Source organism: Chenopodium quinoa, unplaced genomic scaffold (genome assembly GCF_001683475.1).
Source record: "Chenopodium quinoa cultivar QQ74 unplaced genomic scaffold, ASM168347v1, whole genome shotgun sequence".
Taxonomy (NCBI): Eukaryota; Viridiplantae; Streptophyta; class Magnoliopsida; order Caryophyllales; family Amaranthaceae; genus Chenopodium; species Chenopodium quinoa.
Window position 1 is genome coordinate 148,636 of NW_018744367.1, and position 51,357 is coordinate 199,992.

Genomic DNA, 51,357 nt, shown 5'->3' on the forward strand with positions numbered 1-51,357 from the left:
CTTATTTAACTTGTATCACGCCTCAAATAATATAGTTACATGCTTGCAAAATAATTGACAGGCTAAAGTCTTATCACCTAATCAACAGTAATTCCTAAAACCACTAACTAAAATAGATAGGGAAGTAGGGTTGAATCCACAGGGAAACAATGTTCTTTTATTTCTAATAAATTATTATAATCTAAATTATTAAGTAACCAATGTGATTTTTGTGAATTATACTTAAGGAAATAATTAAACTAACGCGATTAAGAAATATAAGAATAACAATAAATCAAAGTCTAGGGCATAGGTTCACCAATAAATAATATTCCAGGATGAAAGATAACAATCAATTATCAATGCATAAATTAACTAGATAATAAAGGGCTTTCGCTACGTATTACAATCACAGAATTAATTTAGCGGTATTAAATCGCATCTCTTGAATCTTGACTTAACCATTTATAATTAATTCTACCTATTGAAACTAGGCCTTAATATTGATTCTCATCTCTCGAATCTCGAATCAATATTGTGTAACTCATACAATTAAACCAGCGTTAATCTAATTGCATAGCATTATAACAATCAATAGGAAATTAACCCAAAACACTAACAATCAACAATAATAAATCATCCCTTCATATTATTCATGGATCCTCACAACCCTAGAATAAAACTACTCACGCATAATTAAATCTAAGCTACTCAAAGATGGACACTCTTGCTATTTGAATAAAATTGCCTTCTGCCTTTCAAAAAAAAAACGCATCAAGACAAATCTAAATCGGATTGGATTTATAGTTTTAATGATGTTCGGACAAATTGTATATGTGTATTATTGAGGAACGGGTTGGATCGAATGGAGTACTCCACATGCATGTTCAAGTACTCCCTCCATTTCATAATAAGACTTAATAATAGCATGAAATAAACACAAAAAACAAGTACTTTGAAGTAGTGGACTGGTGGAGTATTATATGATCATCCTTTTATTAGATCTTCTTATTTCAGTCAAAAGAAATGTATACTAACGCATAATAGATCAATAGTACACATGTACAATTTGTCTAAATATGTGATATGTAGCCAATTGGATCACACACTATATATATATATTTTTTTTTGTCTAAAACAGGTGTTCTCCTACTATGGTAGATCGAATTATTGGCTCTGGGACAAAGATGCGATTCAAATTGCCTCATTATTTTATTTTTCCGCGAAGGGTATTTAACTTATATTTATACTATCTCCGTTTCTTATTATTTGTGAGATAGAAGTATAAAATATTTCTTTTCTCAAAAACAAAAAGACACAGAGGTAGTATACTAGTACGTGTTATTATTCCTAGGGTCTTACCAAAACTCATTTTATTTTGTTGTTTTTGCAGTTTTCTAATGATCAACAAAAAAACAAAAGATTATGCTCATGGCTAAATTTATGAATATTGGTTAGACTTTAGAGAGACTCTAGATGTCAGTTTGTATATGCATTTCTTTGTTTTGTGACAAAATTCTTCATTTACCCATTTAATTAAAGTATTAATCGAATTGGATTACTGAACTTCTTGCAAACTACAATTCATTCATTCTACAAACATAGAGAAAGTTTGAAGTTTTGTAGGACTTGAGAAAAAAATAGAAAGGAAATACAAGGGAAGAAGCTAGAAGAAGATAGGTTTCTTGTCACTCTTTGAAGTGTCACCAATGCCTATTTTGCAAGTGTCAATAATCAGTGGATTATGAGCCTTTTTGTATGCAGATGCTAGGAGGCCCTTGAATAAGGTAAGTCCTGCGAATATATTTTATGTACTCGTACATATTTATTTGTTTTTCATATAGATTGTGGATCGGAATTCTTTCCAGTAATTAAATTGTCCTATCGGGAGGAAATAGAAGGAGATATAAGATAAATTACATACATTTCTAGATTCATTTTAGTGTACTTTATCGCCTAATTTCGGAGGAATATAACGTACAAGAAACGAATCAACAAAACAAATGTTGAAATGCAGGTAGTTTACGTGGTTTTCACTCCAGCACTCATGTTTGCAAGTCTTGTCAAGACTGTAACGTTGACATCGAGTTGGGTGGCTTGCCCGAGAGCCAATCCTGGAAGTTGTTTAGAAACCTAGCATTTAAAAAGGGACAAGAGGAAAGGGATCCACATTTGACAATCGTAGGCAAAGAGATAGTCAAGAAGTGTGCAAATGTTCCTCTCGCAATAAAGACTATTGCGGGTCTTCTTTATTCTCAGGATACTCTGCAAGAATGGGAGTCTTTTAGGGACGCAAAACTTAGAATGATGGAACAAGAGGAAAATAGTGTCATTTCAACTTTGAAGCTGAGTTACATTCACCTAACACCACAATTACAACAGTGCTTTGCTTATTATACATTGTTTACAAAGGATTATGAAAAATAAAATACTGCTGGATGGCACAAGGGTTCATTGAGCCGATGGATGGAAGTCTTCAAAATCCCGATGGATGGAAGACTCAAGCAAATCACCCAACAAGATATGAAGAGATCACAGAATATAATAATTTTTTTTATAGATTGAAGAGGGGCAGTGGCATAGTTGGTTTTTAAAATTTAACCACAATTCTCCGGAACCTCATCATACTCGGTTTCTAGCAGAACGCGACTAACATTGGAAGCACCATGCTGAAACAAAAATATGGCGAATAGCCTAATATGACATTAGGAATTTAGTTATGGAGATATCATTGAGTATCTACTTAAAATTAAGGCATATTCATTTCATTAAGAGAAGGTTCATTATGTTTCAGACTATCAGTAGCTATTCGCTAAAAGACTAACTCAGCAAGGAATTCACAAGACACTCCATTTATGTTGCAATCCTTCACAAATTCTTGCAATACACCATGCGACACTCATTGGATAACCTGAGACTGCAAATTTTATGCAGAAAATTGACAATTATTTCAAATTGATGACATAAGAGTGCATTAAAACAAGCAAACAACTAATAGAGCATGCCCATTTTGCTTAGTCGAAAAATGGGAGTATTTATATATTATTATACATTTAATTTAGTCACAAGTAGAGATAGGACTCACTGCACCTAACAATCTTGCATGAAGAGAGAGGGCTCTAATTTATTTTTTCTTAAATAAAAAATAGTTTAAACAACTAGAACCCTAAATTACTTAAAAAGTTTGAATCATAGCATATATACAATGGAAATCTTATAAAGACCATAAAATTAGTAAAAATAATAGTGTACTATTCATATACAAAGTATTATTAACTATACCCAAGACATTCTCACCCTGATCCATTGGGCTTTCACAAATTATTAATCACCGAGGTTGGCAAGTCTAATTCATGAAAGACAACTTGACACCAAAACCTACTCATTTGCACATAAAATTTACAGTGTACTAGAAGGAAAATGATGTAATATACAGCAACCCTTCACTACTATATGAGTTTATCGATGTCTCCACTAACTTTTATGACAGTTCCTGGATGCCTCAATAACTCCCAAAGTCCAACTTATAATAAACCTTAATGAGGATTTAAGAACTAATCCTAAGTAGAATTGTATAGCATACATAATATATAAGAGAGAAGGTTTTCAATAATAGTTTAGAACTAGATTAGTACTCGCGCGTTGCACGGTGGTGATTAGCAATTTTTTTCATATTTCTTTCATATCTTTTGTTGTTGATAACTTTTTAACATGACTTAGCTCGCTTTTTATTTTGTAAAAATAAAGTTTGTTACTCTATAAATATAAAAAAAAAATAAAAAAATACATGTATATCATTCTTTATATTTTTTTAATGATTATAATTTAATGCTACATCATAATATTTACTATGTTATTGAAAATATACTAAAATTTACTAAACTGATGGTTAGAAAAAATATACTATGTATAAAATATTGCATTATCTAATGAGCTCGTACATTTAGAGTGGAAGCACAACAATATTGATGTCAAAGTCAGGTTCGGATTTTTAGTTTCATACCTACTTGGTTCTAGTTTCTAGCAAATAAAATGATAAGAAAAAAAATAAAATAAAAATGATGACATCATATGTAAATTTGGAGGGAAATTTTTTAATGAGAGCTTGACACATAAGACATTTAGGAATTGATGACATCAACATGTTTTGTTTTGGTAATAGTTAATGGATGTTGAGCATCGATAAGGAGGTAAACAAGTGAAGATAGAACTGCAGAAGAAAGGATTAAGTGGAATTTAAATATTGGTTCAGAAAGGAAGAGTGAGCACCAGGCACCATTAGAGATTGAGGGTAAAGGAGAGAAATGGATTGGTAAAGGAAGCCAGGGAAAAAAGGGAGCAAACTCACAAACCAATATCATTAATATAGAACTTGGAACCTCATCTGCTTACAAGTAAAAGCAATAAACTAAGGAAAAAAAAATTATGCAAACTTTAGAACAGTATCCGTGTTGCAAATTTGCAATTAACTCTATTATTCATAGTATTTAAACACCGGTAGATAGCTTCCCAAGTAATCGAACAACATAAGTAACTTCAGGAAAAACTTACTTGATATGTAGTCTTCAACGTACTCATCATCAACCTTTCCATGAGCCATAGCACCAACCTGAACGAGCAAAGGATTAGAAGACACCTAAGTTTTAACTCATATAAATGAATTAATAGACAAAGTTCAGTCCCTTCTGATACATACCACAAACACAAAATTGGAATCATCTTTAACAACATCCACATATTTCTGAATGTCAACCAATTTTTCTGAGCTAAATGAAAAGCCTGAAATATGAACAGCCAAATGTCACTGACTATGGAGGGGGGAATATAGAGATAAAAGTGATCTGAACTCTGAAATTTATTAGACAGGATTACTAGTTTAGAGTAAATCTCACGTATCTTACGAGAATTAAGAGGTAGATACTGAGTTACAGGATTTTTAACCACACGAAAAAGTTTATCTCGTTTGCCAGCAGCAGATATGCTCAGCTTTTGTAACAGTTGCACTGCAATGATAAATGAGAGAGGGTGTTAAGGAGTAACCACACGTCATGCCTTCAGTAGCAAATCACGTAATTAGAGTGACGCATAGAAGTTGATAGAAAGAAGATGCATGACAAAATAATTATAACTCACACATAATGCCAGCAAAACGCTTATATGTTCTTGGAATACGCACGTGAGGTTTACCTCAAAAAGTACACCTTTCTCAGTTTTAACATACACAGATTGAATCCTCCCAGCCTTATTCAAGGGGCTATCCAAAATCATCAGAAGAGCCTGAAATATCATTCATAATCACAACTACTTCAGAAAAACGGCCAGTTACACAAGACAATAATAGCATACATCTTTGAAACCTTCTGAAAATGTCAACAGAAGCACAAATATAATAAATAGAATGAAGTGTATCGTAACATAAAAACTTGTAATATAAACCTGATGAACAATGTATGGCCTGTAATCTGCAGGATTCTTTTTTTGCTTCATCAAAAAATTGGCATGGTCCTCAGAATTCAAAATTTGGTAGGTCTGCAATTACATATGAATATGACATAAGAATTCAGTTAACAACGGCAGCAAAATTCCCGTTCATCTATTAATACCCCTCCCAAACACCATCAACACAATTATCTAGGCCAACCCTCTAATTAATCTTTGCAACATATCCAATCCAATCCCATCCAAGCAACACACAACACAAACAAATAAACATAATGGAAAACAATAGAGCTTAAATATTGTTGATTGACATACCTTCCCTACTTTGGCAACCTCAAGGGAAGCCCTTTCGAGCACGAAAACCGCCCCAGGCTGGCTCATCTGCTTCGTAATAGTAACCGGAATGCCGGGGATATCATCGGCCAAATCTTCTGCTACCTTATCATCTTCAGCTGTTTCCTCAATAGTGGCAGCAGCTGGTACATCCTCTTGTACCATTTCTACTTGCTCATCCTCCTCTTTATCATATTTTTCCTCTCTCTTCTTCCTTTTCTTACCAGCTTTTACTCCCAATGGCCTCGACATTTTCTACATAAATCAATTCCTTTACATTTCAAGCTTATATAATTCTAGCAACTTTAAACTACAAAAATCTGAACTTTTCAAAAATGGGTCCAATTGGGAAAAGGGTAATTAAGAAGGGGAGAAATATAGAAAAATAATTAGATTATACAGTGCTAATTGAGCAATGATAGTACTCAAATAAAAAGTTTTAAAAAAAATGCAGAGAAGAACAAATGTTTAAATACAAAAGAGTTCAATTTCAGTAATAAAAGTATGAGAGGGAGAAAGGTGTACCGTAGTCAACAGCGACTGTGCAGAATCAAGGAAACCCCAGAAGAAGGAAAATTAACAATTTTGAACAATGTTTAGGGTTTATGGAGAAATGAGGGCGGATAATAAGAAATGGTGGATAAAATAAAAATGGGGGTTTAGCTAGGGTTTATTTGGAGAATTGATTAAAGGCCCGAATTTTGGTCCATGCTTTTGGAGGACGACAAGGGTTTTAGGCGAAACCTCTTATTGATTTTTTTTTCGGTTTAAGATTATTTCTGGTAGCATAAGCGAACTAAACCATGTTATACCCTTATACGGTTGGTTTTCTTTTAGTCATGTTATACAATTTGGTTTGGTTTGTAATATGTCTAACCAATATTTATGTTTTCTACTCTCTATATTAGATCTAAAGGGTAACCGTCTCATAAAAAAGTTAAAATAAAAACACTTTTGACGATGATAAGGGCAGTGGCGGATCCAGGATTTGATTATTAGATTGTCCCATCATCGTCCATCGACCGCATAAAGTATCAAAAAATAGTCAAAGTTTGTATAATGAACAACAAAAAAATACATAAAAAAAGTTCATTTCATAAAGGAGGATCATTTTGTGGAGGAGGAGGATTTAGAGCAGGCACTTTTTTAGTAAAAAAACTTGAAATATCTCGAGTTGTTTTTCTTTTCATTCTGAAATTGAAGTTAAAAGTTGAATTAGATAAATCATACAAGAAGGGTTCTCTCAAGGTTATTAAAACTAATAATATCATTAAAAGAATGCCCATTAACCTCAATTTCAGTCCACCCTTCAACCCCAAAACAGTTTAAGTTTCTTTGCAAAATCAGATCATGTTGAAAGTTTGAAACTGAATACAAGTTTACCAATTGAGTAGAAGCTGAGAGTCCAAATGAAGGGACAATGACTCTGTTTCTTCTTAGAATGTTGTAATTATAATGATAAAATGATTAATGAAGAAAATTGTGTAAAATATAAACAGTGGACAGCCAAAGCAGAGAAGTGCACCATGAATCTTATTACAAAATCAATTTTTGCTATTAGGGGCTTTTTCCTCTTTTTGTGAGAATACTACAACAGAAAACAATCAATTATCACATAATCACATTAATGATTTATGAGCTGAAACACATTGCCACAATATAAAATCAAGAAATTTCACCAAAAAAAAAAAAAAAACACAACTAAGGGAGGTCTTGAGGAGAATATAGCCTATGGTCCTATACCAACCTGAAAAAGAGATAGCGAAAACAGGTCTAGATAAACAACAAACATCATCCAATTGCATCAAGGAACTATGCAAATTAAAAATGTACCACCACCCTCATTAAACTCAAACTGACAGTCATAACAAGCAAAGTGTGGACCAACTTAAAAAGACCACTTTCACAAGCAACTTTTACTACTTCCCAACAGAAAGTTGTCCAAATTGCTAGCATAAGCCTGTTATTAGGAACTATGTTGCACGGATACAGATACGAACACGGACACGGACACGATACGGACACGGGAAAACGACAATCCTAAAAATAGGGGACACGGGTACGGCGTATAACAAGACATATAATATATCCAAAAAACGAGAATTTGACAACCTGTTCAATAAAACACTAAAAATTTAGCCTCAAAACACACAAATCTGTTTAAACAAAGTAAATAAACAAAGTGTACGAACATAGTCGCATACATAGGAAGAAATCATCAAACCAAATACATGTCTTAATATTAAGTAGTTTTACAAATCATAAATAAAATAAACATAAGTACTAATAGTTTCATTCTTCACCATCAAGTACATCATCAAAAGTCATACTTTCCATCTCGGGTTCATCAAGTGAAAGCTCGGCCATCTCTAGAATACCTAATGTTATTCCAAGGAATATTACAAAACCTACTGTTATCCTCAGACCTCAGGCATCAAACTTCAATTAAGGAAATACCACATACATAAAAGATTCATGGATCTAATTATGATCAAAATTCAGAAAAGAGGAGTGCATTTTCTGTTACAATTTTCATAATCGACATAGGGGAGAATGAGATCCCAAAGCCCAAACACATCACAAATTTCTACAGCAAAGGGGTTCACCACCCTCGAAAAGAATATTGAACCACAAAACCATGATACAAAATTGCCAATTTAAGCAAAATCGTGAAGGAATGAAATCAAATTAAAACGAGAATGAGAGATTGTGAGGATTACCTGAGAAGGCTGATAGCACCGGCGGCCGACGAGCTAGAGTGGACGGTGGACTGACGGCTGAGAGCACTGACAGCGAGTCGGCGAAGGATTGAAGGAATAGAGTATTAAAGTGCGTGGGTTTCGTGATGACTAAGGTTGCGACGAGTGACGCACTGACGCTGTGACGGTGGATGGTGGGCGACAGTCAGGCGATGTCAGTCGGCGGCGATTTGGGTTGAGCCGTTGAGGTGTGTTTGAGAGTGACGAGAAATAGAGAAGATTGAAAGCAGTAGGGTTTGAGAGTTGAGACAATGAAACTTTGAGGGATTTGGGCTGGAATAGCAAAATGGCGTGTCCAAGTTAAAACGGGTCGTGTCAAATGGAGACACGGTCCGTGTCCATGGAGTATTTTTTTAAGAAAAATTCGGGACACGGATTTTGAAGTGTCGGACACGTGTCGCCCCGTGTCCTACCCGTGTCGGTGTCGGACACGCGTGTCGACTCGGATACCTCTGCTATGTGGCGTGTCCGTGCTTCACAGATTAGGAATAAAGCAGACTAAAATAGAACACAGGCACATCTAGTCTACAAGTAAAATGGCTAGCCAACAATAGTAGTGACATGAAAATAGTATAAAGATCAGTCAATTAAACAACCACCCTAAAATAGGTCAATTTGGGCGAGCAAATTACCGCCCAAACATCAATATACCAAAAATACAAATCTCATTAGAAAACCCGATGCATTAACCCAATTGTAAAAAGCTAATCATTATTGTAGTCTAGTAGAGCTATAGACCTGTAGTTGGCTAGTTGCTAAATCAATCACCTTCAACAATTCCACAACAACCATTGAATAGACGAATTCGAGTAAGCATATTACCACTCAAACATCAATTTATCAAAAGATGAAGCTCATAAGCAAACCTATTGCATCAATTAAAACTAACCTAAAAAAAATCGAATTTCCACAAAGCACGACTGTACGAGCCACGGACAGAGGGACTGACGCCTCACGCTTGACGGAGGAACCTTATACCAGCAACGGCGAGAACACGGACTGACGCAGCACGAAAAATCGGCCGGTGAACGGCGACAGGGCTGCTGCGGCTGGGGTCTGGGGATATCGATTTAGGCGAGTTTGAGACTTAGGGTTTTATAATTTGGGGGAAATGTTCTGAGTTTCTGACTTCAATGTTTTAATTTCTAAATCTTGAAATTGGAAGTGAGGTTGTAAAGCAAAAAAAGAAAAAATTTATGAGTAATAGGATTTGAACCCACATCTCGTGTATGGTGGGGTGTTAAAAAACCACTGGGCTGCAAGCTAAACTTCATGACATGTAGTTTTTTTTTATAATGGGATTTGAAGATAGGTTTCTTGTCACTCAGACGATTCGCCACTAGACGAAAAAGGTAATTTGGCACCGGTTCAAACCCCCCTAAAGCACCGGTTTTGAACCGTTGGGGATTTGAGGGATGCCAAATTCCTAAAAATTTGGCACCGGTTCAAAACCGGTGCCAACTAAAGGCATTAGCACCGGTTAACTGGTGCAAACTACAGGCTTTGGCACCGGTTAACCGGTGCCAACTTCAATGGCGCGAATTTTTTTTTTTAATTATCAACACTATTGGCACCGGTTTTAAGCAAGAACCGATGCCTCTAACTGGGTTTATATTTTTTTTTCGGCAATATAATATAATTATATTAATTATAACATTAGGATATTATATTAATAACAATAATAATTATTATTATTATATTAATAATAATTATTACTATTATAATAATATTAATAATAATAATAATTATTATAATAATATTAATAATAATAATTATTATTATAATAATATTAATAATAATAATTGAAATAATAGCAATACATAAAAATTGATAACAATCCCAAAATATAATACTAATTAGAAAAAAGTGTCATAATTACAAACAATATTAATCAATAATGTGGTACACAAGTTCAAACTGAAATGAAATTTACAAATGAAATGTGATGAAGGACGCCAACATATCTCGAACTTCATGAAGTTCTTCGCTCGTGAACGGACGTTCCGTTTGTCACTTGCAAAACTTGGAATAAACAAAACGTAAATTAGGAGTGAATTACTTATTAGGTTATATATGCATGTAAAAATACATTTACAATTAAGGCCTATTTGACTACTATGATGCCTATTTCCCACGTTTCTTGTCTAGTGAACTCATACTAACACATAACATGTCATTATCACTTATTTATAGGTGGCTAAGGGTTGAAATTACAAGAAAAGAGCAATATAGGGGTTTTAGAACGAATTTTCATCCAAAATGACCCAAGTAAGGCCTATTTGACTACTATGATGCCTATTACAAGATATAGTCAATGGCATACCTCTTCAAGTTGTTGTGTGTCTGTACAGTGATTCACTATGTCAAACATGAATCTCATTACATATAGGCCACAATCAACTCCGTTATCTTGTTGTGCGCACTAGCATAAGGATCAAAGTACATGAATCAAACATGCATAGCAAATTAGCAACATCTTACGCATTGTTTAATTATTACGAAAATCAGAATATCATGTGGCATTACCTTCGGTGATTTCCATGTAGGACCTCGAGGAGATCTACAATTTATCTTCTTCATAACACTGTATAGAAAAGTAAGTTCAAATTTGATTAGTATGATTAATAAATGAGTTAGGTTATGATAATCAAAAACAAGAATTGAAGCTATATTTACTTTTGCAGTATGGACTTCACGAGGAGCTTTCTTGGTTGAGGTGAGCGAACAGAATCAAAAAGGAAGATTATGTTACTGGAAACACAAATCACCAGCAGGGTCCGATGTAAACTACATACATACATTCACAAGAGACAAACAAATCAATAATTAGCAATGTACAACATATAAACTGGGGAAACAAATGAATTTGACATAATCAGACGTACTCCTCATAATATGGGGCGAATATACACTTGTCTCTCGCACGCACTGATTCCTTGATACCCCGTTCAACATAGTACAACACGTCAGCGTGGTTGCCTAAGATTCTAGCAGTGGAGATCTGCTCAGGGCATAACCACCCAATTTGACACGGGGAATCTATCTCCCATAAGTGCTCCTGGATTGCTCTGCATGCATGATAATAGAATGTTAATGGAAAACTTCACGACAATCACCACTAAACTGAATAACAAATTGAGTGTAGTTGAATTACTTGATGCATATTTGAATGAGGGAAATGTTAAGCATTGCACCACTTAGAAATTCCGTCACATCTTCTTTGAATAGCCATGCCATTGTATCCTCATCATAGTGGAACATTTCCTTAGGTAGTGGAACTTCAATGGGGCTGTCACTAGGCAACACGCAAACACGGTTGTGCAGATAAGTTAACTCTTTAGAGATCGATTGAAGCACCGTGTCTTCAACTAGTGGAGTAGCTTGCATAGCTGAACCTCGCGGAGAGCTCTTATTCGATGCTTTTCCACTCACCGAGCCATGTTCACTCCTCTTCTTTGGCATCGGTTGATCAATGCTTTTTGGCCCTCCACCCTCTTCTTTGGAGTTTGGCTTTTCCTCGATGGCTAATATGACAAATCACACAAATGGTTAGAAAAGAATTTCATCCAACTCTTGGGATGAAAATCGGGTATAGAGTAAAGCGTGAACTTTAAATCTTAATTACCTGGTTCATCAACCGTATCCAAGCACATGGTCATTGCACAAAACTACCTTTTGCTGCCCAAAGTGTAGTAAACTCATCCTCCTCTACGGGCACAGGTATTAGGATGTCCTCGAACCCGGCAACCACAGAATTGATCCCGACCGAATAATGTTGTGGCCTAAGCGGTCGCAAATGGACCGTACCTTGTTCGGCCGGTTGTGCACTACCATATGCAATCACATTCAAAGCACCACTATGTGATTTGCCCGGGTGAAGAAGTTCACAACGGGTCTCTTCCTACACGAAAAAAAAGTAAAAAAAAAAGTAAAGAAAAAAAAATAAAAACCAAAACAACATACTAGAACAAAAAACAGCAACAGCGACAAACTGCAATGTTGATGCTGTTGCGGATCTGCTGACTGCAATGCTGATCTGCTCAGCTGTCTGCTGTCCTACTGAATGCACTGCTGTTTTGCTGACTGCACTGCTGTTCTACTGACTGCACTGCTGTTCTGTTGACTGCACTGCTGCTCAGCTGTTCTGATGTGCCTGCTGCTAGGGGTGTACACCGGTCCAAAACTGGACCAGACCTGGACCGGACCTGATTTAACAGGTCTGGTTCCGGGCTAGACCTGAAAAATCAGGTCCGGTCCGGGCTTGGACCTGGATGGACCTGTTTTGTTATTTTTTCGTTTTTTTAATAAATAACCTGTTGGACCTGCATATGGACCTGTTTTGTGATTTTTAGACCTGTTGCATAATTTAATAATTACATACAAACCAAAATTATCATCACAAAACTACATAACGTCTATAAATTCCCAATTCCCAAACACCAAAAATACAAATGAGTCCACCGAAAATACAAATGAATCCACGAAAACTCATAACATTACATTGCAAGAATAAGAATTCGTGGTTCCTTCACTCCCTTGTTAGCCCTGGGCAAGTCTGCAAGAATAAGAACAAGAATAAGTAATTAACTAATGTCCACAAAACTCTCCAAGCCACGAAAACACCACCCAAAGCCATGAAAAACACCACCCTAAGCCATGTAAAACACCACCAGCCATGAAAACACCACCCCAAAACAGAAAAAATAGAAATTAAACAGAAAACACCACCCCGAAGTTCCGAATAACTCCACGGTCTCCACCCCCAAAATAAAAATAGAAAAAACAGAAGAAAAAAAATAAAAAAAAAATAATATGGTATTGCAATCTTGCCTTTTAATATTATGTTGTGGTTGAGAACATATAGACTAAAGAGATATATGGAAGTTAGAATAGTCCACCAACTTAAGTTTAAACCTACCATCTTTTATACTTCATATAAACAACAGTGACAGTGCAGAGTCGCCGAGTACACATCTTCCATACTACAGACTAGTATACATACATATAAATATATAATGGAGTATGCAAAGCTCTCTTGACCACAACACTATAGGAAACAAGCCAAATAATGGTTATTACTGATTATACTTGTTACAAGATACATAACCAGAGAAGGGAAGAACCAGAGAGGCAGAGACTAAGCATAAACCAAAATTTCTTAGCATCAGAGGCTGAATACAAATTCTTCAAGAAATTCTCAGCTAAAGCCTTTTCTGCATCACTACAGCATAATCAGACTATGTTGAATTTACATTTTTCAATAGTTTAGGTCATTAGGTGTTACAACAATAAGAAAAGAGCAATAGAGCGGATCATAATCCGATAATATATACGAAAAAGTAAACATCAAAACTTTTCATAAAGAAAAGTATCAAATTGAGGATTGGTGATAGAATGAGACATAGTTTAACATCATTAAATGTTAAATATTTGTACTTTAAATCGCAATCACAATACTTAAGGTTAAGTTTAACAAACCCAAATTAATCAAAAATCACAAAACCCAGAAATCCAGAATGAACAAAAATTCGACCAAAAAAATCGAAAAAAATAAAACCCACGTATATAAATTTGAACAAAAATTAAACCCACATAAATAAAATTGAATGAAATAAAAACCACATATATAAATTCGAAAAAAAATTAAATAAGAACATGAACACCAATACACCATAATTCGGACAAGAACAAAAGAATAAAGAATAAATTAAACATGCAAAAACTTACCGGAGATTCGCGCGGTGGCTATCTGGCTGAGTGGCTGATGTAGCAAGCCTTGGGCGCCTGGGCGGTGGGCGTCCCCTGAGAGAGTGAGGAAGGCAGGAGGTGTCGCCGAGACAGTGAGAGTGAGGGAGATTGGAGCCTTGGAGGCAAGCAGCGAGTTAGGGGAAGTTAGGGTTAGAAGTTAGAAAAGAAAATAAAAACTGAAGTCTTTTTGATTTTTTTTCCTTTAAAAATGCAATTTTTCTAGGTTTCAGGTCCGGACCTGAAACCCCCGGTTTTAGACCGGGTCCGGACCGGGACCGAACCTGAATCAACGGGTCCGGGTCAGGTCCGGTCCGGATCAGGTCGGTTCAGGTCCGGTCCAGTTTTTGTACACCTCTACCTGCTGCCCTGCTGCCCTACACAGCACTGCACAACAACATAGCAGCAACACAGCGCAGCACGGAAACAGCAATAGCAGCAACATAACAGCAATAGCAGCAACATAAATACAATAGCAGCAACCCAACAACAGCATAACAGCACCAAAACAGCAGCCAAAAAGCAACACAGAAGCAGCAGCACGGAAACAGCAACAATACAACAAAATAGCAGCAGAACGCATACTTTTAGCACGGTCGTGCCACTTCCCAGATCAAGCTACACGGCTGTGCCAAATCTAGCACGGCCGTGCCAAATCTAGCACGCCCGTGCTGAATCCCAGTGAAGCGCACTTAATTCTCTGCCATGCCTGCATGGTCGTGCCACTTCTAGCACGGCCGTGCTGATTTACGAAGGGCAGCCTGCGCAATTGCTTTCTAAATTAAAACATATATATATATAACCCTATTGTGAGGGTTAAGAAGAGACAGTTTTGGAGATAGATTAGAGACGTATTTTTCAGAGAGACTTTGTAGAGAGGTAGAGAGCACTTCCGTAGTTGAGATTCCATACATTTGATCTAGTTAATCGTAGTTTTCCAGATTGATTCGAAGCAAGATTCGTTGGGATTCTTTGTATTATTCATTGACATCGGATATCAAAGTTCCAAACTTTGTCATTGATTCGCATCAATACAATTGGTATTATTCATTCTTGTTTATTAATCAAGCTTTATTATTCCTTAATCAGAATTCATGTTTAGATCTATTATGCTTTTAGAATTCATTATTGCTTTGATTATGAATATGTGTGAGTAGTCTCCTAGCTAAGGTTTCGGGATGAAACCCGGCCTAGGTAATCTATGTAATTGAGGGTTGATTTTGATAAACTGATTGTGATTAAATTGATTATATGCGATTGCATGTTAATTCATTAGGATAGGAGTAGCTAACGTAGAGTCTTGAATTTGATTGCATGTTATTCTTGGTTTGAACAAGAGATTGTGAATTGAGTATTTCATTATTGAATGTGGTTTGATTATGTATCGAGTAATGTTAAGTGCATGAGAAATCCAAGCTTAGTATTGCCCGTTGTCTTCCTACCACATGATATTGATCAGACATATAGTCTTTGCATATCCCGTTTGTCTCTGTGATTCCTTGTTGCTTAGTTACCAATGGTTAGGCGGATTCCCGTTCTCCCTAGTGTCTTAGTTTATTGATTATTTCATCTTATTAGTAGTATTTTAGAACATCATCTTCCATTGATTTCGAACTAGCTTAGGTTTTAGGATTGATTAGCAGTTACTCCTGTTCTTCGTGGACCGAACCTTTATTTGCCATTATACTGGTTATAGGGTGTTTGTATAAGTATTGTTTGATTAAGAGTTAGATTGTAGCGACTGATTTAATGCTTGTCAGCAAGCAAAAAACTTGCCCTAGTATCATTCCAAAACGTGTCAATCAAGCCTGTAGGTACGTCGCTCATACGAAGCGTAATAGGGATTTTGCGCGCACAAATCCCAACTTGAATAGCATACTGACGACGCCATTTGCCTGTAGGTTGGCCTACCCTGTCATACTCCAAGACCATTGGACCGATAGGTTTCTTGAAACTTGTCGTCGGACCCCTAAACTTTTTCTTCGCTGGTGCCTCCATCCCCCCTCCACTTTGATTCTCATGAAATGTCTCAAAATTTGCATTATCGATAGGAGGCGCTTGTTCAGCTGAAATTTCAAACTCATATAGCACACGCTCCAATATATCTTGAGCCTAATCTTCTAGCTCACCCAAATCAGGTTCCTTGTTCACATCATACAGCTCGTCCCCATCCTTAGATGAATCATCATCATCATCCTCTACATCCTCAACTCCAATACGGTATTGATCGTCCGCCATGAGATGTTAAAACCTGTCATTATCAACATAACACGTTATTAGTTGCTGAATTGTAAGGTAAACTTATAATCATATATAAATTGCTGAATTATAATACAAATAAACATAGAAAATGGGGAAGTAAGTTACTTCATTCATTTAAAAGAAAATAAGAAAAATGGGCAAGTAAGTTAACAATTTCATTCATTTTCACCTAAAATGTGATTTAATAATACTTTCTACGCCTACAATTCAAACTAACAGAAAATAGTTACTCAATCTAATATTCCTTCATCGTGGTCTGATCGCATGTAATTGGCTTGGTCGTCTATCTCATTTGGTATAGCAGGTCTAGGAACAGTGAAAGGTGCCGAGTCATCAAACGCATCATATTCTTCCTCATCCTCGACATCTCCAACGCCAAGGATTCTTCTTTTGCCGGCTAGCACAATAGACCATTTTGAGTCGGCTGGGTCAGTTATGTAAAACACTTGCTTAGCTTGAGATGCAAGGATGAATGGTTCCGCACTATCATTCAGGTTGCCAAGATCCACAAGAGTAAAGTCATCATATTTGACGTTACGCCTGATATTATCAACCCACTTACACCGGAAAAGAGCAATTGTGAATTCACAATAATCAAGCTCCCATATTTCTTGAATTCGACCGTAGTATGACAACTCTGCATCAACGGGTGATTTATCCTTAGCACTTGCAAACTCCCTTGACGATGCCACAAGCGTTACACCACTGTTTTGGGTCGAGGATGATTTTAAATCCTGACGCTGAGTCCAAAATGTGTACCCATTTATGTCATATCCCTCAAATGAGCGAACATCATCCCTAGGACCATAAGCAAGCCACCTTACTGTATCTGTGACACTCTCATCCATTCCACCCATCACTCGATCACGGAACCAACTCACAAACTTCTTTTTATGCACCTGCATCAATGCCCTTTCACCTTTCGATGGAAATTCATCACGCAAACTAGCCATGTGCTCGTCTAAATATGGGTGAACATCTGCAACATGGTGTAACACATATATGTGTGCTTGTAAGAACTTATCTCGATCAGGTGACATTCGTTTCGACCCGATTGTGCCATGACCATCAAGTCTCTCTTCATGTCGAGAAGTAGGAATACCAATAGGTTCAGCAACGGCTATATAGTCGGCCATAAATTACCAATCTCCTCAGCCACTGTCCGTTGAATCATACTTCCTTCCGGGTGAGCCCGATTCCTGACTTTATCTTGCAATGTACCCATGTGTCTTTCAAAAGGATAGCACCACCTCATGAACACTAGACCGCACAACTTAATCTCACGCACCAAATGAAGAATCAAATGCACCATTATGTCGAAAAACGAGGGTGGGAAGTACATCTCAAATTTGCACAAAGTCACAACCACATCCACCTGTAAAGCATCAAGTGTACAAGGATCAAGCACTTTACTGCATATTGTATTGAAAAACAAACAAAGGCTTGTAATAGCTTCCTTCACGTGCTTTGGTAAAATACCACGTATTGCATCATAACATGACAATCATGGGATTCCATACTTGTCAGCTTCAATTCTCCATTTAAGGATACAAATCTTTTCATGTTAGATGCGTACCCTGATGGAACCTTAATGCCATACAGACATGCACAAAACATTCGTTTTTTTCTACCCTTGACAATGTGTAGCAAGCCGGAGGTTAATAAGCCTTGTCCTCCTTGGCTTTTCCCTCATATTTCTTCTTCGACGCATCCCTGGCCTTTCCCTTTCCCTTGCTCTTCCCCTTGCCATTTCATTTTCCTTTTCCTGTTCCTTTCCCTTACTAACCCTTTGCTGAACCCACAATTCTGGACGCAGCCCCATCATTTTCAAATCTAACCGTGCACCCTTTCCGTCCTTTGTCTTGCTTTGAATATTCATCAGCCCTCCCACAAGAGCATCACACACATTCTTCTCTATATGCATTACATCAAGACAGTGCCTAACGTCATGTTCTTTCCAGTATAGGAGCAACCAAAAGATTGATTCTTTTTTAAAGAGAGCAGTTGAGTCCGCCGCTTTTTCAGATTTCCCAAATACTGTTTGTACACCTTTAAATCGAGCATAAACCTCCTCACCAGTCAAAGGCCTAGGCGCAGTCCCCTCTTCCGCTATCTCATTGAAAGCCTTTTTCTGCCTACGGTACGGGTGATCGCGCCTGAGCAACCTTTTGGTCCGCAAGTACACCTCTTTGTGAGAATGATCAAGGCGTCTGCTTGGCGTATCATCAATAGAAATGGGGCATGCTTTTTTCCCTTTGTTCTTATACCCAGACAAGTTGCCATATGCAGGAAAATCATTAACGGTCCACATAAGAGCTGCACACAATGTGAACATCTCATTCTTATGAGCATCAAACACGGAAACCCCTTCGTCCCGCATCTTTCTCAAATCATCAACAAGTGGCGCAAGATAAACATCTATGTCGTTTCCAGGTTGCCTTAGCCCCGATATCAAAAGTGAAAGCATTACATATTTCCGTTTCATGCACAACCAAGGAGGCCAATTGTAGATCACTAAAAGTACCGGCCATGCGCTATGCTGGGTACTAAGAGTGCCAAATGGATTCATCCCGTCCGTGCACAAACCAAGCCTTAAATTTCTAAATTCATCACCAAATTCCCCAAACTTCATATCAATGTTCTTCCATTGTGGGGAGTCGGCTGGGTGCTTCAGCATTCTGTTTTTCTTTCTTCCCTCTGCATGCCACCTCAAGTTTTTAGCGTCTTTTGGTGTTGAGAACAGACGCTTAAACCTTGGATTAATGGGAAGATACCACAACACCTTAGCAGGAGGTCCCTTCGTACCAACATTGCAACTCATGCGCTTGTAGCGCGACTTCTTGCATCGTGGACACTCCTCCAATTGTTCATATTCATTTCGATAAAGAATACAATCATTAGGACATGCATGTATCTTCTTATACTCCAAACCAAATGGACACATGAGCTTCTTTGTGTAATAGTAAGACTTAGGAATTTCATTCCCGTCGGGCAACATCTCACTTAACACGGTCAACAAAGAAGAAAACTACTGTCCGTCCACCCATGCTTCGACTTAATGTTAAAAATTGTTAGCACGGCTGATAGTTTGGAGTATTTTTTGCACCCAGGATACAAAGGCTTTTTAGAAGCCTCCGATAATGACTCAAACACGTCACCTTCAAAACCACGCATCATCTCTTCCACCCCTTCATCCTCGACCTCATCCTCAAATCCATCCTCAGCACCATTATCAACAATATGTTCATCATTCTTGTATTCCTCATCCACACGAATGTCATTGCTTCTATCATCATGCACATCATTCCCAATAACATCCCCACTGTACTCTCCTTCTTCACCGTGCCAAATCCACACAAGGTATTTAAGCCTAAACCCACGACAAACTACATGATCTCTAATGATATCAACACTATTGACCACCTTCACATTATTACAATCAACACAAGGACAATAGAGGCAATCGAAACCCATTCTGCACTGATAAGATGAAGCCCTCTCGCAAAACTCTTGAACCCCATCAAAGAATTCCAATGTATCACGTCTACCATACATCCAGCCACGATCCTTCTCCATTAAGTAAATTGTCTCTAAACATGGCAACATATTACGAATAATGTATAATTGCTACATCTATTATATATGTAAATCAAATTCAAACACACACCATGCATATAACATTCATATAGATACAAAAATTCATATATGCTTCCAAATGGTCCTTATCACTCCAACCTAACCCATCCTTGAACGTTTACTCTCACTAGTGAATGTATGTCGACTTTCCAATTTTAAGGAAAATCCGGCAGCATTTCCCCCAGTTCTCCAAGTACACGATGTAGGTAATAACTTACCCACATATGTACCCAGAGAACATGGTGATAGAGGAAATGGTAAGCCAAGATGTTCCTTAAAATCGAAAAAAAGACATACATTCACCACCTAAGTGAGAGTAAACGTTCAAGAACAGTCCCAACCGGGGACTATTAAAGACTTTCTCCTAATGAGAAAGCCTTGAACGGGTATCTAGGCATATGATGATGCAAGCATTTCATATATTTATTGTTGTATTTAGTTTGTCATTATATAATACACAAGTCTAATAGCTAGCATGAAAAAACTTTTATTAGAACAATAATAAAGAGAAATAAATATTTATAGCTTAGAGAAGTTTATAATTCATACCAATACAATGGATGTATTCTTTCTAACTTCCCACTTGAGCTAAATATGTAGTCTTCAAGCTAAACTTGAACTTCAATTCACATATGAATCTATAAAAACGCAAAAAGAAAAAACAAAAGTTAGTAAGTATGTATGAGAAATGGAAACCAAATACAAATAGGGGCATATGATTAAGGAATGAGAGAGAAAATGGTTGTATGACTAGCAAATCAAATCCTTTAAAAAAATGGTACAATGGTACTACCTTCTCCTAGTATGACTAGCAAATCAAATCCTTTAAAAAAATTTCCTTCACTATTATTTCAACACAATGTCCACATTCTAAATTATGGCATAATTCCAAATAAAATAAAGCTTGTGACATTCTTAAATATCCAAGGTCTTCATGAACAAAAATACAAACAAGCCACCACAGATTTTCCAAGTTGAAATGTACCTGAAACTGGCGCCTTAGACTAACCGTGACAAGAAGCTAGGTCGTTGTGGAGGGGGAGCAATGCACGTCTATTGGCAAACCCTAGATTACAATAAAATTATAATTACTAAATTGAAAACCAAATCCTCAAAAAACTCAAGAGTACGAAGGAATTCATCAATGGAGTAAGTAAAACCTAATTTGCTAGCTACTTACCTTGAAGCTGCTTCAATGGAGGAGAGATGGGTATGGAGTACGAAGGTCCGGTATCTGCTTCAATGGAGGTGAGAAAGCTCGCACAGCCCTTCAATGGAGGTGAGTAAGCTCGCACAACCCTTCAATGGAGATGGAGGGAGAAGAGAAGAGGGATTGCGTGGGAGTTGAAGACAAAACGAATTGAAGGAATGAGGAAGAAAGACGTTGTTGAACCTACAGCTGAAGCAAACCCGCGTTTTTTTTTTCAAAAATGGCACCGGTTTAAACCGGTGGTAATGCCCTTAATTCGCACCGGTTTAAAGAGAACAGGTGCCAATGCTTTCCCAAACTTCTTTTTTTTTTTTAATAAGTTGGCACCGGTTTTGGTTTGAACCGGTGCCAACTCTTAATTTTTAAGTCCCGCCCATTTATTTTGGCACCGGTTTTCAAGAACCGGTGCTATAGGGGGGTGCCTATTTAGTTTTTTCTACTAGTGGCGATCTTCTTATTTCAGTCAAAAGAAATGTATACTAACGTATAATAGATCAATAGTACACATGTACAATTTGTCTGAATATGTGATATGTAGACAATTGGATCACACACTATATATTTATTTTTTTTGTCTAAAACATGTGTTCTCCTACTATGGTAGATCGAATTATTGGCTCTAGGACAAAGATGCGATTCAAATTGCCTCATTATTTTATTTTTCCGTGAAGGGTATTTAACTTATATTTATACTATCTCCGCTTCTTATTATTTGTGAGATAGAAGTATAAAATATTTCTTTTCGCAAAAACAAAAAGACACAGAGGTAGTATACTAGTACGTGTTATTATTCCTAGGGTCTTACCAAAACTCATTTTATTTTGTTGTTTTTGCAATTTTCTAATGATAAAAAAAAAACAAATGATTTTGCTCATGGCTAAATTTATGAATATCGGTTAGACTTTAGAGAGACTCTAGATGTCAGTTTGTATATGCATTTCTTTGTTTTGTGACAAAATTCTTCATTTACCCATTTAATTAAAGTATTGATCGAATTGGATTACTGAACTTCTTGCAAACTACAATTCATTCATTCTACAAACATAGAGAAAGTTGGAAGTTTTTGAGGACTTGAGAAAAAAATAGAAAGGAAATACAAGGGAAGAAGCTAGAAAAAAATAGGTTTCTTGTCACTCTTTGAAGTGTCACCAATGCCTATTTTGCAAGTGTCAATAATCAGTGGATTAGGAGCCTTTTTGGCAACTGGATATTGTAATACGGAGTATTTTGAATGCAGATGCCAGGAGGCCCTTGAATAAGGTAAGTCCCGCGACTATATTTTATGTACTCGTACATATTTATTTGTTTTTCATACAGATTGTGGATCGGAATTCTTTCCAGTAATTAAATTGTCCTATCGGGAGGAAATAGAAGGCGATATAGGATAAATTACATACATATCTAGATTCATTTTAGTGTACTTTATCGCCTAATTTTGGAGGAATATAACGTACAAGAAACGAATCAACAAAAAAAATGTTGAAATGCAGGTAGTTTACGTGGTTTTCACTCCAGCACTCATGTTTGCAAGTCTTGTCAAGACTATAACGTTGACATCGAGTTGGGTGGCTTGCCCGAGAGCCAATCCTGGAAGTTGTTTAGAAACCTAGCATTTAAAGAGGGGCAAGAGGAAAGGGATCCACATTTGACAATCGTAGGCAAAGAGATAGTCAAGAAGTGTGCCAATGTTCCTCTCGCAATAAGGACTATTGCGGGTCTTCTTTATTCTCAGGATACTCTGCAAGAATGGGAGTCTTTTAGGGACGCAAAACTTAGAATGATGGAACAACAGGAAAATAGTGTCATTTCAACTTTGAAGCTGAGTTACATTCCCCTAACACCACAATTACAACAGTGCTTTGCTTATTATACATTGTTTCCAAAGGATTATGAAAAATAAAATATTGCTGGATGGCACAAGGGTTCATTGAGCCGATGGATGGAAGTCTTCAAAATCCCGATGGATGGAAGACTCAAGCAAATCACCCAACAAGATATGAAGAGATCACAGAATATAATAATTTTTTTATAGATTGAAGAGGGGAAGTGGCAGAGTTGGTTTTTAAAATTTAACCACAATTCTCCGGAACCTCATCATACTCGGTTTCTAGCAGAACGCGACTTACATTGGAAGCACCATGCTGAAACAAAAATATGGCGAATAGCCTAATATGACATTAGGAATTTAGTTATGGAGATATCATTGAGTATCTGCTTAAAATTAAGGCATATTCATTTCATTAAGAGAAGGTTCATTATATTTCAGACTATCAGAAGCTATTCGCTAAAAGACTAACTCAGCAAGGAATTCACAAGACACTCCATTTCTGTTGCAATCCTTCACAAATTCTTGCAATACACCATGCGGCACTCATCGAATAACCTGAGACTGCAAATTTTATGCAGAAAATTGACAATTATTTCAAATTGATGACATAAGAGTGCATTAAAACAAGCAAACAACTAATAAAGCATTCCCATTTTGCTTAGTCGAAAAATGGGAGTATTTATATATTATTATACATTTAATTTAGTCACAAGTAGAGATAGGACTCACTGCACCTAACAATCTTGCATGAAGAGAGACTGCTCTAATTTATTTTTTCTTAAATAAAAAATAGTTTAAGCAACTAGAACCCTAAATTACTTAAAAAGTTTGAATCATAGTATATATACAACGGAAATCTTATAAAGACCATAAAATTAGTAAAAATAATAGTGTACTATTCATATACAAAGTATTATTAACTATACCCAAGACATTCTCACCCTAATAGTTTGGAACTAGATTAGTACTCGAGCATTACACGGTGGTGATAAGCAATTTTTTTCATATTTCTTTTATATCTTTTGTTGTTGATAACTTTTTAACATGACTTAGCTTGCTTTTTATTTTGTAAAAATAAAGTTTGTTACTCTATAAATATTTAAAAAAATAAATAAAAAACATGTACATCGTTCTTTATATTTTTTTTAATGATTATAATTTAATGCTACATCATAATATTTACTATGTTATTGAAAATATAATAAAATTTACTAAAATGATTGTTAGAAAAAATATACTATGTATAAAATATTGCATTATCTAATGAGCTTATACATTTAGAGTGGAAGCACAACAATATTGATGTCAAAGTCAGGTTCGGATTTTTAGTTTCATACCTACTTGGTTCTAGTTTCTAGAAAATAAAATGATAAGGCAAAAAATAAAATAAAAATGATGACATCATATGTAAATTTGGAGGGAAATTTTTTAATGAGAGCTTGACACATAAGACATTTAGGAATTGATGACATCAACATGTTTTGTTTTAGTAATAGTTAATGGATGTTGAGCATCGATAAGGAGGTAAGCAAGTGAAGGTAGAACTGCAGAAGAAAGGATTAAGTGGAATTTAAATATAGGTTCAGAAAGGAAGAGTGAGCACCAGTCACCATTAGAGATTGAGGGTAAAGGAGAGAAAGGGGTTGGTAAAGGAAGCAGAGGGAAAAAAAGGGAGCAAACTCACAAACCAATATCATTAATATAGAACTTAGAACCTCATCTGCTTACAAGTAAAAGCAATAAACTAAGGAAAAAAAAAATTATGCAAACTTTAGAACAGTATTCGTGTTGCAAATTTGCAATTAACTCTATTATTCATAGTATTTAAACACCGGTAGATAGCTTCCCAAGTAATCGGATAACATAAGTAACTTTAGGAAAAACTTACTTGATATGTAGTCTTCAACGTACTCATCATCAACCTTTCCATGAGCCATAGCACCAACCTGAACGAGCAAAGGATTAGAAGACACCTACGTTTTGACTCATATAAATGAATTAATAGACAAAGTTCAGTCCCTTCTGATACATACCAAAAACACAAAATTGGAATCATCTTTAACAGCATCCACATATTTCTGAATGTCAACCAATTTTTCTAAGCTAAATGAAAAGCCTGAAATATGAACAGCCAAATGTCACTGACTTTGGAGGGGGGAATAGAGAGATAAAAGTGATATGAACTCTGAAATTTATTAGACAGGATTACTAGTTCAGAGTAAAGCTCACCTATCTTACGAGAATTAAGAGGTAGATACTGAGTTACAGGATTTTTAACCACACGAAAAAGTTTATCTCGTTTGCCAGTAGCAGATATGCTCAGCTTTTGTAACAGTTGCACTGCAATGATAAATGAGAGAGGGCGTTAAGGAGTAACCACACGTCATGCCTTCAGTAGCAAATCACGTAATTAGAGTGACGCATAGAAGTTGATAGAAAGAAGATGCATGACAAAATAATTATAACTCACACATAATGCCTACAAAACACTTATATGTTCTTGGAATACGCACGTGAGGTTTAACCTCAAAAAGTACACCTTTCTCAGTTTTAACATACACAGATTGAATCCTCCCAGCCTTATTCAAGGGGCTATCCAAAATCATCAGAAGAGCCTAAAATATCATTCATAATCACAACTACTTCAGAAAAACGGCCAGATACACAAGACAATAATAACATACATCTTTGAAACCTTCTGAAAATGTGAACAGAAGCACAAATATAATAAATAGAATGAAGTGTATCGTAACATAAAACTTGTAATATAAACGTGATGAACAATGTCTGGCCTGTAATCTGCAGGATTCTTTTTGTGCTTCATCAAAAAATTGGCATGGTCCTCAGAATTCAAAATTTGGTAGGTCTGCAATTACATATGAATATGACATCAGAATTCAGTTAACAACGGAAGCAGAATTCCCGTTCATCTATTAATACCCCTCCCAAACACCATCAACACAGTTATCTAGGCCAACCCTCTAATTAATCTTTGCAGCATATCCAATCCAATCCAATCCAAGCAACACACAACACAAACAAATAAACATAATGGAAAACAATAGAGCTTAAAGATTGTTGATTGACATACCTTCCCTACTTTGGCAACCTCAAGGGAAGCCCTTTCGAGCAGGGAAACCGCCCCAAGCTGGCTCTTCTGCTTTGTAATAGTAACCGGAATGTCGGGGATATCATCGGCCAAATCTTCCGCTACCTTATCATCTTCAGTTGTTTCCTCAATAGTGGCAGCAGCTGGTACATCCTCTTGTACCATTTCTACTTGCTCATCCTCCTCTTTATCATATTTTCCTCTCTCTTCTTCCTTTTCTTACCAGCTTTTACTCCCAATGGCCTCGACATTTTCTACATAAATCAATTCCTTTACATTTCAAGCTTATATAATTCTAGCAACTTTAAACTACAAAAATCTGAACTTTTTAAAAATGGGTCCAATTGGGAAAAGGGTAATTAAGAAGGGGAGAAATATAGAAAAATAATTAGATTATATTGTGCTAATTAAGAAATGATAGTACTCAAATAAAAAAATTTAAGAAAAATGCAGAGAAGAACAAATGTTTGAATACAAAAGAGTTCAATTTTAGTAATAAAAGTATGAGAGAGAGAAAGGTGTACCGTAGTCAACAACGACTGTGCAGAATCAAGGAAACCCCAGAAGAAGGAAAATTAACAATTTTGAACAAAGTTTAGGGTTTATGGAGAAATGAGGGCAAATAATAAGAAATGGTGGATAAAATAAAAATGGGGGTTTAGCTAGGGTTTATTTGGAGAATTGATTAAAGGCCCGAATTTTGGTCCATGCTTTTGGAGGACGACAAGGGTTTTAGGAAAAACCTCTTATTGATTTTTTTTTCGGTTTAAGATTAATTCTAGTAACATAAACGAACTAAACCATGTTATACACTTATACGATTGGTTTTTGTTTAGTCATGTTATACAATTTGGTTTGGTTTGTAATATGTCTAACCAATTTTTATGTTTTCTACTCTCTATATTAGATCTAAAAGGTAATCGTCTCATAAAAAAGTTAAAATAAAAACACTTTTGACGATGATAAGGGCATGCATTTGTGACTACAATTGAGCATGAGTCGACATGAAGACACATAAATGTCCTAATTCGGTACAAGCTCACTTAGCCCAACACGACACGAAGGATAATGCAAAGTCAACCATGGGTCGTTCGTAAATATCAATTCAAAATTTGGCATGACGTTTACATAGTGGACTATCGCTTTGTTTATTTTATTAATTTAAGCACAAACACATGGGTCAAGGTATCATGCCGCGTATAAACTAGGTTTAAAAGATCAACTCAAGCATGACATACATAGTATTATGAATTTCTAAGGACTTTATTTAAGCACAATCTCGTCCCAAAAATAAAAAAATTTAAGCACAACCCGGTAGCATTTCACACGGGCTTGGGCGACCCATGCACATTCTTTTGCGACTCCGCAACAAGAAGCAAAAACCCCGCCTTCGGCCTTTCTTTCCCAACTTGTGTATTCAGCATCCTCTTCTCTGCAAAACCCTAAAATTAAAATCAAGTTAAACCCTTTACTTGACAAAAGTTCCCCAGAAGAAGAACACCAATAGAATGGCTTACCATGGATGTACACTCAAATCAACCTCCATTAATGGCGTCAAAGTCTATTCTTTAACTGGCCATCAACGTTCTCTTGCAACTTGGCTTAACCCCAAGAAACAGCGTGCTCTCCGCAAAGACAAAGGTACCTCTTCAATCTTAATTTTGTGAAATTTGCATAATTTATGTTATTATTATTTGAATTGTTGATGAATATGTTTGTTGTATTAATTAAATTTGCAAAATTTGTTGTTCAGAGTATTCGTAAAGAGTAGAGTTGATTTTTGGACTTGAACTTCGAAACCGCCACCACCAAAATCAAGGCCACACCTGATGGAGAATTTCTTCTTACTTCAGGTAGGTCATCTAGGAATTGCATTACTGAAATGAAATTTTCGTGGTTGATCGAATTAATTAATGTTAGCTGACCCCAAATTATTTTGAGACTATCTCTTTGTTGTTGTTGATCGAATTAATTAATTTTAGCGGACACAAAATCATTATGGGAATAAGGCTTTTGTTGTTGTTGATTGAATTTATTAATGTTGTTGAAAATCAATTATAGGTATTTACCCTCCCCAAGTTAAGGTGTATGAGTTAAGGGAACTGTCCTTGAAGTTTGAAAGACATTTGGTTTCTGAAATTGTTGATTTCGAGGTACTTTTCCATTGCTTCATTTGCATATTGATTTAGCTTATCGAATATGAATATGAACACCACTGTAATAAATTATACTTGGGATGATATTCGTGGCTGAAACGAAACAGGTGATGTCTGATGATTACTCTAAGATTGCATTTATGTGTGCTGATCGCTCTATCTGTCTACATGCTAAATATGGAAGTCATTATAAAGTGAGGATTCCTAGGTAAGCTACCTCTTACTAATTGCATGTATCTTTTTTGTTGAATGAATTCATATAATCATATTTTGGTACTTTCGGCACTATTGGCATGGTACATGAAAAGAAACAAGTCTTAATGCGAGGGAATAATATTAAATATAATCAAATATCAATTACATTGCTGACTTATGGTTTCTAACGGGCAAAGTCAGCTGGAGTTTCCATTCTGTTAACTACTTAGCTGTGGTGCAAAAATTTGGGTTTTTGCCGATTTGCATTATGTTAATGTTGTTCGACCTTTTATTGACAAATTCACATCCGCTAGCTCTCTCCCGAGAAAAGAAGTTGGAGGAACTTTCACATTAATTAAGCCTTCATCTTTTTATCACCATTTGAAGTTCTATGAAGGAACATCACCTGAATGTCTCATTTTCTTTCATTATCATTTTAACTACACATGTGAAAACAAATTGCAGTTACTTGATCATTGAGTTTCCATTGGCTTTCATATGTTAATATGTTTATTATTGGATATAGCTAAACTTTATTGCGTCTTATGAATAGGATGGGAAGGGATATGGCATAAGATTCATGGTCTTGCGATTTTCTCTGTGCTGCCTCCTTAACAGATCTTTACAGAATAAATCTATCGCAGGTTTGCCCTGATTACCCCTAATTGATATGTGGTTGACAGGCTGCCTTGCTTCATTGTAATTTCAGTGTCAATTATTACTGTAGCTGGTGTTTAAAATGTACTTTCGCATTTGCCATTATCTGTAATGAGGAGAATCCCTTATATGGATTGCATTTCCTACCATCAATATCACCCAAACAACTGGTGACCATAGATTGCAAAGTTTCTCTCAGAGACTGGGTTTATGGTCTAGACTCGAATAAGATGATTAATTACAGAGGCATGAAAGATTAATAGATGAAATGGATGTATGGTAGGACCACATTTGAACTACATTTACTTTTTCTGTCAATGCATTTTTTTTTTTTGGTTTGTTTTGGTATTTGTTTTTCACCCTTAGCTTAGTATCTACTAGACTGCTTGTTGAATAATTAGCCACACAAGCTTCTTCCAATGATTGGTTCATGGTTCCTTCTTTAAAAATAATCGCATGTATACCTGACCATATCACTTTACTTATGCTTTATAGTAAGTTATTTTATTTAGGAATTTTACGAGGCAGGGCTTGTGTGCCACTTTTCAGAGCTTCATGTAAACCATTTAGAGTGGAAGTTAGGGTATTGCTTAAGTTTGTGGATGAAGAATGCTTGAGCACAATGAGTATATGACCAAGTGACCATTACATTCCCTAAATGATGAAATTATTTTTGTAATTGGAAAGCTGATGATGCTTTAGAAAAACAATCTATCTAGTATAGAAAGGTTAGCTTTTCTTGTCTAGCTGATCTACCTATCCTGCTCTTAAGCAGAGTTGTGTATAACTGTATATGTTGAATGAATACTAACATTCAATACCAGAAAGTTCATATACTTGCGTACTGGATTCTTGTATTTGATATATATACTCCCTACATTCCAATTTAGTATGCCTACTTATCAAAGTACATATTGTTAGGAGGTGTTTGATTATCAATTATTCTTTCTAGTATAAAACTAGATGTGATGGGAGATAGTGGGGTATAAATTTATTCGAAGTATGTGACAAGAGAGATAACTGGTGGGCCAAGGGTAGAGGGGAGAAGTACTACAATAATTGTAGGCCCTTGCCAAAGATAGGAATAGGTTTGGGATGGACTTAAAAGGAAAGTAGGAAAACTAAATTGGAACGTTGGGAGTATGTCTTACACTTCCTTTTCTATGAGGGGAAAAAAACTGCGAAAATAGAAAACACTTATAAATACGAGTAATAAAAAAAAAGTTAATACAAATAATACTCCGTATTTTAACATTTTATAATTCTATATCTTTGTAGCAAATACATGGGTTTACATTCTGATTGAACTTTAATACCTCCTCTTTTTTTATTTAGATGCATCACCTATATAATTGCGGACTTCTAGGCAATTTTTGGAGTAAAGAGAGAACGAGAGAAAAACTTCTATTTTTAAAAAGTGATGCATTTAAGTTTAAAACTTCTATATTTAAAACACGAGTACTAAATGCAGTACAAAATAACCTAAATGCAAGAATTTATTAATAATATTGAAATAACAAAAGACTAAGATACCGTTAATCAATTTTTAGATTCCAATATCCCATTTTAACTTGAACGTAAAATTCAACCTAAATTTTTTTTCCATTCTACTGTTCTACCTCTGCTAATGCCACAATATTTTGCTAATCCCACAAATTTGTGCTAATTTCACGAAATTCGCATTCATCTTCCCTCTGATCTAAGCTAGGTTTATGTGTATTATTTACCCCCGGGAAATAAATCCGGGGGGTATTGTTTACCCCTGGAAATCATATCTAGGGGTATTGTTTACCCCCGGAAATTATATCCGGGGGATATTGTTTACCCCCAGAAATCTAAACCGGTAGGTATTGTTGACCCCCGAAAATCAAAACCGGTAGGTATTGTCGACCCTCGGAAACACAACCCGGCACCCTGTTACATGCTCCCAAATAAAATGTTCTGTACAAGATGGAACTTTTATCTTGTTTGATTGTTCATCTATAAATTAGATTTTGCGAGAAAAAAGATTACAGCACATAATTTTCATACCTCAAAAAATTGTTGTAGTGCACTTCATTATTGTCCATGAATTTGTATAGTATTGGATATTAAATAGGATGAAAGGTTGAATACGTTAGAATATGGTTGTAAAAATTAAACGGCAGGGATGATTATATAGTTAGGAGTGAAAAAGGATTAAATTAAAACAAGGGCAAAATTGGAATATAAGCTTTTTTAAAAAATTACCTTATTCTGCATTCAGGTAAAATTGTCCCTGCATTTAGTACCCCTTTTAGAAAGTGATGCATCTAATAAAAAACGGTGGCAGTAATATATCTTTAGTCTGGAACCCATTCCGAAATTTAAATTCAATTCAGGTATCATGATGGAATATCAGTTTGAATTTTGGATACTTTTAAACAACTCTGGCAGTTATAGGGAACTTGGGCAGATCTTGTATTTTTCAAGTTTATTGTTTAGTAGATTACCCTGAAGAAGATTGACGTTTTGCAATCTTTGGCATTCTTATAACCACCAAGTTTTGTTTTATCTTTCTGTATACTTTTCTCCTGCAATAATCTTCATGTGGATTGGTGTTGGCTTCTTGGTCTTAATATTTTTCTTTGTTATCTATTAAAAAAAAAACCTCAAGTTACATCGGGCTCTCACTTTATGTGTTTAGTAAGTTTATTGTATGTAGAGGATATGACTGTCCAGGCCATGCTTTTATTAAAAACAAATCTGTAATTTTTTTTTCTTTGTTGGGTAATGAAATTGCTCTTTTTTGTCCGATTGAGATAAAATTTCGGCTTATTTTTTCGCAATTCCAATTTAAATTAAAGAATATTCTTTACTCTCCTGAGATTATTTCTCAATTTTGTATGTTTATGTATCCAAGTATACCTCTCTTTGGTTTTTGAAATGAGCGGAGGTAGAACTGGACTTGTTATCCTGGTTAGAGCACTAGCAACTGGAGTATTGATTTGAATTTTGTACCTGGAAATGGATGCTTGCTAATTTAAAAAGTATATACGATGATTACAAGTTCTTAACTAAAGAAGAACTTGAGAGACTTAACCTGACCAATTTAATCGGAACTAACCTTCTCAGAGCTTATATGCATGGGCACTTCATTGATTATCGGCTATATAAGAAGGTAGATGGTCTAATATGTTGCCATTGTATTCTGATTTTGGCTTTGTTGGGCTCTATCGTTCTACCTGTTCATTATGCATAAGCCTTACATGTGCTGATGTGAACTCAAAATGCCTTGTTTGATGTATGCAAATCTGTTGGAGTTCCTGATTAGAATTTGTGGGATTTCCTTTCATGTGGGATAAAAGCAAAGGACATAGCCTTGTTGTAATTCATATTATATTTTTACATCAGGCTACATACTTGTTTCATACATCATAAATTCCACGAGCATCAATTTTTTGTTCTAAAATAATATTTTCCAAAACTCTTGTATTACCAAGATAAACTGGGAACTTTTGATGTGTATAATATGTTGCGAAGCATGCCAAGTAACCTACATGCAAGATGTAGCTTTTGTGAAACTGCTACCATTGTAGCGATCGTCTGATCACTTTTTTTCTATATTTGGAAGGACATATGTGGTTCACCTATGTGAAATTAGTAGTCTGGAACTGTCTTGAAGTTAAATACGTATGACAAGGAGGTGCACTAGCACATGGTCACTTGTAGATTTGTTTTTTTGTTTTTTTTTTTGTGTGTGTGTGGGGGGGGGGGGGGGGGGGGGTTCTGCCAAGTTTTGCAGTAGCCCAAGTGAATAGTCATGTGTCTTAAGCATGACAAGATTTTTGTGCAACAATTCTGTGAGAGTAAGAGGAACGTACGGCGATTGATTAACTAAGCTGTCACCTGTGTTGTATTTTTGCATGCATTGTTAATGTTGCTGCTAATTGGGGGAATCAAGCTTATTGTCTTTCATTGATTTTCTGCTGTTTCTCCCCCTATTTACGGAATAATATTTTCTTTTTAACAAAAAGCTATGTGTATATCTGAACCTGTTTACCGTATTATAGACATTGGCTTTATATTTGGATTGTGCTGGCTGTGGAATAGATTTTGGATACCCCTTGTTTTATGGTCAACTGATTGGGGCTGAACTGAACTGAATAGAGTTGAAATGAATTGTTTATGAAAGATGGAAATTAGGACCTGAGCTGAACTGAACTGTACTGAAATTAAGCTGAACAAAACAGGCCCTAATTTTAATTTCATTGCTATATTGATGTAATATTGCCTTATAGTTATTTGATATCATTTGTTCTCTTGTGGCTATTGTCTTTCACAGATTAAGAGGAAGCTGCCAAAGGTTAACCGTCATCTCGTACGTACTCTTCTCGAGGATGAAGAAGAAGCAGCTGAAAATGATGCTGATAAAAAGAAATCCTCAAAGAAAACGAAGGGATTGAACAGTGACATACTGAACGATGATAGATTTGCGGAGTTGTTTGAGAGGTCGAGGAAGGGGTAGAGGAGGAGGGGGTGGAGGGGGTAGAGGAAGAGGTCGACATTGAGGTTATTGAGTTTTAACTCGTTAAGGTGGAAAATTTTGTTTCTTTCTTCTGCCATGCAATTTCTGACAGTATTTTTTATTTCATTGTGTCTTTAATAATATTATAGTGTTTTCTTCAAATGAAAAAAAATATGCGAGTAGATAGAATCTATAACCAGTTTTTTTTTTCTTTTTAATCTGTAATCTAATTTGTTTTATTTATTTTAATTTTAATACTTAATATTTTGATTAGGTATGCCAAAATAGCTCCTCCACTGGTTTTTAGTAATACATATTGATGAGCATCTTTAGATAAGAATTTTGACAAATTTGCTTGCATCATAGGCTTAAGCATGCTTTCGCACTGAAACACCTAGCATGCTGTTGTTATTGCAGCTAGGGGGGTTTTACATATGGACATACACTTTTCACTTGGTAAAGAGTTCATCCATTAAGTTTAAGGCACTAAGAGCCGCAAAAGAGGAGGCTGCAAGGGATTCAAACGACGACTTAGAAGCTGATGTAAAAGCCCATCTTCTCAACGGAGAGAGTGAAGGGTATGATGCAGAAAGCCATCCTGTAAGTTCATTCTTTTCTTCTGTATATTATGTTTACAGAATATAATAATAGTACTGTAACTTATCTGACCTGTATATATATCTCAGGTATCACCTAAGAAGGAAAGCGAGCCCCTTTGGAGGAAGATAATCGAGTTTCTACACCTAATATTGGAGGAACTAATGGCACCTCCTAGCGCTGGTGCAGTGAGTCTCTCTTCTATCTATAAACATAAACTTTTAGAGACTTTGTATGGTGAAATAGCAATGTATGTAGCACCTTGCATTAATCTGCTTGAAATGCTACTACTAAATGTTTAAGACTACTTTCTTTTCGATCCTATATGCCATGAACTTTCAATATTTAGCTGACAATAGTCCTAGGATTGGTTTGTACATCCAAAGTCCAGACAGGCCTAACAATAACCATTGCAATAACAACTACGGAGTAAAATATTTATAATGGTACATCCAAAGTCCAGACAGCCCAGGAGTTAGGCAAAGGACGTGGCTTTTCATGTAGTCCTTCGACTAGCTTATGCAATTTTATGCTTTTGATCTAGATTATTGGACTCATTTTTGGAGCTACTACTTGGTTGAGGGGCCTTGTTATAGGGGATGGAGCTCCACTTCAAGTGATACAAGATTCCCTCAAATTGCTTGGGTATGTCTTGGTGAAATTTTCAACTCTGTTTTTTTTCAGCTTATTAAATTCAGTTACAACAAAAATAAGTTTTGTTCATCAAAAGCAAGAGCAGTTCAGAAAAAATGAGTTCAATTTTACAGAAGAAATTTACATTGAAGAGAACAAAGCCTATATACAAAATAACATCTACTAAACTATAACATACCTTATAAATATTCTTGCAGGGATGGAACAATACCTTCTATCACCCTTATACTAGGTGGAAACCTAATACAAGGTAAATTAATATCAGAAGATTTGAGTTAACAGTCCATTTAAACAGGATTACGGTCTCTGACTAATTACTTGGTTTAAACAGGATTAAGATCATCAAAAGTAAAGCCAATTGTGATAATTGGGACTCTATTTGTCAAATACTTGCTGCTTCCTGTGATTGGAATTGGAGTAGTAAAAGCTGCTGATACTTTTGGCTTCCTCCCACCAAACCCTTTATATCGCTTCGTGTTGATGCTTCAGTTCACATTGCCTCCGGCCATGAGCATCGATTAGTCATCAACTAATTCCTAAGCTTTAACATCTTGCTTCATAGTAAGTCTAGTTCAGAGTTCAACTAAATTTCCCAATCTGTTTTGGTTGGTTGTTGCAGGTACCATGGCACAATTATATGATGTGGGACAAGAAGAGTGCTCAGTTATATTTCTTTGGACATATCTTTTTGCAGCACCTGCACTTACTCTCTGGTCCACAGTATTTATGTGGATTCTATCCTGAACAAAGAATTATAAGGGCAAGCAAGCAAAATATTATGACTATCCATCAGTCAGAATTATACATTTGTCCTGAAAAAAAAAATTTGTCACAGATGGTCCATGCAGTCAAGTTATCAGCAACTGGAATTTTCTAAGTGACAAGGAATTCGAAATGGTGCATATTATGATATTACTCTACATCGCGGTTTAATATCAGGATAGCCCTGGACTTTCGGCTCTAGTATCAGTGCAAGCTTTTGATACAAAAACGCGGCGGCTATATATGTAATGAAGAACAATTTTGTCAAGTCCTATGTGACTCTCTGTAATCACACCTGTATCATTCTTTGTAGCCTTCTCTTTTAGAGGGGAAGGGTTGATTTATTGAAGTCATGTATCATTTACATAGATAATACTTCATATTGTAAAATTGAAGGCCACATTTGGCTCATATATATTTATATTATATACTAGGAATTGGTGAAAATATTCTCTCCACACACCCGATCATTAAAACTAATCAATTGCACAACAATATACACTCACCTAATTGTTTACGTTACAATTAAAAATAACAATCAAATACTATTTTCAAACAACGCATCAAGACAAATCTAAATCGGATTGGATTTTATAGTTTTAATGATATTCAGACAAATTGTATATGTGTATTATTGAGGAACGGGTTGGATCGAATGGAGTACTCCACATGCATGTTCAAGTACTCCCTCCATTTCATAATAAGACTTAATAATAGCAAGAAATAAACACAAAAAACAAGTACTTTGAAGTAGTGGACTGGTGGAATATTATATGGTCATCCTTTTATTAGATCTTCTTATTTCAGTCAAAAGAAATGTATACTAACGCATAATAGATCAATAGTACACATGTGCAATTTGTCTAAATATGTGATATGTAGCCAATTGGATCACACACTATATATTTATTTTTTTTGTCTAAAACAAGTGTACTCCTACTATGGTAGATCGAATTATTGGCTATGGGACAAAGATGCGATTTAAATTGCCTCATTATTTTATTTTTCCGCGAAGGGTATTTAACTTATATTTATACTATCTCCATTTCTTATTATTTGTGAGATAGAAGTATAAAATATTTCTTTTCGCAAAAACAAAAAGACACAGAGGTAGTATACTAGTACGTGTTATTATTCCTAGGGTCTTACCAAAACTCATTTTATTTTGTTGTTTTTGCAGTTTTCTAATGATCAACAAAAAAATAAAAGATTATGCTCATGGCTAAATTTATGAATATCGGTTAGACTTTAGAGAGACTCTAGATGTCAGTTTGTATATGCATATCTTTGTTTTGTGACAAAATTCTTCATTTACCCATTTAATTAAAGTATTGATCGAATTGGATTACTGAACTTCTTGCAAACTACAATTCATTCATTCTACAAACATAGATAAAGTTTGAAGTTTTGTAGGACTTGAGAAAAAAATAGAAAGGAAATACAAGGGCAGAAGCTAGAAGAAGATAGGTTTCTTGTCACTCTTTGAAGTGTAACCAATGCCTATTTTGCAAGTGTCAATAATCAGTGGATTATGAGCCTTTTTGTATGCAGATGCTAGGAGGCCCTTGAATAAGGTAAGTCCCGCGAATATATTTTATGTACTCGTACATATTTATTTGTTTTTCATACAGATTGTGGATCGGAATTCTTTCCAGTAATTAAAATGTCCTATCAGGGGAAGGCGATATAGGATAAATTACATACATATCTAGATTCATTTTAGTGTACTTTATCGCCTAATTTTGGAGGAATATAACGTACAAGAAACGAATCAACAAAACAAATGTTGAAATGCAGGTAAATTACGTGGTTTTCACTCCAGCACTCATGTTTGCAAGTCTTGTCAAGACTGTAATGTTGACATCGAGTTGGGTGGCTTGCCCGAGAGCCAATCCTGGAAGTTGTTTAGAAACCTAGCATTTAAAGAGGGACAAGAGGAAAGGGATCCACATTTGACAATCGTAGGCAAAGAGATAGTCAAGAAGCGTGCCAATGTTCCTCTCGCAATAAAGACTTGCGGGTCTTCTTTATTCTTAGGATACTCTGCAAGAATGAGAGTCTTTTAGGGACGCAAAACTTAGAATGATGGAACAACAGGAAAATAGTGTCATTTCAACTTTGAAGCTAAGTTACATTCACCTAACACCACAATTACAACAGTGCTTTGCTTATTGTACATTGTTTCCAAAGGATTATGAAAAATAAAATACTGCTGGATGGCACAAGGGTTCATTGAGCCGATGGATGGAAGTCTTCAAAATCCCAATGGATGAAAGACTCAAGCAAATCACCCAACAAGATATGAAGAGATCACAGAATATAATAATTTTTTTTATAGATTGAAGAGGGGCAGTGGCAGAGTTGGTTTTTAAAATTTAACCACAATTCTCCTGAACCTCATCATACTCGGTTTCTAGCAGAACGCGACTAACATTGGAAGCACCATGCTGAAACAAAAATATGGCGAACAGCCTAATATGACATTAGGAATTTAGTTATGGAGATATCATTGAGTATCTGCTTAAAATTAAGGCATATTCATTTCATTAAGAGAAGGTTCATTATGTTTCAGACTATCAATAGCTATTCGCTAAAAGAATAACTCAGCAAGGAATTCACAAGACACTCCATTTATGTTGCAATCCTTCACAAATTCTTGCAATACACCATGCGGCACTCATCGGATAACCTGAGACTGCAAATTTTATGCAGAAAATTGACAATTATTTCAAATTGATGACATAAGAGTGCATTAAAACAAGCAAACAACTAATAGAGCATGCCCATTTTGCTTAGTCGAAAAATGGGAGTATTTATATATTATTATACATTTAATTTAGTCACAAGTAGAGATAGGACTCACTGCACCTAACAATCTTGCATGAAGAGAGAGGGCTCTAATTTATTTTTTCTTAAATAAAAAATAGTTTAAACAACTAGAACCCTAAATTACTTAAAAAGTTTGAATCATAGCATATATACAATGGAAATCTTATAAAGACCATAAAATTAGTAAAAATAATAGTGTACTATTCATATACAAAGTATTATTAAATATACCCAAGACATTCTCACCCTCCCTGATCCATTGGGCTTTCACAAATTATTAATCACTGAGGTTGGCAAGTCTAATTCATGAAAGACAACTTGACACCAAAACCTACTCATTTGCACATAAAATTTACATTGTACTAGAAGGAAAATGAAGTAATATACAGCAACCCTTCACTACTATATGAGTTTATCGATGTCTCCACTAACTTTTATGACAGTTCCTGGATGCCTCAATAACTCCCAAAGTCCAACTTATAATAAACCTTATTAAGGATTTAAGAACTAATCCTAAGTAGAATTGTATAGCATACATAATATATAAGAGAGAAGGTTTTCAATAATAGTTTAGAACTAGATTAGTACTCGAGCGTTGCACGGTGGTGATAAGCAATTTTTTTCATATTTCTTTTATATCTTTTGTTGTTGATAACTTTTTAACATGACTTAGTTCGCTTTTTATTTTGTAAAAATAAAGTTTGTTACTCTATAAATATTAAAAAAAAATTAAAAAAAAAAACATGTATATCATTCTTTATATATTTTTTTAATGATTAAAATTTAATGCTACATCATAATATTTACTATGTTATTGAAAATATACTAAAATTTACTAAACTGATGGTTAGAAAAAATATACTATGTATAAAATATTGCATTATCTAATGAGCTCATACATTTAGAGTGGAAGCACAACAATATTGATGTCAAAGTCAGGTTCGGATTTTTAGTTTCATACCTACTTGGTTCTAGTTTCTAGCAAATAAAATGATAAGAAAAAAAATAAAATAAAAATGATGACATCATATGTAAATTTGGAGGGAAATTTTTTAATGAGAGCTTGACACATAAGACATTTAGGAATTGATGACATCAACATGTTTTGTTTTAGTAATAGTTAATGGATGTTAAGCATCGATAAGGAGGTAAGCAAGTGAAGATAGAACTGCAAAAGAAAGGATTAAGTGGAATTTAAATATAGGTTCAGAAAGGAAGAGTGAGCACCAGGCACCATTAGAGATTACCATTAGAGATTGAAGGTAAAGGAGAGAAAGGGGTTGGTAAAGGAAGCAGAGGGAAAAAAAAGGGAGCAAACTCACAAACCAATATCATTAATATAGAACTTGGAACCTCATCTGCTTACAAGTAAAAGCAATAAACTAAGGAAAAAAAAATTATGCAAACTTTAGAACAGTATCCGTGTTGCAAATTTGCAATTAACTCTATTATTCATAGTATTTAAACACCGGTAGATAGCTTCCCAATTAATCGGACAACATAAGTAACTTCAGGAAAAACTTACTTGATATGTAGTCTTCAACGTACTCATCATCAACCTTTCCATGAGCCATAGCACCAACCTGAACGAGCAAAGGATTAGAAGACACCTAAGTTTTGACTCATATAAATGAATTAATAGACAAAGTTCAGTCCCTTCTGATACATACCACAAACACAAAATTGGAATCATCTTTAACAGCATCCACATATTTCTGAATGTCAACCAATTTTTCTGAGCTAAATGAAAAGCCTGAAATATGAACAGCCAAATGTCACTGACTATGGAGGGGGGAATAGAGAGATAAAAGTGATCTGAACTCTGAAATTTATTAGACAGGATTACTAGTTCAGAGTAAAGCTCACCTATCTTACGAGAATTAAGAGGTAGATACTGAGTTACAGGATTTTTAACCACACGAAAAAGTTTATCTCGTTTGCCAGCAGCAGATATGCTCAGCTTTTGTAACAGTTGCACTGCAATGATAAATGAGAGAGGGTGTTAAGGAGTAACCACACGTCATGCCTTCAGTAGCAAATCACGTAATTAGAGTGACGCATAGAAGTTGATAGAAAGAAGATGCATGACAAAATAATTATAACTCACACATAATGCCAGCAAAACGCTTATATGTTCTTGGAATACGCACGTGAGGTTTAACCTCAAAAAGTACACCTTTCTCAGTTTTAACATACACAGATTGAATCCTCCCAGCCTTATTCAAGGGGCTATCCAAAATCATCAGAAGAGCCTGAAATATCATTCATAATCACAACTACTTCAGAAAAACGGCCAGTTACACAAGACAATAATAGCATACATCTTTGAAACCTTCTGAAAATGTCAACAGAAGCACAAATATAATAAATAGAATGAAGTGTATCGTAACATAAAAACTTGTAATATAAACCTGATGAACAATGTCTGGCCTGTAATCTGCAGGATTCTTTTTGTGCTTCATCAAAAAATTGGCATGGTCCTCAGAATTCAAAATTTGGTAGGTCTGCAATTACATATGAATATGACATAAGAATTCAGTTAACAACGGCAGCAAAATTCCCGTTCATCTATTAATACCCCTCCCAAACACCATCAACACAATTATCTAGGCCAACCCTCTAATTAATCTTTGCAACATATCCAATCCAATCCAATCCAAACAACACACAACACAAACAAATAAACATAATGGAAAACAATAGAGCTTAAAGATTGTTGATTGACATACCTTCCCTACTTTGGCAACCTCAAGGGAAGCCCTTTCGAGCACGAAAACCGCCCCAGGATGGCTCATCTGCTTCGTAATAGTAACCGGAATGCCGGGGATATCATCGGCCAAATCTTCTGCTACCTTATCATCTTCAGCTGTTTCCTCAATAGTGGCAGCAGCTGGTACATCCTCTTGTACCATTTCTACTTGCTCATCCTCCTCTTTATCATATTTTTCCTCTCTCTTCTTCCTTTTCTTACCAGCTTTTACTCCCAATGGCCTCGGCATTTTCTACATAAATCAATTCCTTTACATTTCAAGCTTATATAATTCTAGCAACTTTAAACTACAAAAATCTGAACTTTTCAAAAATGGGTCCAATTGGGAAAAGGGTAATTAAGAAGGGGAGAAATATAGAAAAATAATTAGATTATACAGTGCTAATTGAGCAATGATAGTACTCAAATAAAAATTTTTAAAAAAATGCAGAGAAGAACAAATGTTTGAATACAAAAGAGTTCAATTTCAGTAATAAAAGTATGAGAGAGAGAAAGGTGTACCGTAGTCAACAGCGACTGTGCAGAATCAAGGAAACCCCAGAAGAAGGAAAATTAACAATTTTGAACAAAGTTTAGGGTTTATGGAGAAATGAGGGCAAATAATAAGAAATGGTGGATAAAATAAAAATGGGGGTTTAGCTAGGGTTTATTTGGAGAATTGATTAAAGGCCCGAATTTTGGTCCATGCTTTTGGAGGACGACATGGGTTTTAGGCGAAACCTCTTATTGATTTTTTTTTCGGTTTAAGATTAATTCTGGTAACATAAGCGAACTAAACCATGTTATACCCTTATACGGTTGGTTTTCTTTTAGTCATGTTATACAATTTGGTTTGGTTTGTAATATGTCTAACCAATTTTTATGTTTTCTACTCTCTATATTAGATCTAAAAGGTAACCGTCTCATAAAAAAGTTAAAATAAAAACACTTTTGACGATGATAAGGGCAGGATCCAGGATTTGATTAATAGATTGTCCCATCATCGTCCATCGACCGCATAAAGTATCAAAAAATAGTCAAAGCTTGTATAATGAACAAAAAAAAATACATAAAAAAGTTCATTTCATAAAGGAGGATCATTTTGTGGAGGAGCAGGATTTAGAGCAGGCACTTTTTTAGTAAAAAAACTTGAAATATCTCGAGTTGTTTTTCTTTTCATTCTGAAATTGGAGTTAAAAGTTGAATTAGATAAATCATACAAGAAGGGTTCTCTCAAACTTTTAAAAAGCTCGTAGTTGGACCTTCAACCTAGTAATACTCAAACTCTAAAACAAGACTTTTCTCTTCATATCTCAAACCACAATGCTTCTCTTAGCATATACTTCCTTCTCATTCGCCACAATATTTTTCACATACCTATAAACATATTCTTGCTCAACATAGTAGACTAATTTGTGCTTATTGTTGTACAAAAAGGAATTTTCTAAAGTAATGGGCAAAAACCGATTACAACCACGTAACATAATTTCCCATTATAGGCAACTCAAACAATGCAACCAATACAATTTCTTGATTGCAGTCACTAGCTTCAACTAACACTAGTGCACTGATTAATAAAATTCATACATATAATTCTATTCAACAACAGAATATTTACTCATTAAATACCAATTATTTAAGAGACTTGATAACAAATTCACATTAACAAAGTACATTTAACGAAATTCGAACATGAATTAATTCTGCACCTTCAACACCACAAATTGAAAAAATAATAATAATAAATAAAACCCTAATTTTCTCTTCACCATACTTCATCATCTCAACAATTTCATGTATTCTCTAAAGTTTTTAACTGTACCCGCATTAAAAAAATAAAAAAAAATAAAAAAAATAAATCATAGTTTCGTCCTAGCAATAATTAAAGGGTTCTGCAACACATTAGCAACCAAATTTGACTCAAATTATTCTCGCTTACGAATATGAATTTCAAAGTTATAACCTTAGAAGAAAAAAAATTATAAGCAGCAGTTGAACAATTAATTCACCTCAAAAGAACGAACCCTAAATTGAATTACTTTAACAATCAACCCTAGAATCCTAGATTGTAAAAGGATAATCGATGAATAAAACGAAAACCAACATCATACCTGGAAAGACGTTGCAATGGAGAATTGAAAAGTGCTGCAATGGAGAGAAAATGTTGTTCTGTATTTTCTGTGTGTTACCTAACGGCTGCTCAATTGAGTGTAGTAAAGAAGGCCTCAATCGTCAAAGTAGTTTTTGCTATTTAGCTTGGGCCTTGGCCCATGGATTGTTGTATGTTTGTTTAGCCTTATAAATTTTTTGAATTGGGCTCCGAGTCAATAATGGTTAATATAATTACTTCGTTTCTATTTGTTCACTTATCTTAGGCACATATAAAATATTATACACACCGGAGTGAAAGGTGAGGAAAAAATATTAAATAAGCAATAAAAATTAGCTTTGGCCTCTTAGGTGCACCCGAGTGAAAGGTGTTAAGTCCTACACGGCTACACGCTCATATATCATTCTAGTTCATCTCTTAAATATTGTTCCACCATCAAATTTTTTAATTGGTTTCATATAATCCTAAGTTCTTTTTTAATTACAATTGTCGGTGCATATTTTACACCACAAATATCTTAAATTATATATTAGTTTATATTATAAAAAATAAAAAAAAATTGATTTTTAAAAAATTTGTATTGAGACAAATCTAACAAAATCTCACATGACTATAATATAATCTATAGGTCTATATCTCTCTTTTTTTTTTTTTTTTTAAAAAAAATATTATGAATCATACAAAATAGTAAGGAGTGTATATAAACATTACAAACTTTTGGATTTTCTCTCAAAGTTCCTAGCCCGCTAACTTCCGAATGTTGCGATTAAAAAGAACGGAGACAATATTCAATAATTGAAAGTAATCCACTTAAATACATCTAATCTCTATAATTTAATGATTTCAATCATAGCACATTATCTATCTTCCCTTACAAACCCTCACCCCAACCCCGCTGCGTCATTTTAATATCTCTTCCCTTCCCTTCTCTTCTCTCCTCCTTACCCAAGATTTAATATACGAGTAAATTCATTCATTCACTAAAAGTGGTGGTTAATGGAATAAGAAAGAGAGCGTAAATGAGTTGAGTCATGTAGATTATATTCATGTTCAATTAAATTAGGCAAGTGTGAAATTGAGCCAGAACTTCCAATCATACTAAGTGCTCGTTTGGTTCACATGGGAATTAACTTCCTATGGGAATTTATATTTCATGGGAAATTTTTTCCCTTATGATTTTCCTACGAATTAAGCTAAATTGTTTGGTTGACACTATAGGAAATTGCATTTCCTAAAAAATTTCAACTCACCAGGGGGGGAGTTGGTGAGCAATTTCCCATGGGTTGTGGGAATTTGTATTTCCCTTGGAATTGTTATTTCCCATGTTTAGCTTATTTCCCTCCAACCAAGTACACCTTCATTTTAATACTTTATAGGAAATTTCATTTCCAAGGAGATTATCCTCCAACCAAACAACACCTAAATATATGTTCACCCTCATTTAATTTATTAAATTACAGCTCTTTATTAATTTATTTATTAATTCACTTGGAACTTTTCAACTCCACAATTTCTAATCACAGTTTGTCTAAATATTTTGTTATCCGTTTCCGAGATAACAAGGAGAAGGCTACAAATGGAAATCTTTAACCACTTCTCGTTTAGACTCTCAGACTTAGTAAATTACAAAGCGATAGTTTGGGCTCTCAATCTGGGAACAAGGTTCAGACTCTCTAATGTCATAATTGGATCTGATTGTCAAGTCATTGTATCGAGGCTCACGAAGGAGATGAGGCACAATACTGATCTGGACATTGTCCTAAGTGATGCGTTGGTGCAGGGCTCCCATTACAACTGCATCCAATGGTGCCATGTTAGGAGGGAAGGGAACTCCGTCGCCCATAATCTCGCTAATTATATTCCTTTTAATCTTGAGCAAACGTGGGTTAACTGTGTTCCCCCATCTGTATCCCATTATGTAACTATGGACACTCTTGCTATTTGAATAAAATTGCCTTCTGCCTTTCAAAAAAAAAAAAAAAAAACGCATCAAGACAAATCTAAATCGGATTGGATTTTATAGTTTTAATGATATTCAGACAAATTGTATATGTGTATTATTGAGGAACGGGTTGGATCGAATGGAGTACTCCACATGCATGTTCAAGTACTCCCTCCATTTCATAATAAGACTTAATAATAGCATGAAATAAACACAAAAAACAAGTACTTTGAAGTAGTGGACTGGTGGAGTATTATATGATCATCCTTTTATTAGATCTTATTTCAGTCAAAAGAAATGTATACTAACGCATAATAGATCAATAGTACACATGTGCAATTTGTCTAAATATGTGATATGTAGCCAATTGGATCACACACTATATATTTATTTTTTTTGTCTAAAACAGGTGTTCTCCTACTATGGTAGATCGAATTATTGGCTCTGGGACAAAGATGCGATTCAAATTGCCTCATTATTTTATTTTTCCGCGAAGGGTATTTAACTTATATTTATACTATCTCCATTTCTTATTATTTGTGAGATAGAAGTATAAAATATTTCTTTTCGCAAAAACAAAAAGACACAGAGGTAGTATACTAGTACGTGTTATTATTCCTAGGGTCTTACCAAAACTCATTTTATTTTTGTTGTTTTTGCAGTTTTCTAATGATCAACAAAAAAATAAAAGATTATGCTCATGGCTAAATTTATGAATATCGGTTAGACTTTAGAGAGACTCTAGATGTCAGTTTGTATATGCATATCTTTGTTTTGTGACAAAATTCTTCATTTACCCATTTAATTAAAGTATTGATCGAATTGGATTATTGAACTTCTTGCAAACTACAATTCATTCATTCTACAAACATAGATAAAGTTTGAAGTTTTGTAGGACTTGAGAAAAAAATAGAAAGGAAATACAAGGGCAGAAGCTAGAAGAAGATAGGTTTCTTGTCACTCTTTGAAGTGTAACCAATGCCTATTTTGCAAGTGTCAATAACCATTAGAGATTACCATTAGAGATTGAGGGTAAAGGAGAGAAAGGGGTTGGTAAAGGAAGCATAGGGAAAAAAGGGAGCAAACTCACAAACCAATATCATTAATATAGAACTTGGAACCTCATCTGCTTACAAGTAAAAGCAATAAACTAAGGAAAAAAAAATTATGCAAACTTTAGAACAGTATCCGTGTTGCAAATTTGCAATTAACTCTATTATTCATAGTATTTAAACACCGGTAGATAGCTTCCCAAGTAATCGGACAACATAAGTAACTTCAGGAAAAACTTACTTGATATGTAGTCTTCAACGTACTCATCATCAACCTTTCCATGAGCCATAGCACCAACCTGAACGAGCAAAGGATTAGAAGACACCTAAGTTTTGACTCATATAAATGAATTAATAGACAAAGTTCAGTCCCTTCTGATACATACCACAAACACAAAATTGGAATCATCTTTAACAGCATCCACATATTTCTGAATGTCAACCAATTTTTCTGAGCTAAATGAAAAGCCTGAAATATGAACAGCCAAATGTCACTGACTATGGAGGGGGGAATAGAGAGATAAAAGTGATCTGAACTCTGAAATTTATTAGACAGGATTACTAGTTCAGAGTAAAGCTCACCTATCTTACGAGAATTAAGAGGTAGATACTGAGTTACAGGATTTTTAACCACACGAAAAAGTTTATCTCGTTTGCCAGCAGCAGATATGCTCAGCTTTTGTAACAGTTGCACTGCAATGATAAATGAGAGAGGGTGTTAAGGAGTAACCACACGTCATGCCTTCAGTAGCAAATCACGTAATTAGAGTGACGCATAGAAGTTGATAGAAAGAAGATGCATGACAAAATAATTATAACTCACACATAATGCCAGCAAAACGCTTATATGTTCTTGGAATACGCACGTGAGGTTTAACCTCAAAAAGTACACCTTTCTCAGTTTTAACATACACAGATTGAATCCTCCCAGCCTTATTCAAGGGGCTATCCAAAATCATCAGAAGAGCCTGAAATATCATTCATAATCACAACTACTTCAGAAAAACGGCCAGTTACACAAGACAATAATAGCATACATCTTTGAAACCTTCTGAAAATGTCAACAGAAGCACAAATATAATAAATAGAATGAAGTGTATCGTAACATAAAAACTTGTAATATAAACCTGATGAACAATGTCTGGCCTGTAATCTGCAGGATTCTTTTTGTGCTTCATCAAAAAATTGGCATGGTCCTCAGAATTCAAAATTTGGTAGGTCTGCAATTACATATGAATATGACATAAGAATTCAGTTAACAACGGCAGCAAAATTCCCGTTCATCTATTAATACCCCTCCCAAACACCATCAACACAATTATCTAGGCCAACCCTCTAATTAATCTTTGCAACATATCCAATCCAATCCAATCCAAGCAACACACAACACAAACAAATAAACATAATGGAAAACAATAGAGCTTAAAGATTGTTGATTGACATACCTTCCCTACTTTGGCAACCTCAAGGGAAGCCCTTTCGAGCATGAAAACCGCCCCAGGCTGGCTCATCTGCTTCGTAATAGTAACCGGAATGCCGGGGATATCATCGGCCAAATCTTCTGCTACCTTATCATCTTCAGCTGTTTCCTCAATAGTGGCAGCAGCTGGTACATCCTCTTGTACCATTTCTACTTGCTCATCCTCCTATTTATCATATTTTTCCTCTCTCTTCTTCCTTTTCTTACCAGCTTTTACTCCCAATGGCCTCGGCATTTTCTACATAAATCAATTCCTTTACATTTCAAGCTTATATAATTCTAACAACTTTAAACTACAAAAATCTGAACTTTTCAAAAATGGGTCCAATTGGGAAAAGGGTAATTAAGAAGGGGAGAAATATAGAAAAATAATTAGATTATACAGTGCGAATTGAGCAATGATAGTACTCAAATAAAATTTTTTAAAAAAATGCAGAGAAGAACAAATGTTTGAATACAAAAGAGTTCAATTTCAGTAATAAAAGTATGAGAGAGAGAAAGGTGTACCGTAGTCAACAGCGACTGTGCAGAATCAAGGAAACCCCAGAAGAAGGAAAATTAACAATTTTGAACAATGTTTAGGGTTTATGGAGAAATGAGGGCGGATAATAAGAAATGGTGGATAAAATAAAAATGGGGGTTTAGCTAGGGTTTATTTGGAGAATTGATTAAAGGCCCGAATTTTGGTCCATGCTTTTGGAGGACGACATGGGTTTTAGGCGAAACCTCTTATTGATTTTTTTTTCGGTTTAAGATTAATTCTGGTAACATAAGCGAACTAAACCATGTTATACCCTTATACGGTTGGTTTTCTTTTAGTCATGTTATACAATTTGGTTTGGTTTGTAATATGTCTAACCAATTTTTATGTTTTCTACTCTCTATATTAGATCTAAAAGGTAACCGTCTCATAAAAAAGTTAAAATAAAAACACTTTTGACGATGATAAGGGCAGGATCCAGGATTTGATTAATAGATTGTCCCATCATCGTCCATCGACCGCATAAAGTATCAAAAAATAGTCAAAGCTTGTATAATGAACAAAAAAAAATACATAAAAAAGTTCATTTCATAAAGGAGGATCATTTTGTGGAGGAGCAGGATTTAGAGCAGGCACTTTTTTAGTAAAAAAAACTTGAAATATCTCGAGTTGTTTTTCTTTTCATTCTGAAATTGGAGTTAAAAGTTGAATTAGATAAATCATACAAGAAGGGTTCTCTCAAGGTTATTAAAACTAATAATATCATTAAAAGAATGCCCATTAACCTCAATTTTAGTCCACCCTTCAACCCCAAAATAGTTTAAGTTTCTTTGCAAAATCAGATCATGTTGAAAGTTTGAAACTGAATACAAGTTTACCGATTGAATAGAAGCTGAGAGTCCAAATGAAGGGACAATGACTCTGTTTTTTCTTGGAATGTTGTAATTATAATGATAAAATGATTAATGAAGAAAATTGTGTAAAATATAAACAGTGGACAGCCAAAGCAGAGAAGTGCACCATGAATCTTATTACAAAATCATTTTTTGCTATTAGGGGCTTTTTCCTCTTTTTGTGAGAATACTACAACAAAAAACAATCAATTATCACATAATCACATTAATGATTTATGAGCTGAAACACATTTCCACAATATAAAATCAAGAAATTTCACCCCAAAAAAAAAAAAAAAAAAAAAAAAACACAACTAAGGGAGGTCTTGAGGAGAATATAGCCTATGGTCCTATACCAACCTGAAAAAGAGATAGAGAAAACAGGTCTAGATAAACAACAAACATCATCCAATTGCATCAAGGAACTAAGCAAATCACCACCCTCATTAAACTCAAACTGACAGTCATAACAAGCAAAGTGTGGACCAACTTAAAAAGACCACTTTCACAAGCAACTTTTACCACTTCCCAACAGAAAGTTGTCCAAATTGCTAGCATAAGCCTGTTATTAGGAATAAATCAGACTAAAATAGAACACAGGCACATCTGGTCTACAAGTAAAATGGCTAGCCAACAATAGTAGTGACATGAAAATAGTATAAAGATCAGTCAATTAAACAACCACCCTAAAATAGGTCAATTTGGGCGAGCAAATTACCGCCCAAACATCAATATACCAAAAATACAAATCTCATTAGAAAACCCGATGCATCAACCCAATTGTAAAAAGCTAATCATTATTGTAGTCTTGTAGAGCTATAGACCCGTAGTTGGCTAGTTGCTAAATCAATCACCTTCAACAATTCCACAACAACCATTGAATAGACGAATTCGAGTAAGCATATTACCACTCAAACATCAATTTATCAAAAGATGAAGCTCATAATCAAACCTATTGCATCAACTAAAACTAACCTAAAACGGCCAATTTAACCCCGTTCAACACACCACATTATGTTCAAGTGTTCAAGTAAAATACAAAAAACATAAAACTCACCAAAAGTAAAATACAGAAGACCTCCAATGGCGGAGAGCACGAGGTTCAAGTGTTCAACCTACAACAAAAAAATAAACAGAAAATGTAACAAGAAATTAAACAGAAAATAAACAACAAGTTAAACAAAACGTCAAAACCCACATCAACAATTCAACATACAACAAAAAATATACAGAAAATTAAACAAAAAAAATAAAACGAACCCCGTTCAAACAATATGACATTTACATTTGTTGATTTAAAATTGAAAAACGAAAAACTCACCAAAAATTAAAAACTAAGGACCTTCAATGGCGGAGAGCACAAGGTTGAATGGAGCTTCAAGCCTTCAACGACCAATTTCAAAAAATTAGAAATTCAGAAATTTCAATTTATGTAAGGGATTTGAACTTTTCAAGTGAGATCTGAGAGCCTTGAGAGTTTGAGAGGAGAGAGCCAGAGAACGAGAAGAGACTCAAGAGTCAAGAGAGAGCCAGAGAGAGATAGAGGAGAGAGAGAGAGGCGTGACTGCGTTTGAGATAGAGGAGTGTTTACTGTTTAGGGAATTAGGTCAATTAGGGTTTGAGAATTTTCTTTTTGCATATATTTTTTTTTAGAAAATTCGAGAAATAAAAAAGGAAAAACAAGTAAATTTCGGATATTTGGATCGGATATCCGAAATCCGATCCGGATTTTTCGGATATTCGGATATCCGACTTTTTTCGGATATCGGATATCCGAAATCCAAAAATGGGATATCCGATATCCGATCCGATATCCGAAAAATCTGAATCGGATATCCATAATTTTCGGATCGGATGCGGATCGGATCATCGGATTTTCGGATCTTCAGATAGTTTTGCTCAGCCCTAACTGACGCCTCACGCCTGACGGAGGAACCTTATACCGGCGACGGCGAGAACACGGACTGACGTAGCACGAAAAACCGGCCGGTGAACGGCGACAGGGCTGCTGCGG

The 51,357-nt window shown here is 35.2% G+C and overlaps 3 protein-coding genes, 2 long non-coding RNA genes and 2 pseudogenes across 8 annotated transcripts; 1 reads left to right on the forward strand and 6 right to left on the reverse strand.

Moving 5' to 3' along the window:
• Window positions 1–2,396: 2,396 nt before the first annotated feature.
• On the reverse strand, window positions 2,397–6,193 carry LOC110696456 (annotated as a pseudogene).
• Window positions 6,194–12,915: 6,722 nt separating this feature from the next.
• Window positions 12,916–14,355, reverse strand: LOC110696756. Its single transcript, XR_002506378.1, has 2 exons — window positions 14,238–14,355; window positions 12,916–13,065 (listed from the first exon to the last, which is right to left on the reverse strand). It is a non-coding gene; the product is annotated as an uncharacterized LOC110696756 (long non-coding RNA).
• A 9,211-nt stretch (window positions 14,356–23,566) lies between these two features.
• On the reverse strand, window positions 23,567–25,132 carry LOC110696459. Its single transcript, XR_002506289.1, has 2 exons — window positions 25,080–25,132; window positions 23,567–23,752 (listed from the first exon to the last, which is right to left on the reverse strand). It is a non-coding gene; the product is annotated as an uncharacterized LOC110696459 (long non-coding RNA).
• Window positions 25,133–25,574: 442 nt separating this feature from the next.
• On the reverse strand, window positions 25,575–26,566 carry LOC110696416 (annotated as a pseudogene).
• Window positions 26,567–33,469: 6,903 nt separating this feature from the next.
• LOC110696457 (protein PIN-LIKES 5-like) lies at window positions 33,470–35,023 on the forward strand. The gene is made up of 2 exons (XM_021873745.1): window positions 33,470–34,394; window positions 34,481–35,023. The coding sequence occupies exons 1-2, from the start codon at window positions 34,194–34,196 to the stop codon at window positions 34,691–34,693; spliced, it is 414 nt and encodes a 137-aa protein (XP_021729437.1). The 5' UTR covers window positions 33,470–34,193; the 3' UTR covers window positions 34,694–35,023.
• Window positions 35,024–37,372: 2,349 nt separating this feature from the next.
• Window positions 37,373–43,959, reverse strand: LOC110696460 (ribosomal RNA small subunit methyltransferase nep-1-like). 3 transcript variants are annotated; one of them, XM_021873746.1, is made up of 8 exons: window positions 43,497–43,959; window positions 41,366–41,638; window positions 41,048–41,140; window positions 40,744–40,888; window positions 40,503–40,613; window positions 40,307–40,389; window positions 40,162–40,219; window positions 37,373–37,850 (listed from the first exon to the last, which is right to left on the reverse strand). In XM_021873746.1, the coding sequence occupies exons 2-8, from the start codon at window positions 41,633–41,635 to the stop codon at window positions 37,651–37,653; spliced, it is 960 nt and encodes a 319-aa protein (XP_021729438.1). In that variant the 5' UTR covers window positions 41,636–41,638; window positions 43,497–43,959; the 3' UTR covers window positions 37,373–37,650. The 3 variants fall into 3 exon arrangements, with proteins under 3 accessions (XP_021729438.1, XP_021729439.1, XP_021729440.1); XM_021873747.1 differs by lacking the exon at window positions 43,497–43,959 and adding an exon at window positions 41,908–43,490; XM_021873748.1 differs by lacking the exon at window positions 37,373–37,850 and adding an exon at window positions 38,256–38,502 and having other exon boundaries at window positions 43,497–43,942.
• Window positions 43,960–44,109: 150 nt separating this feature from the next.
• Window positions 44,110–51,058, reverse strand: LOC110696461 (ribosomal RNA small subunit methyltransferase NEP1-like). 2 transcript variants are annotated; one of them, XM_021873751.1, is made up of 9 exons: window positions 50,665–51,058; window positions 50,401–50,458; window positions 47,935–48,207; window positions 47,617–47,709; window positions 47,313–47,457; window positions 47,072–47,182; window positions 46,876–46,958; window positions 46,731–46,788; window positions 44,110–45,457 (listed from the first exon to the last, which is right to left on the reverse strand). In XM_021873751.1, exons 3-9 carry the CDS (start codon window positions 48,115–48,117, stop codon window positions 45,255–45,257), a joined length of 876 nt encoding a protein of 291 aa, XP_021729443.1. In that variant the 5' UTR covers window positions 48,118–48,207; window positions 50,401–50,458; window positions 50,665–51,058; the 3' UTR covers window positions 44,110–45,254. The 2 variants fall into 2 exon arrangements, with proteins under 2 accessions (XP_021729443.1, XP_021729444.1); XM_021873752.1 differs by having other exon boundaries at window positions 48,477–50,458.
• Between the last annotated feature and the right edge of the window lie 299 nt (window positions 51,059–51,357).

Bases quoted from the DNA above. Each gene is read 5' to 3' on its own strand.
- LOC110696457 (XM_021873745.1), top strand. From the start codon at position 34,194: ATGCTGTTGTTATTGCAGCTAGGGGGGTTTTACATATGGACATACACT. The intron at 34,395-34,480 runs GTAAGTTCATTC...TATATATCTCAG, and splicing joins ATGATGCAGAAAGCCATCCT to GTATCACCTAAGAAGGAAAG.
- LOC110696460 (XM_021873746.1), bottom strand. From the start codon at position 41,635: ATGCCGAGGCCATTGGGAGTAAAAGCTGGTAAGAAAAGGAAGAAGAGA. The intron at 40,889-41,047 runs GTTTATATTACA...ATGATATTTCAG, and splicing joins GGCCAGACATTGTTCATCAG to GCTCTTCTGATGATTTTGGA. The intron at 40,220-40,306 runs GTATGTATCAGA...TTGCTCGTTCAG, and splicing joins ATTCCAATTTTGTGTTTGTG to GTTGGTGCTATGGCTCATGG.
- LOC110696461 (XM_021873751.1), bottom strand. From the start codon at position 48,117: ATGGTACAAGAGGATGTACCAGCTGCTGCCACTATTGAGGAAACAGCT. The intron at 47,710-47,934 runs GTATGTCAATCA...ATGTAATTGCAG, and splicing joins AGGTTGCCAAAGTAGGGAAG to ACCTACCAAATTTTGAATTC. The intron at 46,959-47,071 runs GTGAGCTTTACT...TTCATATTTCAG, and splicing joins TCTTAATTCTCGTAAGATAG to GCTTTTCATTTAGCTCAGAA.